The sequence below is a fragment of the Eretmochelys imbricata genome, chromosome 1, assembly GCF_965152235.1.
Source record: "Eretmochelys imbricata isolate rEreImb1 chromosome 1, rEreImb1.hap1, whole genome shotgun sequence".
NCBI classification, from domain to species: domain Eukaryota; kingdom Metazoa; phylum Chordata; order Testudines; family Cheloniidae; genus Eretmochelys; species Eretmochelys imbricata.
Window position 1 is genome coordinate 144397379 of NC_135572.1, and position 60948 is coordinate 144458326.

The window sequence follows — 60948 nt, forward strand, 5'->3', positions numbered from 1 at the left end:
GAGGGGGCCATTTAGGGATCTGGGGCAAAAATTGGGGATTGGCCCTGCTTTGAGCAGGGGTTTGGACTAGATGATCTCCTGAGGTCCCTTCCAACCCTGATATTTTATGATTCTATGGAAATGAGCATAGTATATATACCAAGGGAGAGAAAATAGCCCAATGAGTAGCTCTCCAAATGATGTGCAGAAACTAAATAGGCCACTGGAATGCTTACATGATGTAGAAAAGAGATAGGAGGTAACTTTATATAAAATACTACATGTGCATTTTGTGTACGGTGTTTATTGCTGACTACCTCACCTCAAAAAAGACAAGTAGATACTGAGAAAGGCAGTGTAAATGATTAATAGAATGTCTGGCTGGGCTTTATGAAAAGATTGTACAAAAATTTGGATTTGAGTTGTATTTTAAAACTATTTAGCCTGGAGATGCATGAGAGATTATTGTAATAATATCAAAGAGAAAGCAAGACAGTTGTTCCTTTTATTCAGTTGGTTCCACAATACAAGAATAAAGGAAAACCTGAAGAACAAAGTATATACACATCACTGAAGCTGCTTAAAACAAATCTACCTGTATAGTCAAAGTATGAGATTCACTGTAGTAGGAGATATCCTGTTATAGGATATGTTTCCTGATATTTGATTCCTTCTGTGTTAAGAGACACAGGACTTAGTATATTCCTTATAAAGAAACAAAATTACACTTAAGAAATACCTGTCCCCAATTTCTCCTTCTAAGTCCCTGAAGTTTTGGCTTGCTCCTTGGGTCAAAAGGATTAACTATGCATTGGTGAAACAAGCAGCTGTTTGAGCAAGATGAAATTCAGTTACTTCCTTAAAAGGATGGACCTACATGCCGTCCCTTCTTTTATGGGAGATTCAGTAGTTAAACTTGTTGGAGTGGAATTCATTTGAAGTAATCTGAAAGTTATGGATGAACAGCAATTCTGAGTGACTTACTTTACAAATAGTTACCATTGCCTTGTCTCTGACCCCATTTTTCTTGGCTTAGGGTCACAGAACTTGCTAGAGAGATACACACTGTGGTACTACAAGTGGAGATTGGTGGCGGTTGTGGGCTTTGAGATGTTGTGCCATATTTACTGCTGGCCCATATTAAACAGCGCATTGTTAATGGAAACAATGCTGACTGGAAATGTTGTGCCAGTCTGCATTACTTACAGATGTATCACAAGATAATATAACATAACAGAGGCTTTCATTACAAGGGATTTGCACATATCTTTTGCACTGATATATTGTAAGAGTCCATCAGTCAGCATTTCTCTCATAAACTCCAGTATTTAGAGTTTTGATTTACATGGGAAACAAAATATATCCAACCAAAACCCTCACCATGTACTGACAGAGTCCAGACTGGATTTTTAATAGAAGTTTTAAGTGATTCTGTTAAATATATTCAAAGTTAAAAGCATTTTAAAATTTCATATTTTTTAAAAATTGCACTAGTTTTGTATTTGTCATCTTCCTCTGATTTAATATTAACAGAAGTGGAAATGTAAACTTTCCACACTTATGCACACTTGATAATATCTCCAATAGTGGCTGGGTGAGAACGTGAACTTTATCCAATATATTATTTGCATGCTGGTTTCACATCAGTTCTCCCAATGCCTAAACTATACACCCTCAGTGAGTTCTAAATCAGTTCTCTGTACTGCAGTGCTAGGACTAAATACAGACTTGGGTTTAATATCAGCTTCTCTTCCTTACTGTAATGGCTCGACTCCACACCAGCTCTCCCCTTAGCGTTACGAGGGGTGTATGCATCTGTGATTACATTCATATCAGCTGTCTCCTTATTGAAATGCGCAGTCTATATGTGTGCAACTAGTCTTACATGAGTTCTTCCATTACTATAATTAAACTGGCACAGCTGGTTTAATATCTGATGTTCTCTTACTGAATGCAGGAGTTACAAATGTATTCTGGTTTCACATCACCACTCCCATTATTGAGAGGTCTGTTCATGCGCAATAGGTTTCATATAGACTCTCCAGCTCACAATACCCTCACAATATATTAATACTTGTTTCATATCAGCCTCTCACACAAAAGCTCTGTGTAATAAAAATTTTATAAATCACTTTCATATGTAATAGACATATATAATGGATGTCAGTCACAACACTCAAATCCAAGTAAAACATCAAAATACTCTTTCCCAGAAAAAAGGGCAATTCAAATAAAACAGCTCCTAACATGGTCAGCATGACACAAGGATGGGAGGTTCACGGAAGAATTTTAGTGCCTGGGGTGAGAGAGCCTGTCACAAACATGAATTTATACCATTTGTTTAAATCTATATTATTTAAAGAGTAATACAGTGTGCACTGAATTCCTGGTAGTTGACGTTGCACTCAAGCTGAAGTGTTGAATTGGAAACAAAAATACACATAATACAAACTACTTTCAAGTAAAATGTTAATATACGCACATTACAAAGGAACATGCAAATATATAAAACAAAAGATCACTTTTTAAATTCAAGAGGCAGCTTTTTATTTGTTTTGTTCTATTTCAATGTATATGCAGCACCAAGATACACAGATATAACTTGAGACTAAGCTTTGACTAAGCTGTCAAAGACTCATATTCTAGAGTCCTAAATATCATACATGTCACAACCCTGCTGGAGGGGAGGGTTTTTCTCCCCTCTATGTCCGAGTCTCATATTTCAGTAAAAAGAAAAGGAGGACTTGTGGCACCTTGGAGACTAACAAATTTATTTGAGCATAAGCTTTCGTGAGCTACAGCTCACTTCACTGAATGCATCCGATGAAGTGAGCTCACGAAAGCTTATGCTCAAATAAATTTGTTAATCTCTAAAGTGCCACAAGTCCTCCTTTTCTTTTTGCGAATACAGACTAATACGGCTGCTACTCTGAAACCTGTCATATTTCAGTGTTCACATTGAGGAAAGGTATTGTGGCCACCAGGTGGTGTTATATGATTGCAACCTTAACTCCTCAAAGTTTTCTGTCTGTTATCTTATGAAAGGCTTTACCAAAGGCTTTTAAAAAGTTCAGATAAATTATGGCAACCAGTTCCTTTATCCACTATTCTGTTGACATGTTTAAAGAATTGTAACAGATTAGAGAGGCATGACTTCCTTTGAAGAAACTGTGCTGTTTTCTCTATCATAGCATGTGCATGTAAACATTTTATAATTCTTTTTAAAATTATTGTTTCGACCAATTTAGCTCATACTGAAATAAGGCTTACTCCTGCAAATTTCCTTCCGGAGGTTCTGATTCATTTTCCTCTCTGGTTTCAGTTAATAATGTATTAAATAATTATGAATCCCCAACATAGCCATGAACTTTGCAGGCACAGAATACTGGAGCTTCAGAATTTTTATCTTGAGATCTTCTCACCTCCTGTGGGACTGTTTGGCTAGAATTGGGTCTGGGAAAGTTGAACTTTGTTTCCTTCAAATAGTGGTTCTGGTTGCCACTAAAATTCCCTCTTTGAGCTGAAATTTTAGCAATAAATATCTTTTCTATTTTGTTCATTGCTCCTATGTTCGTTTTGCAGAAACCTTTAACCCATTGTAAATAATATCAAAATCTAATATGGAATAATTATTTTCACTAGAGTAATTATGGTAGTATAATTATGCCTTCTCTAGGAACCCAAAGATTCAGATATTTTTGGCATGGTCTTGGTTTCTCATTGTTTCTATCTGTCTGATGGAGCATGGTGTTTCGCACACGCTGATTTAGGTTCCCATGCAGCAAAGCATGTAAGCATATACCTAACTTTAAGCATGAGTGGTTCCACTGCTGTCAATGGGACTGCACATGTGCTTAATGTTAAACCTGCGCTAATGTACTTCGCAAAGTGGGATCCTAAATTCTTTCCACTCATTTAAAAGCTTGACTCTTCTTCACATGCTTCCTACTTGATGTCATTTCTACTCAATCTAGTTTATATTTTCACCTCAAGGATTTATTTTTGTAGCTAAAGCTTCAAGTTTGTCTTCTAAAGAAGGTTTTATTTTTGGTGAAGGCCATTTATTTGAGCATTTAAGGTCAGCTTTACAAGAAGTATTGAGGTGCCTAAAGATGAAGATAGTCACCTAATGGGCTTTTCAAAAGTGCCTGAGAGTAGGTCTCTACTGCTCTAAAACTCCTGTGGCACCAAGTCTCAGAGCCGGGGTCAGATCACTTGGGCTTGCAGATCTTGGGCTGTGGTGCTATAAAATTGCAGTGTAGATGTTCAGGCTCGGGCCAGAGCCCAGACTCCCTCCCCCATCTTGGGGACTCAGAGCTTGGGCTCCAGCCGAGCCCCAGTGTCTACACCGCAATATTATAGTCCCACACCCTGAGGCCTTCAGCGGACCTGTGCCAGCAGTGGCCATATCACACGTCTTTTTATCACAGTGTAGATGTATCTTAAGAGGTTAGGTGCCTTGGGCAACGTGTGTGTGTGTGTGTGTGTGTGTGTGTGTGTCCCACCCAGATTTGCTGCTTGGTTTGTATTGAGCATGCTCAGTAACATTGCTGAAGTCAGCTGCCCTCACTCTGCTCCCTTTCTCCTCCTCCTCCCCCGCTATCCGGGTCTGTCTCAACAGGGGTTGTCACAACAAGGGTTGTCTCTGGGCGTGTAACTAACTCCCATTGATTTCCCTTTAGAAATCTGGCCCTTAAGTGATTCTAAAAACGTTCAGATCTCTCCTAGGCTAGTGGGGGAAGGGAGAAACAAGCTGGTTTCTTCTAACAGCCCTATACTGCTATGGTTTTATACTAGAAAAACTCTTTTGGATTGATTGTGCTCTTTGCTTTGGCTATGCCTTCTGGTCCTCCAGATCCAGAGAAGAATCAGAGGTCCTGCAAGACTTAAAAACTTATTATACTGGAGGTTATCAAGCCAACATGCTGTGTTTACTCAATAGCTTACCCGAAGTATTGTCTTCCCTTATGCATACTAAGCGCTGTCCCTGACTTCAACAGCATTTGAAAGATTGTAGGGAAAGGGTATCAGTGTTAGCAGTAGAGAAACTGACACTGTTTGCATTTTCATAGCACCTTTTATCTGAGGATCTCAAAGCACTACTGTGCCTCACACAACGAGTGCCAGGTTGATGTTACTGGAGAAAAAAATCTGAGAGAGACGTTATAACAGGGTATTGCAATAATAAAGAGTTAAAAAAATTAAGTTACAGTTGTCAGCTTAAGTCATATCTAATGCTATTTTATGGTCAAATTCTGTTCCCATTAAAATCCCACTGGAAACAGGATGTGTCCCCTAATGTAACGTTTGTTTAGCTGTTTTGCTAAATCATTTATTCATGAAACAGGGAGGGACGAGCACAATCATATTTCATAATACAACATTTATTCAGTCATCCCAGCAGATAGCCCTTGGGGCTATTTATTACTTTCTCAGCCAGGTATAGAAAAGAAAAATACATTTAACTGCTAGAACCTTCTCTGGGTTTTCTTTCTCAATGCTTGGTGTCTGCCTGTCTGTCAAAGACAATACTGTCTTGCAGCAGTTCACTTAATTAAATAGGCATTCCTGCCTTCAACTTGAGATGTGCAGGCTCCCCAGGCTGTTCAAACTGTGAGAACACCAGGTTTGAGCTGCGGCCGACGCGTGGGCAAACGCGGCAGGGTAGACCAAACGTGAGTCAACTGAACAATTATTTTTTTCTGAACGTTACTGTTCGATTTTAAAGAAATAGATCATTTAAACCTGGAGGACATTCTTGCCAATATTTGATATATCTATACGATCACACGCGCGCACACACACAAACCCTACTTTCGAAGAAGATGACAGTTGCCAAATCAAGCATTCAGAAGTTGGGAAGTACCAGAATTCAGGTTGTCCGTGCAACCTTAAATTGGCCCCCTTTTGCGTATTCGTTATGATGCCGTCTTTAATTACAGGATCACGCACTAGTTTTTCCAAAGGGCCTCTTAGGATATTCCACGCACAGGACAGATGGTGCTCAGTTAAGGAGCAGTTATTCAATATCATGTTTTCTCCTCATTGTGCAACGTGTGTCCCAGGCCTTATTTATTGCACAGTGTTCAAACCTTGCTCTGAAGACAGAATTATTAATTTACATATGGGCTTTTCTACGGTGCTTATCACTGTAGCATCTGAGGGTCAGCCTCACAATAATACTTAGGTGCCTCCCTGTCTCTTTAGGCCCCTAAGTTCAACATTTGGGCACCGCTGATAATTTCAAAACCACCGCTCAGCAGCCACCTAAAGGTATAGGTGCCTACAGTCAGTGATGAGCTGCCAAAATCTTAACAACCGGTTCCCTCCTCACCCCATGAGGGCGTTGTGGCCCACCCCAGCCCCCCGGGGACTCCTGCCCCATCCAACCCCCCTTCATTCCTTGACCCCCCACCCCCAGACCCCTGCCCCATCCACCCCCATCCCCTGTCTGCCCCCAGAACTGGGCAGGAGGGTCTTGTGGGCCACCCCAGTGGGTGCCCACCCCGCCCCTAAGAGTCAGAGGCACCTGCCAGGGGGCGAGGTGGGGAGTCCCGGCAGTGCTTACCTGGGGCAGCTCCCAGAAGCAACCGGCAGGACCTTCTGGTTCCTAGGGGCAGGGGAGCGTAGCTGGGGGGAAACAGGGGGAGCAGCCGCTCCCCCCACCGATCCCATCAAAAGTGGTGCCTTAGGCACTGGGAGGCACTCCAGGGCTGGAGCAGCCACGGGTAAAGTTTGGTGGCTGCAGAGCATGCACCGGCATCTCCCCACCCGGCCCCAGCTCACCTCCACTCCGCTCCGCTCTGCCTCCTCCCCTGAATGTGCCACCCCGCTCTGCTTCTCTGCCCCCTCCCCCGGCTTCCCGCAAATCAGCTGTTTGCGCGGGAAGCCTGGGAGGGCTGAGAAGCAGGCGGTGGCGGTGCGCTCAGGCCCAGAGAGGTGGAGGTGAGCTGGGGTGGGGAGCGGTTCCCCTGCGTCCCCCCCACCCGGGTTACCTGCTGTGGTGAGGTCGGCCCTCCTTGCGCGCCCCCGCCCCAGCTCACCTCCGCTCTGCCTCCCTGGGCCTGAGCGCGAAGCCACCGCCTACTTCTCAACCCTCCCCGGCTTCCCGCGCCAACAGCTGATTGGCGGGAAGCTGGGGAGTGGGGTGGAGAAGCAGAGCAGGGTGGTGCGTTCAGGGGACGAGGCGGAGCGGAGGTGAGCGGGTGCCGGGCGCGGGGTGGGGTGGGGAGCTGCCGGTGGGTGCTCTGCACTCATCAGATTTTCCCCGTGGGTGCTCCAGCCTCGGAGCACCCATGGAGTCGGTGCCTAAAGTGACACTTTTGGCCGGTTGTTAAATTTAGAAGCCCTTGAGGGACAACCGGTTCTAAAAGGGCTTCTAAATTTAACGACCGGTTCTAGCGAACCGGTGGAAACCGGCTCCAGCTCACCACTGCCTACAGTCTGCAAGGTGCCTTTGGGTATACCTACACTACAGATGCTACAGTGCCATAGTGTAGTCATTTGCTACAATGATAGAAGGGATTTTTCCATCACTGTAGTAAATCCACCCCCTTGACAGGCAATACAATACCCACCTGCGGAAGTGAAGAAACAGATTGATAGAGCCAGAAGAGTACCCAGAAGTCACCTACTACAGGACAGGCCTAACAAAGAAAATAACAGAACGCCACTAGCCGTCACCTTCAGCCCCCAACTAAAACCCCTCTAACGCATTATCAAGGATCTACAACCTATCCTGAAGGACGACCCATCACTCTCACAGATCTTGGGAGACAGGCCAGTCCTTGCCTACAGACAGCCCCCCAACCTGAAGCAAATACTCACCAGCAACCACATACCGCACAACAGACCACTAACCCAGGAACCTATCCTTGCAACAAAGCCCGTTGCCAACTATGCCCACATATCTATTCAGGGGACACCATCACAGGGCCTAATAACATCAGCCACACTATCAGAGGCTCGTTCACCTGCACATCCACCAATGTGATATATGCCATCATGTGCCAGCAATGCCCCTCTGCCATTTACATTGGTCAAACTGGACAGTCTCTACGTAAAAGAATAAATGGACACAAATCAGATGTCAAGAATTATAACATTCATAAACCAGTCGGAGAACACGTCAATCTCTCTGGTCACGCAATCACAGACATGAAGGTCGCTATCTTACAACAAAAAAACTTCAAATCCAGACTCCAGCGAGAAACTGCTGAATTGGAATTCATTTGCAGATTGGATACTATTAATTTAGGCTTAAATAGAGACAGGGAGTGGCTAAGTCATTATGCAAGGTAGCCTATTTCCCCCTGTTTTTTCCTACACCCCCCCCCCAAGACGTTCTGGTTAAACTTGGATTTAAGCTTGGAGAGTGGTCAGTTTGGATGAGCTATTGCCAGCAGGAGAGTGAGTTTGTGTGTGTGTGTGTGTTTCCGGGGAGCGTGGGGGTGAGAAAGCCTGGATTTGTGCTGGAAATGGCCCACCTTGATTACCATGCACATTGTATGGAGAGTGGTCACTTTGGATGAGCTATTACCAGCAGGAGAGTGAGTTTGTGTGTGTATGGGGGTGGGGGGGTGAGAAAACCTGGATTTGTGCTGGAAATGGCCCAACTTGATGATCACTTTAGATAAGCTATTACCAGCTGGAGAGTGAGTTTGTGTGTGTATGGGGGTGGGGGGGTGAGAAAACCTGGATTTGTACTGGAAATGGCCCACCTTGATTATCATGCACATTGTAGGGAGAATGGTCACTTTGGATAAGCTATTACCAGTAGGAGAGTGAGTTTGTGTGTGTGGTTTTTGGAGGGGGGTGAGGAAGTGAGAGAACCTGGATTTGTGCAGGAAATGGCCCACCTTGATTATCATACGCATTGTGAAGAGAGTGGTCACTTTGGATGGGCTATTACCAGCAGGAGAGTGAGTTTGTGTGGGGGGGGGTGGAGGGTGAGAAAACCTGGATTTGTGCTGGAAATGGCCCAATTTGATGATCACTTTAGATAAGCTATTACCAGCAGGACAGTGGGGTGGGAGGAAGTATTGTTTCATGGTCTCTGTGTGTATATAATGTCTTCTGCACTTTCCACAGTATGCATCTGATGAAGTGAGCTGTAGCTCACGAAAGCTCATGCTCAAATAAATTGGTTAGTCTCTAAGGTGCCACAAGTACTCCTTTTCTTTTTGCGAATACAGACTAACGCGGCTGTTAACTCTGAAACCTAGCTACACAGAAGTAGACTTCCATTGACCTAATGGTATCTCTTCTGGGTCGTAGGTCAATTTAACTGTTTCTCGCTGTAGTATTAATTTGTCACACCCCTGAGTGACACAGCTAGGATGACCTAATTTTTAGATGCAGGCAAGACCTGAATTTCCACCAGCAGGTACATATATGGAAAGCCACGTAGGTCCTGCCACTGCTCCCAGCTAACAAGCTGCTTGGCGCCCCTGCTCATGCCTAAGCCCTGATGGAATTCTCTAAATGCGCCTTCCCCAGCCTAGCTTACCTGTGGGGCCTGATTCACTGGGCGTGCTCTGAGCAGCACACCTAACCTGCACAAAGGACAACAGGGGTGAGCATGTGAGGAATTGTGGGAGTGACTGGCTGGCTGTATCCCAGCATATCCAATAGCCCTGTGCAGTGGCGGATTAATGATTTTGCCACCCCTAGGCCCAGAAATAATTGCCGCCCCCCCCCAGCTCCCCTCTGCTCCCCCTCCGCCTCCTCCCCTGAGCTCGCCACCGGGTCCTGCTTCTCCCCACTCCCTGCCAATGCTTGTGCGCGAAACAGCTTCGTGAAGGAGGGGGGAAGAGAGGGAACGCAGCGCGCTCTGGAGAGGAGGCAGGGCTGGGGCGGGGATTTGGGGAAGTGGAACAACAGGGGCAGGGAAGGGGTGGAGTTGGGGCGGGGCCAGGGATGGAGGGCGCGAACCGGCACCAGGGGAAGCAGCCTCTGGCTGCAATTATAAATTTGCTGCCCCTGCAAATTTTTCGGCCTAGGCATTAATATGCTGCTGGCCCTGTGGTTAGGGCACTCACCTGGGACTTTGCAGCAGGGACTTCAACCCAGATCTCTCATATCCCATGTGAATTCCCTAATCAGCAATTTGTTTAGTAACCTGGGGTAGGGCTCTCTGTCTCTTGCATTGAAGCTGTTCTGCTTTGTATAACTAGTTAAATATTTATTGGAGTTAGGGACTTGATAAACCTGGCTTACCCACGTCCCCAGTGAGTGCTTTAGCCACCAGGTTATAGAACCATTCTCTTGCTTGTCCTTTCTCTCTCTCTTAATGTATATATAATTATTTAATACAAAGTATAACAGGTCCAAAAGGAGAGACTGAGAAAGCTCCACTGTAGAATAGCCAATATCCTGGGGGACAGGGCACTGAGAGAGCAGACCTGGTTCAAGGACTTACTCCATATCAGGCAGAACAGAGATTTTAATCACGGGAGTGCTTTAACCCCTGGGTTATTGGATCTGGGTAAGTGTGTTTCTTTTGAGAGAAAGGGCTGACCTGATTTAGGCATCTATCTCCAGAAGAGGGTTCATAGCTGAGAATCCTGAGCAGAGATAGGTGCCTCTGTTCAGTCTGTAATGCAAATAATTAATAAGTACCTTTGTGAGCCCTAAGACCTACCCCTTTTCTCTGCATTTCTTGCCCGCTAGCTCAAGCAGCTCCTCGTTCCGCCTGCTGGTTTCTGAAAATCCTTAACGTGGGCACCTAACTCTTCCCATACTTTGTAGGGAGAGCCTGGGTGTCTGCATTTCAATGGACAGCCGGGAACCTAGGATTAAGTGTGCCAGTGCTCACCATTGCAACACCTAAGTAGCTTTTGGATTTAGCCCTACACCTCTTTTGAAATTCCACCCAACAAAAAAATAAAATGCAAATGCATGTGTATATAATGAATATGTATGATTGTATCCCTCTCCTCAGCACCCACCATGTATCACTTGTCTTTGTAGATTGTAAGGCCTTCAATCTAAGGGAGTTTTGTACATATATATGTTTGTACAGTGCCTAGCACAGTGGGATCCAATTTTACTGGGCTTCTGGGACCTACAATATGTAGATAGGAGAATACTTGCTAATGGTCAGCAGGTTCAGCCATTAAAGTCAGGAGCTTTGCTGTTGATTTCAGGTCATTGTCAGGCCCTATATGGTTATTGGCATGTACGCTGTGGTTCCCAGAACTATAGAAAATTCATGCAGATCAACAAAATACGTGGCTTGCTATTGCAGCTTTGAAAACTTCTGTATTGACTCATTCTTAGTTAGAAGAACATTGGTAAATTGGAGCAGATTGACAGAACAATTTCTGAACAGACTGTGGGCAACATCCTATTTCCCATTACAGACAAAGCATGACTCAACTGTTTGACTTTTCAAAGCCTCTAACAGAGATCCTAAATGTTGTCTGTCTAGCACAACCCCCCTCCTGTGAAAAAGCCAAAAAGGAATTTATTTCCCCACAGCATATATATGCATTTGCTATGCTGAAAGAGCCCCTTATGAGCTTTCTTTGTGTGCTCTTCTGAGTCCCACAGACAGACTAATAGTAAAATAGCCAAGAAAAGCTTTCTTTATTTCCCTCCTGCCCTTGGAACATTATAAAATATCAACATTTACTTATTTGAGCCTTTCATTCACCTTAATTTGGCCAGGCTGCCCATACCACTTTCCATCAAAAATACAAATATGGGATATTATAACTCTTCATCAATGTTTCTCATGTGGTAAGAAAGCATCCACAAATGGTCCAATTGTATTATATTTGAATAGTGGGAAGGAGGTTGGAGAAGGAGCATTTTTATAACGACTGTGATCTTTGGCAAAAATTTTAAAGCTTGGATGCCTAAAATCCCTTTGTGAATCTGAATGTACCACAAATATTAATGATTTTATTTTCACAACATTCCATGAGAAGAGAGGTTATTATTATCATCCCCATTTTACAGATAGGGAACTGAGGCACAGAGAGATTAAGGTCAAAAGTATCCATTAATTTCGGGGGCCTAATTTGAAATGCCTAGGACCTGATTTTTCAGAATACATTTCATAGCACTTTATATATTGAAAGCACAGCTTCCATTGATTTCAGTTGCTGTTGTGAGTGCTCTGCAGTTCTGCAAATCAGGCCCCAGGGTCTCAAGTCAGACACCCAGAAAATGAGGTGTACTCAGTTAGTGACTGCCTCTGAAAAGTTTGGTTTAAGTGATTTCAGTAGTATCACACAGGAACTCTGTGGCAGAGGTAAAATCCAATTCTCCAGAGCAGCATTCAATGGTCTTAACCATAAGACCATCTTTTCTCTTCCTGCAATCCTTCACCTCATTCACTACACACCTTCCAAATTCTGCAAAATAATTAGGTAGGGGTCTTACGAACAACACCTTTCCTAGACAACCCTGATTCATCCCCAGATCAGATCAATCCTGTGAGTGAATGAGGCCAGGGTCCTGTGACAAAAATAGTATGTGATCATGTAATTAAAAACTGTATCATAATACATACACACCAGGGGGCCAAATTAAGGTTGCACAGGCAAGTTCAATTTTGGCATTTCCTAAGTTCTGAATGCCTGACTTTGCAACCTTAATGTTTTTTTAACATATACATTTGTGTGTGTAGGTGAGTGATTTACTAATTTAAAAAAACCCTGGATAACAAATTCCATCAAGAGGCATGATATTGACTCCCCCCCTCCCCCTTTGGGTCATCAGCAGGGTTGGAACCTTTAGATCCACCACCCAGACCTCTGCTACTTGAGCTGATGGAGTAAGTGAAAGCAATAGTAGGCAGTTGTTGTCCTCTCTGTGGACCAGCACTAAAGGGGGATGAGACGCACATACTTTGATAGTGGGTTTCACAGATATTTACTGACAGCAGACGAATGGTGAGACTCAGGCCAGGACTACACTACAGACCTACGTCAGTATAACTCTGTCATGCAGGGGTGTGAAAAATCGACACCCCTGAGCGATGTGGTTATACTGACCTTAAGCTCCCATGTAGACAGCACTATGCCATTGGGAAAGCTTCTCCTGTCAATATAGCTACCACCCCTCAGGGAGGTGGGTTAACTGCGCCAACAGGATAGCTCTCTCCCGTTGGCATAAGAGCATCTTCACTTAAGTGCTACCGCGGTGCAATTGCACCGATGCACCATTTTACGGATAGACTTGCCTTCAGGAAACTTGGGTTCCTTTCCAGGCTCTGAAGGGGAGTGTTCTCCAGTTGGCACAGACTTTTCTGCCCATTCTCCCCAAGCTTGACCCCTTCTGTTCCATTCCCTCAAACCTGTTCCTGTCTCAGTCCTTTCTGTTCCCCACCCTGGCTCCTCCTCCCAGTCTAATTTTACTCACCTAGAAGTCCCCATCTCCACTACTCAGACTTCTGACCATAGTCCCAGTCTCATTTCCCAGCAAGTCCGAGTCTCACCCCTCCGGATTTCCCACCCCAGTCCCAGTTTCCCCCATAACTCCCATGGCCAGTCTCCTTGCTCAGCCAGTTCCTATTCCTCCCCTCCCAGCTTCTCATCTGATCCCTCTCCCACACCCTGGCTTCTAGTCAACCACAGCCCATCTCCACTGGCTCCCACTTCCAATCTGCCTCCCCAGGCTTTTCGTCCAATCTCAGTGTGCCCTCCCCCACGCATCCGATGCTCCTTGTCCTAGTCTCTTTTCCCAGCTAGTGCCAGTTCCCACCTACACCCTGCATCTTCATCTCCTGGTCCTCCCTCTGCCTCACTCATTCTCAGGCCAGTCTCTCCCAACCCTAACTCCCAGTCCCAATTTCACTCTTTTCCACTGCAAGCCTCTAGTGCCAGCCTCCCACCCCAGACTACTTATTCCAATCTACTCCCCGCCATCCCTCCCTCAAGTCTGGCACTTGTGCCCTTTCCATTTCAATCAGGCAGCTTGCTCCTCCACTCTGCCTGGGCCCAGCAGGGACATCACAAAGAGCACAGGAGAGACAATCTCCCTGCTCTGAGTTCAGGTGCCAGCATTAGGAGCTGAAAGGGTCACAGAAGCCTAGAGCTGCAATTGCAGGGAAAGTCCTGCTCAGTCCTCTGCTGTTCCAGGTTGGAGCATGCTGTATGGACGGAACCTTCAGAGATTTTAGCTACTAAAAACTAAACATTCTTACAGAACCCGAGCAAACTACAATTTCTCAAAAGTCTTGTAATTTGGCCAAATTTGGGTGGAGTTCCATGGGGATGGTAAAGGCGTATCTCTGACACAATGGCCCCCCTGCCAAATTTTAAGTCCTCACTCTAAAGCATAGGTGCACTTGAGCTTTTCAAAGAAAAGGTTGCCAGTGTTTTTAAACATTGGTAAAACAATTTATTTCCCCCTAGGCTCATTCTCTGAAAGATCTGAACCATTTTGGTTGAAATTTTCTAGAAAAGTTCAGTCTAAGGCAGACATCCAATATGGGAAATTTCAGCCCCAGCAGTTAAAATTTGGTAAAAATTATAAGCAACTGAAAAACAGAGTCTTATAATGGGAAGTGACTGGCAACCTTAAATAGGTGGTGACTACCAGCCATGCCAATAATAATTTTATACACAGAGAACAAGTGGCTTGTGCAAAGTCACAGTGGAAGTTTGTGACAGAGATTTATGTGACACTATGCCCCCATATTCTTCATAAAGATATTGTTATGATATGATTATGGCATAACTATGATGTATTTTATACAAGATAGGTCATGTAAGGTATCACTGAAAAGGTTATGATTTACTGAATATGATTATCCTACTTGAATGCATGTATCATTTTGGTATCTGAAGTTAGGAATATTGTCTATGCATCTATTACAACTGTGTTTACCCTGGGGGAATGCCCACTCGACAGAATGCAATCAGTCTAGATGGCTGGCTGGGAAGGACCATTAGGGAAAACAGTAGGACTTTGATGATGCTAATCTCCCACCAGAGATCTGCGATGTTTAGATGTTGCTTGTAATTGTTAGAAATGGGAGCACTGGCTGTTGGGAGTCTGAAAGGACAGGAAGCAGGAAGGAGGGGGGAGGAGTTTGAGAGGCTGGGAGAAAGCTACAGAGGGTGCAGCAGCAGTTTGGTAAAGAGGTTTCCACTTTGAAAATAAAGTCCTGTTGAAGCTTGTTAGTACCTTGCCTGGTTGATACAACATTTTGGCAACGAGGATGGATCTTCTGCCTCTGAACCCACCTGCAGCCTTTCTGCAAAGTCCAGGTGAGCCTCCAATTGCTTTTACTGCCTGGATCCATATGTTTGAGACTTATCTGCTTGCAATCAGTGCTATAGAGATTTCTGAAGTAAGAAAGCGTGCTCTGCTAATTCACTACCTTGGAGCAGAAGGGCAGCATATATTTTACGCTTTTCTCCTTGCAGATGATAAATATGAGACTGCACTCACTGCATTAAATAATTTTTTTGTGCCAAAAGTGAATGTAGTAGCTAAACACTACAGATTTTGCCAGCGTAAGCAGAAACCAGGGGAAACTATAATGCAGTATATTGCTTCCCTGAGGAGTCTGATTGTAATTTGTGACTTTGAGACTATGGCAGATGAGATGATTAGAGACCAGCTCATTGAGAAAACAAACATGCTTCATGTAAGAGAATGCTTACTTCTAGAACCAAAACTTACACTAGAAAAAGCAATAACCATTGCTACTCAGATTGAGTCAGCTACAGCTGAAGCCAAAATAATGAGCATGGATACAGGAGGCACAGTCCAGGCTATGACTCCTTTGCAGAAAAGTTCACTACCACTGCAGACACACAATTGCAAGAGAAAAAGTAATGAAAAACCACGGAATCAGCAAATTCAAAATACTGTAAAAGCATGTTTTCACTGTGGATCCCCACAACACCTTGCAAGCTACACAGGATGTCTGGCAAAAGTAGCTCAGTGCAATCATTGCAAAAAGATTGGGCATTTTGCTAGAGTATGTTGCAGTAGCCAGTTCAATCAACAGGTGCATGCAGTTATAATACCAGATGTTACTGTGCTGAGTGTGGACAAAATCACTACTGCACATATTCCAGAACAGATAAAGTGCGCTGTAAACGTTTCCGCCCTACCCTCAGGCAAACCACACTCTATTCAGTTAATGTTGGACACTGGCTCAGCAGTATCTATACTACCTGATTCCATCTATCTGCGTTACTTTAAAGATGTTCCTCTCACTGAACCCAAACTTCACTTGGTGTGCTATTTGAAAAACCATATTCCAGTACATGGCTGACTGCCAGCAATAGTTACTTTTGGTGATTGCTGTGTAACTGCACAGTTCTACATTGTCCACAAAGGCACTCATATCCTTGGCAGAGATTTATTGACTGATTTAAATCCCAGGGTAGTTAATGGACGAATTGATCTTCCTCAGCAGAGCACTCTTGCGGTACACACACTGGTTTCAGCTGGGACCCAACATCAAGTTGAGGAAAACTTGGCTGTGCTTATGGGTTTCTGCATAAAGTTAAAATGCAGAATAATGTGATCCTTGTATGACAGAAGTTATGGCACTTACCATTTTCAATCAGGGAAGCTGTTTCAGAGGAACTGAGAAAACATGTTCAAAAGGACATTATTGAAGAGATCGACTTCTCTGAATGGGTTTCACCTAAAGTAGTGATACAGAAGAGGGGTCTGCCTTTGTGTGGACTTAAGGGAGCCAAATAAAGCTATTGTGATTGACAGCCATCCTCTTCCTCACAAAGAAGTAGTATACGCAGAACTCTGTGGAGCAAAGATGTTTTCTACTCTTGATTTGCAGAGCGCATACCACCAGGTTATGTTGCACGAAGATAGCAGAGACCTCACAGCATTCATTACACGAGGGACTATTTCGTTTTAAACATGTTCCATACGGTCTTGCATCTGCCCCAAGTGCCTTCCAAAAAATTATGTAATTGTTTCTGAAGACTCAACATGGAGTTCAGTGCTATCTGGATGATATTATCATGTTTGGAAATACTTCTGAGGAGCATGACAATAACCTGCAGTCTGTACTAAACTGCATCAGCAAAGCAGGCCTCTAGCTCACTAGGTCCAAATGCAAATTTAGACAAACTGAACTCACCTTTCTGGGGCATACGATTTCACAGGCTGGACTAAAACCTGATCTAGATCATATCCTGGCAATTTCAAATGCTCCTCCTCCAACAGATTTGCAAACCTTACATTCCTTCTTGGGTCTTACCTCCTGGTATGCAAAATTCATTCCCAATTATGCTTCTGTCATTAAACTGTTACGAGAATTACTACAAAACCGTGAAAGACTTGATTGTACTTAGTCCAGTACTTGCACTATTCAGTCCTGCATTGCCCACAATTGTAACTACTGATGCTTCTGATTATGGCCTTGGGGCTGTCCTCACACAAATTCATGAGGACAACACAGAGAGGACTGTTGCATTTGCTTCAAGGACACTGAGTAATGCTGAGAGAAAATATTCTACAGTCAAAAAAGAAGCACTTACTTGTGTCTGGGCTACTGAAAAATGGAGAACTTACCTGTGGGGCTGCACGTTCAAGTTGCGCACAGACCACAGCCCTTTGACGTTGCTCACCACGAAAGGACTGGGAAGAGCAGGATACCGTATTGCTCGATGGTCTGCAAGACTACTCTCTTTCAATTATGAACTGGAATATAAGCCTGGAAACCAAAATGTGGTCACTGATTGCCTTTCTCGCCTGCCTTTGCCTTTGCCTTCACCAGATGGTCCACCGGAGGATGACGATGTAGTGGTTGCGCTAATTACAAGCACTCTCACTGAAGTTACAAGAGAACAATTTCAAGCTGCTTGTTCAGCGTGTCCAATTCAACAAAAACTATGGGAATTTCTGACAAAGAGATGGCCCAGTAACCCTAAAAACCTTGACCCAGATTTGCTGCCTTATTTTAGAGTTCAGGAGGAACTTTCTTTGTTTGATGGCTGTGTGCTATGAGATACACACCGGCTCCTTCTGCCAGAATAATTACAGTCAAAACTCATACACCTGGAACACGATACTCACCAAGGAATTGTCCGAACCAAACAACAACTATGAGATCTGTATTGGTGGCCAGGGATGGACTCTCAAAATGAAGTACTCAGAAAATCCTGTGTCACTTGCCAAATGCATGATAAGACAGCAGTGACACGTACCCCTCCGTTACAGCCTGATCCTCTTCCTGAATCTGCATGGGAAAAAGTGGCAATTGACATTGTAGGACCCTTTTGATACTGCTCCAATTGACTACCATTATGCCATCACTTTAATTGACTATTTCAGTAAATGGCCTGAGGTAGTGTTTACATCGCAAATCTCTTCTGCTACAGTAATTAAGTTCCTCTCTTCAGTTTCTAGCAGGGAAGATAACCTCAAAGAACTGGTTTCAGATAATGGTAGTCAATTTACCTCCCTGGAGTTTGAAACTTTTCTAGCAGAGAGGAACATTTTACACAGAAGGTCATCCCTATATTACCCTCAAGCCAATGGGGAAATCGAACGGTTTAACAGAAGTTTGAAAGAGAGTTTGGAAACGGCTGAACTGGAAGGGCGATTGTGGATAACCTTCACTACTGATTTCTTGGAAGCACACCAGGCTACACGACATGCCCCAACACAAAGATCACCTGCAGAGTTACTGCCTGGGAAACAGATGAATACTAAACTGAACATTGCTAGATTGTTAAAGGCACGACCTGATGCCCCAAACAAGGATGATGTGAGGAAAAACAGTTGAACAGAACCAAGCAAAGTCTCAGGCTTTCACGAACAGGCGGCGGGGTGCTAAGGAATCAAAGTTTGAGTGTGGTTCCTTCGTTAGAATACGAAAAGCTGGAATTTTACGCAAAGGGGACCGTAAATTCACAGCTCCTCTTAAAATCATAGAGAAGAAGGGACCTTACACCTATTGACTTTCTGATGGGCGGGTATGGAATGCTTCTTATCTTGCACCTGCCTATGCACCAAGAGGAGATTATGCCAACACCCAGTCTGCATTGGATGACTTCACCGTAGTACCAACACAACAAGACATTGTACTGGAACCGGGGCTTGAGATATGGCCTGTCTAGTCCAGACGAGTGGTCATCTGGGTCTGAGACTATGTTATGTGGTATCCACAGTGTTTTCAGTGTAATATTTCTGCCAACAGTATAGTGTCTTGTTTCATATTTGTTCCTGTGGTTAGAACAATAATGTTTATTTTAATTGGGAGAGTTTCTTAAAAGAGGAGGGAATGTGGTGTTTAGATGTTGCTTGTAATGATTTGAACTGGGAGCACTGGCTTTTGGGAGTCTGAAAGGACAGGAAACAGGAAGGAGGGGGGAGGAGTTGAGAGGCTGGGAGAAAGCTACAGAGGGTGCAGCAGTAGCTTGGTAAAGAGGTTTCCACTTTGAAAATAAAGTCCTGTTAAAGCTTGTTAGTACCTTGCCTGGTTGATACAACAAGAGCCTTCCTGGTAAGCCTTCCTGAGGACATTACAAACAGCCTCTGTCTCATGACTGCTATGGCCTTACAGAGGCATGTGACCAAGTCACTTGGTACTGGACTCCATCATAATACTAGTGTTTTTCCATTGATCTGGTGTGAGAATCAAACAGTGAGACACAAAGTTCCTGCCATATGCTAAAGCTATTTGAGGCAGGGGAGTGACATCATTGTGGTTCATTCTTCACTGACTCTGCACCCAAGATGACTGTTGTAAACACTGAAGAAACAAAGCATTAACTGGGGGAGAAGGGCTGAACCCAGGCTAGAGAGTTTGTGAAAGGAGTACCTGGAGTTTTAAGCTGCAAGCAAGTGTAGCTTGCCCTCAAGAATCTCTGCAAACTGCTTTAAAACAACATTTACAGTGATAATTACCTACTTATAACCAATTTCTTTAGTATATTAAACTTAGATTGCATTTTGTTTTATTTGCTAGGTAATCTGCTTTGGATCTGTTTGCTATTCCTTATCATCACTTAGAATCTATCTTTTGTCTTTAATAAACTTGTTTTGTTTTGTCTAAGACCAGTGTGTGGCAAACATTACTGGGAGGGCAGGGGGAAAGCTGTTGCATATCTTCTTCCACGTTGAGGGAGGGGTCCAATTTAATGAACTTACACTGTACAGTTCCCTGTGTAGCACAAGACAGTATAATTTTGGGTTTGCCCTCCAAAGGGGCGGGGTGCACTTGAGTAACTGGGCAGTTCCTTAGCTGAGCCTTCCCATGCAGAGCTGATCTCAGCATCTGTGTGTGTAGCTGCAGCTGGGTGTGTCCCTACCTGTATGTGTGCTAGTAAAGTGCAGTCTGTAGCCTGGGAAAGGGCTTGGCAGAGTGGCCTCAGCAGTACAGTGTAAAAGGAGTTGAGGCTGGTGGGTCAGGTGGACTCAGTGGTACCCACTTTCCAAGTGGCACCCCGAGGGGAAGAAAACCTGTCACAACTTGAATAGTAAAAAAACCGGTAAGTACTTGTGGCACCTTAGAGACTAACAAATTTATTTGGGCATAAGCTTTCGTGGGCTAAAACCCACTTAATTGGATGCATGCAGTGGAATATACAGTAGGAAGATATATATACACAGAGAACATGAAAAAATGGGTGTTGTCATACCAACTCTAACGAGACTAATCAATTAAGGTGGGCTACTATCATCAGGAGAAAAAAAACATCCACTCTCAGTCTTTATTCAAGCCTAATATAATGGTGTCCAGTTTGCAAATTAATTCAAATTCTGCAGTTTCTCATTGGAGTCTGTTTTTGAAGTTTTTTTTATTGGAGAATTGCTACTTTTAGGTCTGAAACTGAGTGACCAGGGAGATTGAAGTGTTCTCCGACTGGTTTTTGAATGTTATAATTCTTGACGTCTGATTTGTGTCCATTTATTCTTTTGTGTAGAGATTGTCCTGTTTGGCCAATGTACATGGCAGAGGGGTATTGCTGGCACATGATAGCATATATCACATTGGTAGATGTTCAGGTGAACGAGCCTTTTATGGTGTGGCTGATGTGATTAGGTCCTATGATGGTGTCCCCTGAATAGATATGTGGACAGAGTTTGCAATGAGCTTTGTTGCAAGGATAGGTTCCTGGGTTAGTGTTTTTGTTGTGTGGTGTGTGGTTGCTGGTGAGTACTTGCTTCAGGTTGGGGGGCTGTCTGTAAGTGAGGACTGGTCTGTCTCCCAACTTAAATAGTGTTTATTTATATCTGAGAGTGTGCTTGGTACTTTACAGTACACAACAATAAAGACCACAGTGAAGGACAGTGTCTTTGATCCCCTCTGAAATTAAAGCCAAGTACCTGTCTTAAAGATTGTATAACTAAAAAATATACTTCTGATGGGGATTATTTTTGCTATCTCATGATTTTATACACCATCTATCACCATAGTATTTAAGCAGATATGGCCCAGATCCACAAAGGCATTTAGGTGCCTAATTCTGATTGATTTTAATGGGAGTTAGATGCCTAAATACCTTGACGATCTGTGCCAAAGTCTTTTTGCAGGGAACTCTGCGTGGGCACCATCTACTCCAGCTATGTCATGTAAGCAATCTGCAGAACACTGTGACAGGCTATTAAAAGGTGCAGTAGTATCAGGTAGTATTAGCACTGAGATGGGGCCTCCATCCATTGCCACTGCTGTATTTTCAGCCTCAACATTTCAAAAATCCTGAGTCAGGCCTAAAGAAGTAATGAGATTGGCTTAAAATCATAAGAATGACTAACAATAATAAAAATTGTGTTATCTTACAGTTTCTGAGCCTTTAGGGTTCATGCATTCAAGTTTTTCTGTACAACCATGAGGATTAGCAATTTACTTATACAAAAGGATAGCTTAGATTCTCAAGTAATCACTGGATTCCAGGAGCTGGAACATTAAGAAAAACACCAAATATCAGGAGGCACGCAATAAAATCGCAAGAGTGGCAATGCAGCATTATTATTTTTTATTTCTGACTGTGATAAGGAAATTGGACAGTTTTTATTTTGACTACCTAAACTTTCTATATGAGGAAAGATCTCTATTCTATTTCTTCTTACCAAAGGACCTAAAATATTCCAGTTATTAAAATCTGGTAAAGTCTCTAGCACTTACCTGGAATAATCTGTTACACAGTGAAAGTCCTGTAACCATAAGTACTTATTTAATATAGGGCTGTCAATTAATCGCAGCTAACTCATGCGATTAACTCAAAAAATTTAATCGTGATTAAAAAAATTAATTGTGATTAATCACACTTATAAAAATACAATACCATTTGAAATATATTAAAAAATTTTGGATGTTTTTCTACATTTTCAATATTGATTTCTATTACAACACAGAATACAAAGTGCACAGTGCTCACTTTATATTATTTTTTATTACAAATATATTTATTGTAAAAATGATAAACAAAATAAATAGTATTTTTTTTAAATTCACCTCATACAAGTACTGAAGTGCAATCTCTTTATCGTGAAAGTTTAATTTACAAATGCATTTTTTTTGGTTACATAACTGCGCTCGAAAACAAAACTGTAAAACTTTAGAGCCTACAAGTCCACTCAGTCCTACTTTTTATTCTGCCAATCACTAAGACAAACGAGTTTGTTTACATAGGCCGCAGATACTGCTGCCTGCTTCTTATTTACAATGTCACATGAATGTGAGAACAGGCGTTCGCATGGCACTTTTGTAGCCGGCGTTGCAAGGTATTTACATGCCAGATATGTTAAACATTCGTATGTCTCTTCATGCTTCAGCCGCCTTTCCAGAGGACATGCTTCCATGCTGATGATGCTTGTTAAAAAATAATGCGTCAATTAAATTTGTGACTGTACTATTTGAGGGGCGAATTGTATGTCTCCGGCTCTGTTTTACCCACATTCTTCGTATATTTCATGTTATAGCAGTCTCGGATGATGATCCAGCACATGTTCATTTTAAGAACACTTTCACAGCAGATTTGACAAAACGCAAAGAAGGTACCGATGTGAGATTTCTAATAATAGCTACAGCACTTGACCCAAGGTTTAAGAATCTGAAGTGCCATCCAAAATCTGAGAGGGACGAGGTGTGGAGCATGCTTTCAGAAGTCTTAAAAGAGCAAAACTCTGATGTAGAAACTATAGAACCCAAACCACTAAAAAAGAAAATCAACCTTCTGCTGGTGGCATCTGACTCAGATGATGAAAATGAATGTGCATCAGTCCGCACTGCTTTGGATCGTTATCAAGCAGAACCCATCATCAGCATGGAAGTATGTCCTCTGGAATGGTGGTTGAAGCATGAAGGGATATATGAATCTTTAGCACATCTGGCAAATAAATATCTTGCAACGCCAGCTACAACAGTGCCATGTGTACACCTGTTCTCACTTTCAGGTGAGACTATAAACAAGAAGCAGGCAGCATTATCTGCTGCAAATTGTAACCAACCTTGTTTGTCTGAGTTATTGGTTGACCAAGAAGTAGGACCGAGTGGACTTGTAGGCTCTAAAGTTTTATATTGTTTTATTTTTGAATGCAGTTTTTTTGTACATAATTCTACATTTGTAAGTTCAACTTTCATGATAAAGAGATTGCACTACAGTACGTGTATGAGGTGAATTAAAAAATAATGTTTTTTGTGTTTAAAAAATAAATATAAAGTGAGCACTGTACACTTTGTATTCTGTGTTGTAACTGAAATTAATATATTTGAAAATGTAGAAAGCATCCAAAAAGATTTAAATAAATGGTATGCTATTGTTAACAGTGCGATTAATCATGATTAATTTTTTTAATCGCTTGACAGCCCTAATTTAATACACAGTGAAAATCATTCTACTATTACAAAGTACAGTTACTTCATATTCATTGTAGCTGTCGTGTGTGTGTGTGTGTGTGTGTGTGTGCATGCATGTGTGTATTTGGCATTTGAGGGGAAGAGGAGTTTTAGGGAGAGCCAGCCTTCAATTATTTGCCTGGAGTTTTTTTAAGTATATTAGGAACAAAAGCAATCCTAGGAATGGTATAGGTTCATTACTAGATGGCAATGGAAACATTGTGAATAATGATGCAAAAAAAGGAGTAGTGTTCAATAAATATTTGTTCTGTATTTTGGAAAGAAGCAGGCTGAGGTACTCGTATCACATGAGGATGATGAAGAACTTGCCAGTCCATTAGTACCTGAGGCTTTTGCTGGCATAGCTATGTCAGTGTGATCCCTGGTTGACAGAGCTGTGCTGGCAAAAGCCCCTAATGTAGATGCAATTACACCAGCCAAATTGCACTTTTCTCAGTGTAGCTTATTTCGCTCTGGGGAGGCTGGAATACACTGTAACAGCAAAAGTGCAGTTTTGCTGGTATAAACTACATCCTCACCAGGAGCACTTTGCTAGTAAAGTATACTGCTGTAGTTATACCAGCAAAATGCTCCTAGTGTGGACCTAGCACAAGAGGACGTTAAACAACATCAGCTAAGGACAACTATTTTAAAATCAGCAGGCCTAAGTAACTTGCATCCAAGAGTCCTAAAAGGATGCCATAAACATGATTTCCATGGCAAGTGATAATGTGGACACCACCTGGAAAGAGAAAAAGAGGGCTATCTAGAGAAGCATTACGCAGAGCAATACAGAAAGAAGTAAAATACATCAACATGACACTCAGAAGCCTGAACAGACCAATCCAAGACTGAAATAAATGGCAGAAACTGGTGGATGCCCTGTGCACTTGAGGATGCAGGAGGATGAAGAAAGAAAAAGAATCCTAAAAGAGATAGCTGAAGAGATCTCTGCCCCCTAGGATTGTTAACTTTTAATAAATCTTGGAATACTGGGGAAATTTCAGACGATTAGAAGAATGCTAATGTGCCAATATTCAAAAAGGGCAAGCAATGTGACCTGGGTAACTGTAGGCAATGTTAGCTGACATCAATCCCAGACCAAATTATGGAAAAGCTGATACAACATTCAATTTATAAAGAATTAAAGGATAGGAATAAAATTAATGCCAGTCAACATGGTGTTATTGAAATAAGTCTTGCATTCATTGATGAGATTACAAGTTTGGTTGATAAAGGTAACTCCGTAGATATAATATACTTAATCTTTCTGACTAAAAAATTATCAGTATACAGTATCAATAAATCAGGTCAAATGGATTAAGAATGGGCTGACAGATCTCAAAAAAGAGTTGTCAATGTAGAATCATTATTGAATGGGGGTATTTCTAGTGGGGTTCTGCAGGGATTGGTAATAGGCTTGATGCTATTCAACATTTTCATCAGTGATCAGGAAGTAAATATAAAATCATGGCTGACAAAATTTGTGGATTACACAAATACTGATGGAGTGGTGAATGAGAAAGGGCAGTCATACTGAGTAATCTGGATCACTTGGTAGACTACATTTTAATACAACCAAACACAGGCGCGAACTTCCTCTCTACCCACAGGGTGCTCGACCCCTGCCCCCCAGACCTGCCCCCATTCCACCCCTTCTCCCAAGGCCCCACCCCACTTCTTCCCACTCCTGCTCCACCTCTTCCCAACCCCTCCCCCAAGTGCACCCACTTCTCCCTCTCCCTCCCAGTGCCTCCTGCTGTTCCACAGTATGCAGGGGGTGCTGGGAGGGAGGGGAGGAGCTGGCTGCCAGTGGGTGCTAAGCACTCGCTAATTCCCCCCCCCCCCCCGGTGCTCCAGCCTATGCAACCAAATGCAAAGATATACATCTAGGAACAAGGAATGCAGGCCACGCCTACAGAATAGAGAACTGTATCCTGGAAAGCAGTGACTCTGAAAAGGATTTAGAAGTCATGGTGGACAAGCAACCCAACATGAGCTCCCTGTGTGACGTTGTGACAAAAAGGACTAATGTAATCCTTGGATGCATAAACAGACGAATAGTGAGTATGAGTAGGGAGATGATTTTACTTCTGTATATGGCATTGGTAAGACCATATAATTTTGATGTCCTTTTTTTTCAGAATGTTAAAAATCTGTGAGTGTGCAGAAAATAGCCACAAAAATTGTTTGAGGGCTGGAGAAAATGCCTTACAGTTAGAGACTGAAAGAGCTCGATCTGTTTAATTTATCAAAAAGAATATTGAGAGGTGACTTGATTATAGTGTATAAATACCTTATCGGGAGAAAATAGTGAGTACTAAAGGACTTTTTCATCTAGTGGAAAATGGCATAACAAGAATTAGACTTTGCAAGTTGAATTGCCATCTCACCAGTTTACACAGGGTTACAGTATTAAGTAACATCTAACATCCATCTGGCACTGATTACTTGGCAACTTGGGTAAATATAATGCTGTACAATGTCTGAAGCCCCTTGAAAGTCTCAAATTTACAACAGTGACCATCAGTACACCACTAGTGTAATCACTAGAACCAACTACCAAGGGAAGGCGTGGATGCTCTCCATCTCTTGAGGTTTTCAACCAAGTTTGGATACCCATTTAGAAGATATGCTTAACCAAATACAAGCTTTGGTTTAGTCAGACACAAGTTACTGGGTTCAATACAGGGGTAAGTGTGTGAAATTTAATGGCCTATGCTAGATAGGTCAGACTAGGTCTCATATTGGTCCCTTTGAGCCTTAAACTCTATGAATCTACTGTGGGAAGGAATCTGTTTATATGGTAAAGTCCCCACCCTCTGTTGTAACCATAGTTTGCCGCAGGCAGGTTTGCAAATATAGCTACCATAGGTCAGTACATAAATCCTTACATCACTTAGGGCAGTAGTTTTCAAACTTTTGTACTGGTGACCCCTTTCACATAGCAAGCCTCTGAGTGTGACCCCTCTCATAAATTAAAAACTTTTTAATATATTTAATCCCATTATAAATGCTGTGTGCAAAGCGGGGTTTGGGGTGGAGGCTGACAGCTCACAACCCCCCATGTAATAACCTTGCAATCCCCTGCGGGGTCCAAACCCCCAGTTTGAGAACCCCTGACTAAGGGGGACATGAAGACACGTTCTGGGTGATGCCAACAGAAGAGGGGATGGAATTCTGGAATCAGAAGGTTCCATAGTAGTTAGTGATGACAATTAGGGGGTACCCCAACCCCACCAGAAGAGCTCCAGTGGGAGGGAGGGAGCAAGCAGATTTCTCTGCAGGAAACAAGCTGCTGCTGCTTGTGGGTTGCTGTGTAGAAGCTAGTGCCAGTGTTCTGTAACCAGGGGGGTTCCAGTGCCAGAGTTCTGTTACCAGGGCTGGGGGTTTCACTTGGTTTCTCTTCATTTCTGTGAGAAAGTTCAGGAAGGGGAAAGGGGCTTATTTCAGAACAGCCAATCTCTCCATGGCATGCAGAATAAATGCAGCAAAAGGGTTACAAGAAAATACCCACGGGTGAACAGGGACCTGGATTCGGGTTCCCACCACACTTTTAGCATTCAGGGTTCTGCATGGCACCCATGTATCCAGCATAAGGGTAGGTTGCTCGCTAAGTGTCTATCCCTGCCATGACCCAATCATTTGTGCCTCCTGCCTCTGTGAGGCTATAACCCTGATCTGCATCTTAGACACTTGCCCTGCCATTCACCATTTCCATGTAACTTAAACATCCTCATTAGACTGCAGACTTTATGACCTAAACACTGGGAAAGCGGGGGTGGGGGGTGTCATATTGCTGTTCATTGTTATAAAGCTTTTGATACCAGAGCCACATATAGAGTCTGTAAGAAAACGGAAAATATTTTTTTGGGGAAAAAAAAATGTTTGCAAATTTTCCCCACTTCCTGTCATTTTGTTTCAGTAGGTATTTTCTGACCAGCTTTATTGTACATGGTTCATTTCAGAGGGAGTTGCTTTAGTGGACTATCCAGTTAACAATCGGTTACCAATTTAAGGTAGAGCAATACCAAATCCACTTAGCGGTAGATTAGTAAATCTAAGATCATCTCTTTCAAAAATTGTCCTGGTATTCTGACCTCTCCGATCCCAACAATATTTACCTGTGTGGAAAGCAGGATTAGTTTACATGAACACATTATCTTTCAGCACCTATTGCCAAAATAGGCTTTTAAAAAAACCCCAATTAGCTTAGGCCCCAGTACTACAATTTATTGTAAGCAGGTGCAGCAGTCCAGCTACATGCAACAAGTAGAATCGGTACCTTAATGCAATTTAAAGGAATTATTTCTATGAAGTAGCGTGCTTTCGCCTCCATTTTTTAACTTGCGACTTTCACACATTTGGATCTTATACAGTTCAAAGTACATATCCAATGTATACTAAACTGAGAAATTAATTTGCAAGTGTTATTTAAACTGTTTTTGTAGCTTGCATGTTGATATGTGAAAGACTAGTGCACAAAGTTAAATTGCAACAAACTGGAAAAAGCCAAAAATATCGAAGTTAAGGGCAGCATCAACTCTGTCTTTATTCTGGCAAGCATATTGCCTAATAGTGTCTCTTGTATTTACTGGTTTGTAGCACTTGCATCACCACCAACATAAAACTTGCACTTGCTTGCATTTTTTAAACTACTGTTAAAAGTTGCATTTATAGTACTTGATTACTATAAGAGACAAATATATTTGCGTAATTGTCCTATCAGTTTCTTTACTTTGTGCATGGTCCATTTCAGTTAGTCAAGCCCTTTACATATGTGAATACTCCCCCCTGAGTTCAGCGGGCCTACTCATGGGTATAGAGTATGTCTACACTATAAACAAAAGACTCGTGGCAGTGCATTTCAGAGCCTGGGTCAGGGATCTCAAACTCAAATCACCACGAGGGCCACATGAGGACTTGTACATTGGCCCAAAGGCCACATCACTGAAATCTTTTCATACAACGATACAAAAGTATAGTAAAAAATGAAGAGCAATATAGTATGCTATTAAAAGTCAATGTATTAACTTTTTAAAAATTGTAATGTGAAGAGGAGTTTTAATAAAATATAAACACTGTGACTATTCCTTAGGTGGTCGGAGGGGAGCGTGGCTCCTATGGCGGGCCGCAGGAAATAACTCTGTGGGCAGCGTGGTTGAGACCCTTGGCCTGGGTTAACTGTATTGGGCTTGTGGGGCTAGAACTATAATACAAAAATAGCAGTATATACATTTGGGCTTGTGTGGGAGACTGGGCTCTCTGAAAAACCAGGGCAGTGGGTCTCAGAGGCTGGACTGTCCTGAATGTCTACATTGCTAGTTTTAGCCCTGTAGCAGCCCAAGTTAGTGACCAGGCTCTGAGACTTGCTATCCCAGTTCTTTTTTGCAGTGTAGAGGTACCCAAAGTTATTCATATGGGTAAATATTTACGGGGTTGGGGTCTTTGCTTACTCATCTTTGACATATTTCAGAGTAACAGCCGTGTTAGTCTGTATTCGCAAAAAGAAAAGTAGTACTTGTGGCACCTTAGAGACTAACCAATTTATTTGAACATGAGCTTTCGTGAGCTACAGCTCACTTCGTCGGATGCATACCGTGGAAACTGCAGCAGACTTTATATATACACAGAGAATATGAAACAATACCTCCTCCCACCCCACTGTCCTGCTGGTAATAGCTTATCTGGAAATGGCCCAACCTGATGATCACTTTAGATAAGCTATTACCAGCAGGACAGTGGGGTGGGAGGAGGTATTGTTTCATATTCTCTGTGTATATATAAGGTCTGCTGCAGTTTCCACGGTATGCATCCGACGAAGTGAGCTGTAGCTCACGAAAGCTCATGCTCAAATAAATTGGTTAGTCTCTAAGGTGCCACAAGTACTCCTTATCTTTGACATAGCAACAGTGCATTTTTTTAAATCAGAACAGCATTTTAATAAATATGATTGTAAAACTTTAAAATTGGCAGTACTCAAAATTACATTTGTTTTTGCTGTGTTAACATTTTTCTCCACATACAAGTTTATACAAATGCACAGTATAGGGTGACCAGATGTCCCGATTTTATAGAAAAAAAAACAAGGAATACTTGTGGCACCTTAGACACTAACAAATTTATTTGGGCATAAGCTTTTGTGGGCTAAAACCCACGTCATGGGACGCATGCAGTGGCAAATACAGTAGGAAGATATATATAAACACACAGAGAACATGAAGAAATGGGTGTTGCCATACCAACTCTAAGGAGACTAATCAATTAAGGTGGGCTATTATCAGCAGGAGAAAAAAAAACTTTTATAGGGATAGTTCTGATATTTGGGCCTTTTTCTTGTATAGGTGCCTATTACTCCCTACCCCATCCCAATTTTTCACACTTTCTATCAGTCACCCTAGCACAGTAATAGTGTTTTTAGATTTTTTTCTTCTGTTCTTATATGGGAAACCACCACCTATGCCAGTTCTTTACAGGAAGATACAGGACACATACCATGTGTATTAAAAATCCTCAGGGAAAGTAATTACTCCTACGTGTGCAAGAAGCCACTTTCAATATGTAAAGGTCGGGGTTCGGTTTCAGTCCTATTTACAAGACACCACATCACACCAATCACATTGTAGAAGCGAACGGATCGATTTGTTTTCCACCAGGGCTCGCTTGGAATTATCCCGGGCCAACCTCTCTCCTCCCGAGCTCCGCTACTCAATCCGATTTTATTTCCACATGCAAAAAAATACAGAACCGCCCCTCCCCCCAAAATAGTAAAAAAAAAAGAAAAAAAAGACCCCAAAACCAACCCCTTTAATTTCCCCTCAAAACGGGGGGGGGGGGGGGCAAAGTTTCCAGGATGGGCTGAAAATATATTTTGGGGGACGGGGGAGCCAGGCCAGCCCCGTGCCAGACTGGAGTGGGGGTGCCCAGGCCCCGCCAGGCAGGGGGCCCGGGACACCAGCAGCTCCCCTCTCCCCGGACCGCGCGGAGCGGCTCTGAGCCCCGAGCGAAATTTTACGGCCGAGCTGGAGCGGAGGAGGCGGCGGCAGCAGCAGGAGGAGCCGCCGCCCTCCTGTTCGTCCTCCCCGGCAACGGCGCCGCCGACTCCCGGGCCCGCTCCGCTGCCCGCGGCCCCGGGCGCTTGGCCTGAGGAGCGGCGCAGGCAGCGGCGGCGGCGTCTCCCTTCCGCATTTTCCTGGGTCTCTCTCGGGCAGTGACGTGACGTGCTGACGGCGGGCCCGGCCCGGGGAGCTTGGCCGCTTCCACTCAGCTCCGAGCTCGGCCCCTCCCTCCCCTCCCGCCCGCCCCGCCGCAGCCACCGCCGCCGAGCTCGGCCCAGTCGCGCTGCGAGAGGCCGCCCCGAGCCGAGCGCCGCCGCCCGCCACCCCGCACGGTAAGCAGCGCGGGCCGGGCCTTCTCCTCCCCGTGCCCGCACCAGGCCGCGGCGCGGCGCCGCAGTGCAGGCCCGGAGGAGGCCGCAGCTAGGCCGCGCCAGGGCTCCGGCAGGAGCGGGCCGTAGGGCCGCGAGCCGAGCTCTCGCCGCGCGACTGGGTGCGGCGCAGCCGGGGCCGGGCCGTGTGGGGAGCAGGGTCTGGGCCGGGCCGGGCCGGGGGGCGGCGGGGCCAGGCCGCGGGCTCGGCCGTGGGGGGCTCTCGGAGCCTGTGGAGGAGGAGACAAGATGGCGGCGGGGCACAGAGGCTGCGAGAGGCGGGGGCAGGGCGCCGGCCGCCATCTTGAATTAATCGCTCGTCCCAGCAGCCAGGCTTCCCCGCGTGCGAGTCGGGCCAGCGAGGGCGGCCCCAGACCCCCATCCCGGCGCTGGCGCTGTCCGCCCCCGGCGGCTTCCTGGGCCGCTGCAGCGCCAGGCACGCCAGCAATGGCCCCCGCACTGCGGAGGGAGGAGGAGGGCGCCCGCCCTGCCGCCGCCACCACCACCACCCTCGGGAGGGCGCAGGGCAGGGCAGGGCGCGCCGCGCTGCAGCCCGACACGCACCCCTCCCCCCTGGCGGTGCCTTGAGCGCGGCAACGCTGCCTTGTTGCGAGCGCCGAGCGGGGGCCCTCGGCACGGTTCCCTGCCCAGCCAGCGGGCCCTGGGGGCGAGGGGGAGCCCGGGAAAGGCTCCCTTCCTTGGGAAGAATGGCTGCCTGCCTAGCGGGGGCAGTGAGTTTTCCCCCAGCCCCGGCTGTAGAGCCCCCTTCAGTGAAGAGTTTCAAAGAGATACTCGGGGCTAAATGTTTCCCCGATTTTAGGCTTTATTAAAATCAGCACAGACATCGTCTGACCCAGAACATCCCCCGTGACCCTCTTTTCTTAATCCAGAGGAAACAGCCTTTTGCCCAGTGTCTGCGAATCCAGCTGAGTTAGTGCAGGAGAGTGAACATGAGTTTGGAGCCTGGCTGTAGGCCACAGGGAAACTATGCTGGATTTGCTGCCCAAACTGAGGGAGATGCAGAAAAAGAAACAAGCAGCTAACGATATTTGGAACATTTGTCATGGTTTTCGGACTTACTTGTGAAGTTGAGCCCTTGCTTTATAAAGGTGTAGTTTTGAACATGATTCTTCCTTTGTGTGTGTGTTACATTCTCAGTGATCAAGTCAGGCAGAGGAACAGTAATTCTGTACGGTTTCAGCACAGTAATAAGTTGCTGGTAGGCTAAGGCATTGGACTGCTCAGGGCTTTAACCCAATTATGGGGACACAATTAGATCCCGTCTACACTACATTTACTACACTACTTTTAGAACTGGGATGTGACCGGATCAGGGAAAATCTTGTAATTGGTTCTCCTGACTCAATTATACTTCTGATGTAGATGGGGGTCTTTCACTGGGGATGGGAGGTAGGGGATTTTGCTGATTGCTCTTCACCAGTGGAAGTGGGGTCAGGATTTTGTTGTGTTTTTAAGAAATTCTGTACAGGGATGAGGGAGATTTTGCTATGTGTATTGGTATTTTTATGGGAATGGAGGTGGGTGAAGGATTTTTGTGTATTACTCTCGTCCGTAAGGATGGAGAAATGATTTTGCTGTATCTTAGGGTTTGTCTACACTTAATACACTAGTGGCATTCCTGCAACTGTACTGCTGTAGTACTTCAGTGTAGACGCTACTTATGCTGACAGGACATAGTCTCCCATCCACGTAAGTAATCCACCTCCCTGAGGGGCAGTAGCTAGGTTGACGGAAGAATTTTGCATGTGAATTTAAGGTTAACTTAACTATGCTGCTCAGGCATGTGGATTTTTCACACCCCTGAACAACGTAGTTATGTTGACGTAATTTTCTAGTGTACACCAGGCCTTAGTCTTCCCCCTCTTGCTTCTTTTGGAAGCGGGTTGGGTAGTGGAATATGTGTGTTTCAGTGGCATATTATAATCTCACTCTCTCCTGCACATGTTCTTTCTCCGTTCATGGCTTTCTTGAATGATTGTATTTAAGGTCAGAGTTATGGGGAAATACGTAAATAACATCTGGGGAAATGAAGGGTTTTGTAGGGTTTTTTTTATTGAATTGCCAGCATTTTAATATAATTTGTATTCCAAATATATTTTTTCTTACTTGTTCTCATATCAGAAATTTGCCTTGATTTTCATTTGCCCAAATAAAGCTATATTGCTTATATAAGCAGATATAATAAGCATCCTGTTAGCGCTGTCTTTATAATTTAGCTTTACAGACTAAACTATATAATATTTAAGATAATACTTACTCTAGATCCACATGAAACTGACTTAGTCCCTGATCCTTCAGTTGGATTTGACTGTGCAGGCGGATCTGTATACCTGCAAAGAGGCTCTTTGAAGCCATTGAGGTTCTACATGGGTGCAGAAGTCTCTGCATGGATCTAGTTGTAGGAACGGGGTCTTAAAATGTATTAAGGCAAATCTTATTTATTCCGGTAGAGGCTAGCTTAAAAAAAAATAATAAAACTTCTATGTTGTACAAGTTACAAGTGGTAGAAAGTCTATCCTTGATTCACCCACTAAATCTTAAAAATCCACTTGCTTGGAAAGCTTTCTCAGATGACTGAAATCAACATTTGCAGAATGTAAGATAACATTTGCAGAAATTCTGATCTCAACGGTTGAGCATGAACAGAGTGCAAACAAATATAATGCTGTCTTCCTGAATTTGCAGATGGACAGCTCTAGCACCTCTACTGTTGTTGGTATCTTTACTAAGTTGCATCAGGGTGAGCACTGACCAGAGACTTGTCAGTTTTTACTGTTACTATTCAGAATCTATGGGCAGCCTTGAGTAGTTATGAGAATCAGGTCAATTTCACTCTTTTGGAACTTAGAACAGTAGTAGAGAAAAGCAATGGAGTTATTCCTAGGGGAGAAGGACCCAAAAGGAGAAGCTGAGTAATGGAGACCTCCCTGTGCAGTAGCCAGAAATTTGAGGGAAGGATAGGATAACAGATGGATAACATCCATCGCAGGAGCAAGGAGGCCCGTGGCGTGGGAGTGGGGAATAGAAAGTGTGAACGCTCCTTCCAGCAGCCAGTGGGAATTGGGGCTTCAAAGTCATCAGACTCTAACTTATCAAAGGTTAATATGTATGACAAGATGGAGTCATTAAGTAGGGTCCATAAATAGTACTTCTACTTGGCATTGCTTGGGGACAGAGCAGGTCACTCCATCTTCTTTGTCAGTTTTTGGCTGCCAGGTTTAGTTCTTGCTACTAGGTATCTGATAAATTTACAAGTTCTGTGGGTGCATTAATGAGGGGGATGCATAGAGGGGTATGTTAGAGAGGGTAAGTTAGAAAAGAGCAATAAATGACAGTAGAGAACATAATGTAGGGAAAGATTGAGAGATCCAAATGGGTGGAGAAAGAGAGAAGGAAAAGAAGCAACCATAAGAAGGCATCACAGGAAAACATACTATTGTAGGAAAGAAATTCTTAATAGACTTAATAGACCTGAACTTGTTTAATTACTAAAGCTGAACAAATTTGGGACTGGTGATTAATACTTGTATAAATGTTTATCTTAGAATACCTGGGGTGCTAGAGTTCTTGCTTTTCTATGATAACAAAAGTTGACAAATCTGATCTTTCCCATATCCAAAGTTAAAAAAGTTTCTTCCTAATGAGTATTTGGGGTCCTAGATCTGTGGAGGGATCTGCTTGGGCAGAGTGCCATTGACATAATATCTTAACATTCAAAGTGGCCTGATTGATCTCAACAGAACTCGATAACAATCTGTCAGTGCAGATCCCTTTTCTTCGACTAGAGTCCTCCACAGTCTATTCAGTGTAGATCTCTTTTCAGAATCTAGGGTCGTTCAGCTGGACTTTTCCAAGTAGCAAAGGAGTCCACGAACAAAGTATCATTTTTACCTCAGACTGCAACTGCGGTTCTCATAGTTTAATGTCTGGCTACACTCCTTCACCCCCCCCACCCCAACTTGTTTACATTATTTTTCTTAACAGGAGGATTTGTTAGCTGGGAGTAGCAGAGGATTAGGTTGTGCAAGGATGGGGTTGGAATATATTTGCTTCTGGCTGGGTGTGTGTGTTTGGAAATGTTTGTTTGTTTATATTTCAGATAAACTCCCCCATGCAAAAACTTAATTAATATAAAGGAAAGATGGAGAATGAAAACAAACTGTTGAAGTTTTCAGTTAAGGTTTCCACAAAAATCTTAACTCTTTATATTGGGCTCATGCATTGTAATAATGCATTATGGTGATAGTGGGGGGTTCCTGCCCATTATTGGCAAAAGTGTTTGGAGGGAGGAAAACCACATGCCTTCCTCCTACTGACATAATTCTTCCTATTGGAAGAAGTCTTCAAGGAGATTCTGTGGCCTCTCCCTAGTCTTACACATCAAATCCCCCTAGCTTGGAATTTGTACTGGCTCTTACTTTGGCCAGACTGGTTTGCTCAACCCTAATTCTAAAGCATATATGCAAGGGGGCAGAGTTAAGGTTAGAGTGGTAAATTGTAATGAGAAATTTCTTAACCTTTTAGTATTTAGATTTTTGGGGGGATAGGGTGATTTAAGATCTAATCAGTTACTATTCATCAAAGAAGTTTTGACGCTGTATCAAACTATAGAGAGTTGATAGAATTCTAAATTTGATAGTGTTTAAGACCAGATGGTATTTTTAGTCTAAAAGCAAATGGGTGACGCTTCTCTGGGGAGCCTCTGCATAATCTCACTCATGAGATTCAAAGTGCCTGTGACATGGGGGTCTGGAACCTTGTGGCAATAACCATATGGGACCCTGAGGGAGGTATGAAATGCAAGCCCTAGCTACCTTAGTTCCTTTCTGACTGCCAAAGGCTGTGAACGTAAGGGACCCTAGAGCAGTGTCCATTTCTGATTCTATTAGACATCTACCTTTACTCACCTTGAGTAATTTTGTAATCATTATTAATTTGAGAACTCCTTAGCCCATCATCCATCTGGGTTGTACTGCTTACCAGTCTCTCGTGAGTGGATATTTGCAGAGGTTTCCCTCTTTGGGGAATACCTGTATGTATTCACTTTCTCTGCCCTTCTTCCTCAGAATTTTCTATACCTCCTTGAAGTATGAGGTTCAGGAAAAATGAACTGAGGTGTGTAGGGGTCATCTACGCTTTGTTCAACCTCTGAATGTTCAGTCACATGAGATGCTTTTGGGAGCCCCAAAGGGTATGGCTTTCCAGAGATTTAGGAACCGCACAGGCACCTTGAGTGAAATCTTGGCCATACTGAAGTCCAGGGGCATTTTGCTTTTGACCTCAATGGGGCTAGGATTTCACTTCTTGAATAAGAGTGTGAGATGTGCATAGGGAACTCTCTGAGAACTACAGTTACTGGGCAAGTAACCTTTCTCTTCTTTATTTTTTTCAGGCACTGTGACTGATGAGAATTAAAGGCCATGGATGAAGATGGACTTGAACTGCAGCCACATGAGCCAAACGCGTTTTTTGACCCAACAGGTCTGACAGGAGATAAAGCATATGAGGCCCTTCATGTTAAACATAAAATAGATTATAACCAGTCCGTTGTCGTTACTGAATAGTGCTGGGCTGTTTTGTTATTATTTTTGGACTGAATGCTGTACTTGTGATTTTATTTTTAGTTCAGAACAAACTAAAGTAACTAAAATGTACTGGCTACAGGATACTCTGAAAGGAGAAGTGTTTGGGGGTTATGGCAGACGCTCAAAAATGGCTGACCTTACCCATAACAAAATTTATGGTCTCTTTTAGTTGAATGCTAGAAAACTGGTTTATGTTAATTTGTCAAAGAAATGCCAGTGGCTAATAAGAAAGTAACAGTTTTTTAGTGCTTTTTCAACTACCATATCTCTCTGTAAATAGATATGGTCAAAGATACCAGAATGCTTGTGGTAGATAGATATGTTGTTTATAAGCTGAAGACAAATTGTAATAATTTGCAGCTGATAAATATCAGCCATGTTCCTTGAATTACTGTGGATGTTTTAAACATTGGTTTAATTATATTTTTCAGGGTCTGATGCAGCACATATGGATGGAGATCAGATTGTTGTGGAAGTGCAAGAAACAGTATTTGTTTCAGATGTGGTGGACTCAGACATAACTGTGCATAACTTTGTTCCTGACGATCCAGATTCTGTAGTCATCCAAGATGTCATTGAGGATGTTGTTATTGAGGATGTTCAGTGTTCAGATATCATGGAGGAGGCAGATGTGTCTGAAACTGTCATTATTCCTGAACAAGTGCTGGGCACAGAGGTAGCAGATGAAGTTTCTTTAGCACACTGCACTGTTCCAGATGATGTTTTAGCTTCTGACATAGCAGCAGCAGCATTGTCTATACCAGAACATGTACTGGCAAGTGAATCAATGCATGTACCTGAAGTTGGTCATGTGGAACATGTGGTTCATGATAATGTTGTAGAAGCAGAAATTGTCACCGATAGTCTGGGAGAAGATGTAGTTTCTGAAGAAGTGTTGGTAGCAGACTGTGCCTCAGAAGCAGTGATTGATGCCAATGGAATCCCTGTGCAGCACCAAGATGATAAGGGCAACTGTGAAGATTACCTTATGATTTCCTGTAAGTTTATGGGGAAAGCAGTAAAAGATAGAGTGAATGACATTGACTGGGGTGCTGTTTGAAAATTTTTGTTCCTTTTAAATAATGCCAGAGAGAAAGAGAGCTTTCTGAAATATTTATAAAAACGAAGTCTCATAAATATGCATTAATATTTTCTGTTATAATTGTGTTCCTGCTGAGGTGGTTTATTTATGAAGCTAATATAGATAAAGTAATTTTTCCAGCTATCTGATTATTAAAATAAGCCTTTTAAAATAAAATACTCATGTATTAGTTTACAGAACAATATTTTATGTGAATACTTTCTGTAACGAAGATGTAAAATGCCACTTACTTAATAACAACTATAGGAAATAAACCTGGCATTGCTCCAGCATATACATTTAGACAAATGTATATGTTGCAAAATCACTAAGAAAGCAAAAGAATGGTTTCACATAAGTGGAAGAGGGACAGCCACAGAACTGTTCTATTTTTCTGCAGTTTGAAAAATGTCTTGCATCTGAAATACTATCCTTAGTGTTTTTGCTAATCTCCTCTTTTAGGTATATAAATACAGGTAGCAATAACTTTTTTCTTTTCTATTATAACGTGTTTCTTCTCTTGAATAAACTGAACATGTGAAGGTACACTATTAGCAAAAAGGACAGCCACTATTGCACATATTTGGGAAGCTCCCTTGAACTCAAGATTTTCGTTTTTGAATATTTTTAAGCCCCTTTGTACCAGTAGAATGGTCTATTAGAGTTGCAATATTGAAACAGGTGTGTGGGTGTGGGAGGGACACCACCAAATCATAAAGTTAATTCCTCTGTGGGAAATAAGCCTTTGCTCAAACTAACACTGATTTTAATGGTGTTATCTGATTAACATTCTTGGGTCCTATATAATTTATGAAAGATATTAAACAGGTTTTTGTCGTAGAATCATTGAAATAGAACAGACATATTGTATCATTTAGCCCATTTACGTTGACCCTTGCAGGATTATTTGTTTTGTCTAGATTTTAATGACTCAAATAATGGAACTTAACTGACGTCATATATTGATTGATTCTTGCTTCGTTTCCAGTACAGGTTCTTTGACTAGTTCTTCATTGTCTGCATGTTGTTCTTTGAATATTTCTTTTTTTAATGGAATTGTAGTTTGTTTTGGCTTAACTATAATATCGTCTTCTGCACTCATAGATTTGAATATTTCTTCTTCTTGCCTCCATGATCACTTGATTTCTTAATTCCCTAACAGTTGACTTCCTAGTGTTGAATACCCTTGTGTAGCTGTGTTTTAAAGTAATATGGAGATTGACTTAATGGTCCCTAACTAAGAAACCATCCTTTTGTACTTCTTAACTGTAGAGAGTAATTGACTGAAAACATGAGATAACCTCATCATGTTTAACAGAACCAAGATTTTTTATTCTTAGTCAGTTACTTCCACTTGGTGAGAAGTAGATCCAGGGTGGTTCCTTCACTGACTTGATTCTTTACTTTCATTGCTATTAAATGCCAGTGTGTTTTTAAATAGTTTTGTAATATATTTGGCTCTTCTAGCTCAGGTACTTAAGTAAATTTAATATTTTATATTCACCCTTTGTTGCAAAGCATATCTATTGTTTTTCTTTATATTTCGAATTGAACGTGCATTCTAGAATTTGAGTTAAATGAAAGTTTCCTCCATTACCTTCTACTGTATTTAAAGCCTGCCTAACAAGTTCTACTGGTTTTGAAGTCAGGAGGTTAGTAATCCCTCTTAAGTGGAGATTGTCTAATCTAAATAGTCACTTCATTATAGAAAAAAAATCAAATGATCTTTAAATTCAAAACCGTCCTCTTTACGTCTACAGTGTATGTCTGTCTTGGTCTTCAGGCTCAATCTTCTCCATTTTTCAGTTGCACTTGGTACCAGATGGCTCTCAGAGAAGATCACCAACATCAATCTCACCTTTAATTCCCCCCCCCAAGTCCCAGAGATCATCCTTGATTCTATCACAACTTTTTTCACTTATATTTATCTAAATTACGCATCCTGGGCAAATGGGTGAGTAGAATTTTGTGAGGTTGACTTAATCTAAGGTACCTGCATCATAGTATCTAAATGCTGCCGGTTTCCATGTGTACTACAATACATGAACATTTGCCTGTTTTCCTCAGAATACTTTTGCCCATCACTTGAGAGGCAGAATATTACTCTGTTCACTTTATATGGGTCACAAGTTACCTGTCCCATATTCTTCATTGGAATTCCTAGGTAAGATCACTTGCCACCTTCTTTCTGTCGGTTGGTTCCCTTTCATTGTTTTCCCTTTGCTGGATAGGCTACTCTTTGTACCTGGCTTCTTCTTAATCTGAGCATCATCTCATTTTTCAAGATTGGTTTAGCTGTTGCTCAGGTGAGAATGGTTGAATGAGTGTCTAACAATTGAATAAAGAAAAGGAGTACTTGTGGCACCTTAGAGACTAACAAATTTATTTGAGCATAAGCTTTCGTGAGCTACACTTTGCTCACTTAGCTGTAGCTCACGAAAGCTTATGCTCAAATAAATTTGTTAGTCTCTAAGGTGCCACAAGTACTCCTTTTCTTTCTGTGGATACAGACTAACACGGCTGCTACTCTGACAATTGAATGGCTCCACACATGCTTTTCTTATTCCTTCTTCCTCTCTTCTCATTTATGGATTGAACTGCATTTTCTTTTCTGATAGTACCTGTCTTAGTGATCTACGTTCTGTGAGACTTTCCTTCAGCAAATTTATCTACTGTTTGAATCATCCTTTTCCCATTACAAATGGAATCTAGCATGTAAATGAGATTGCCTTGATTTCCTTGGATATTGCTTCCAAGATAATGCTTCTTACCACTAGCGATGCTCTCTTTTTGTGTAGATACTCTGTCTTTGCCCTCAGAAACTCAGTTGTTTGTTCTGAACTGGGTCCTGGCTATTTATACCTAACTCAGCTCTGCCTTTGGATCCCTAAGCAGAGAATGAAAACCACTGCCAGATGTTAAGCAGCCTGGGAAAGGATTCCAAGAGTTTTGATAAACCACACTTTTCCTTTTATCCATGCCAGAAAAAGTTATTTAAGGAGGACTCTTGAGATATCTTGGCCAGAAGGGGACAGATTATGGACAGACACACATCAATCCAACTCCTCTAGCCATAGACCGAACTTATGATTTGGAAAGCCATTTCTTCCTAAATGGAAATGTAGCATTTTAGTAAAATGTTAAAAAATGGCCATAGACAGAAAGATGTTGGAGTTTATCATGGAGGACAGTACCTTTAGAGCTGGACATCCAACTGAAATTAAGGTTTCTACATTCCGGATTTTACTCAGTTCGTCAAAGCAGGAGACATGCAATTAGCTTTTTGTCGCTGAACAGAGGCAATAGAAACAGCTCCATCAGAAGAGAAGTTGTGCTGGATGTTCTCAGTATATTTTGTACAATAAGAATGGTAAAATATAAATAATCAGTATGGGAAATCTGAAGAGATGAAGGCTAATCTAGGGAACTTTGTATTTGTCCAGTATTCCGCAAATCTAGGAAATTGTATGATGTCAACAGGTATAGCAGGCACATTACGTTCACATCCAAATCAGGCCTAGAGTAAGAAATATTTGATTCATGTACCAGAACCAACATTTTCAGTACAGGACCTTTTCAGAACCAAGGGTATTCACAAAGATGGTAACAGTGATTGTATAATTACTTAGGTTTAGAAGGGGCACATTCTCCCCCACCCCCTTGGATGATATTTTTATAAAGTCAAGAGCAATGGACCTAGTCAACAGAACCATAATCCATATGACTTCAGTAGTGAAGAATCATGGTTTTGTAGCAGATATAAAAAATGTTTTTGTTTTACAGGCTGTCTTCATCAACAACCTGGGAGTACAGAGCTATTTTCTCTTGAGGAGATTCTTAAAGGTGCAAGACATCATAATAGTTTTTTCCCTCAAAAAAGTAACATTTGCTGTCAGACCCTATCTAACCATTATAATGGTACTGTGCATAACTGTCCTGCCCAAGAATGTTTATGAGATCACTGTGTGTTGATCATAAAGTGGAAGATATTAGGATGCATTGGTAAGAGTTATATTCAAGAGCGTAGTTTTTACTGTGCTGGGTAGACAGGAGCCAAATTATGGGAATTGGAGCTACTTTGCTGCAGAGCCCACCAAGACCGACTAATGACAGATATCAGCCTTGAGTCTTGGGAAACTTATCTATGATAGAGTTCTGTTTCTTGGGATTGTAGGAAGTTCGCAGTGTCCTCTTACAGTTAAAGAAATATCAGGATGGCCTGGCATTGTGTTGGACACCATCGTAACTGTGTTCTGTGTGGAAAAGAAAGTGGGCACAAGATATACTAGTCTACATCAGGAAGTAAAGTTGCCACTTTCAGTGAACAGAAAGTCTGGCCTTTCAAATACAAATAAACAGTGTAAATGTTCAGATTGAGCAGAAAGTCAGTTTGGGAAATACAGCCTGTATAGGAACCTACTTGAGTATAAACATTATGGAAGAATGCAACAACCTTTTGCATTAAGGAAATACTAAACTAAGCAAGTTGTTCTAGTTGGCAAACAACTTATCCTAAGTATTTTGTCTGTTACCTGTGATAGTGAGAATTTTTGCCAACGTAAGGACAGAACTCACGTTGTTCTTATTGTTCCAGACTGACTTGGGGCCAGATTCTTATCTTACTGAAATTGATGTAAATGTGGAGTAATTTTTTTGGATTCAGGGGCTGGATTGATGATGCATTTATTGATGAGTATGTACATGTAAAAGGATGGCACCTGAATTGTGCCCAATTTGTATATTTTTTGGAATAGAGAAATGTAAGAAGATTATACCATTTGGTCTTTCCAGGGTCACATTTTGAAATAGTTTGTAGTGCAATTCGTTCATATATAAGAATTTTTCATTTTAGATGTAATGTTTGGTGGGAAGCAAATACTGTAGTAGTATGATGATGATGGGCGATCATTTGTTACTGAGTATGATCATCTTCCATGGGAGTTATGGGTCCTCTGGTGGGTAATGAGGCCAATCCTTGAACCACATGTTCCATTACAATGAGGACAGATGTTTTCATGACTGGAGACCTGTCTCTCCTTCCTCCTGTGCCTCTTGTCCTCTTCAGCTTGTCGGCAAGCAAGTTCAAAATGCAGGGGACCATCACATAGGACTTCGCTCCATTTTAAACAATCCTGGGCAAGTGTCTCCCAAGTATCAATGTCAATATTAAATTTTTTTAGGTTGTCCTTCAGCAAGTCCTTACAACGCTTCCGTTGTCCACCCATGTTACGGTAGTAGTATAGCAGACAATTATATATTAATAATATTGAATTAATCTGTTAAGCTATATTTTGTTTTTCCTTGTACTGCTCTTAGTCATTCCTTTATTATCTCTTGGTCTTACTGTTATTCTTCCATATGGAGACTATCTAGATATGCTTTAGATCAGGGGTTCTCAAGATTTTTCATTTTGTGGACTACATTAACAGATTATTTTATGGACCACTTCTACGTTTGTGCACAATTATGCAGTCCACCTTCCTCTTCCATTTGTGATCACATAAAATCACTGTAGCAACTATAGCAATTGCATACAAAGAAAAGTAACATTAGGAAAGTGTATTTTTTGCCATTTTTTAAAGTAAATTTAGCAACTGGAAACGAGAAAAGAGCCAGCGTCATGTGATCGGTGAGCTCTCTGAAGACCACCAGCAAGTGCCTTGTGGATCATAGTTTGGAAACTTCTGTTTTAGAAAAAGTATCTAGTTTCTTAGGGTATCTGTTTTGTTTTTCTTTTATTTATTTTCTTGGAGAAGCAGTCTCCACCCAGAAGTAAAATTCTGGTACAGAGGAATCAAAACATAGCCAGTTCATTTACTAAGTTTTTATAAAGTTTATCAGATTTTAGTTAATATTTATAAAAGTTACGTCTTACAGCTTTGGAGTAAAGTAGTTCTGGCTCTTCTTTTCAGTAACATGGGTTGCGATCAGTTTAACAAGGGCCCAGTGTACCTACTGGGAAGGCCACAATCCTTTAGTACAAACTGGTGAGCGTGCATTCTTTGAGAAATTAAATTAACAGATAGGAACACATTTTCCTTTTTTACTTCCAGGAGGGAGAATATAAGAAAATGGCAGCATCCTGTGTTTGGCGCATTCATGGGTAAGACAGGTATGGGGTAGTACCCATAGATAGGTCCTGTATTTGAATTAAAAATTCAAGCATCTAAGAGGCTTCACATTTTAAACATTGACCAGGTTGATGTTTGTAAACCTCATTTTCTCTAACTGAGATTGAGAAGATGGAAAAATACAGAAAAATGCATAGAAAGTGTTCATTTAAAAAAAAATTCACTATGTGACCAAAATAATGTTTTTAGACTGCACCCTAAAATAAGTAATTACAAGGACGATACCAAAGCCCAAATAAACCAGTATAGATAGATGCTTCAGTGTGGCAGGCACACTACATGTCTTGATCGCTAATCAACCACCCAGGTACACTGTGGATTGCAGACAATGGCCAGCAGCTGCAGCCAAACTATATTTCAGTGCAAACATGCTTTATACTTAGAGCCAATTGGAGAGGGAAATGGTGTTATTCCTGCTGGGATATATTTTTGTTTCCCCCTTGTTTCCATCTCACCTTCTGATTTCCTTTTCCTTTTTTCCTTGTTATCTCTGATCTTGTCTTCTGTTTTACTCTTTTCTCATCCTTTCTTCCCCATTTTTCTCCTATTGAACGTAGTGCACTGTCTATCATATTTTCTACTCTTTTCCTCTAATCTGCCAAGCACTGCTAGCATGTTAATGCTGCGGACTCTCCCAGAAATGCGTGGGAATTTTTCCTCCAAGGGGAAAATTTGGTCCTATATTTCTACACATACTCGCATTTTAAAAGTTTGGCAAGTTTTTGTTTTGTTTGTTAAATAGGATTATTAAAGGATACTTACATTAAATAGGAATCATATCTGAGGCTTTTATATAATGTAAAGGGGAGTCAGGAAACAAACAAATTATAATTTTGTACATTGAAATATGCACCAATTGCCTTAAAATTACATCTTTCACAAAGATTACTCTCCAGCGTAGGAAGACCTTATCCATTGTCTGGAGGAGAAGCAACTGAGTTTCTGATTCATAAGCCAGAAACCTTCTCTACTACAAATATTATTTAAAAAACAAACAAAAAACCACCAGACTCTACAATTAGAAGTTTATTGTTTTAAAACAAAAACCAAAAACAATCCCTGCCTAACATAGTATTCTAGGCTCTAGAACTTTATTTTTTTCCTTGTTAAAATCCGTTTAAGTCAGTGGCAAATTTCCTATTGACTTCAGTGGTGCAGTATCAAGCCCTATTGATGAGAAAGCACAATATAGACATGATGGACAGTGCTGATAGCCAATCCAGAAGGGAGTAATTAAATCCAACAGAAGGAACAAAACAAAAAGTATACTTGAGGAATGATAGCAAAACATTTCCCCCCCCATGCCAGAATTTTATTTATGGTTGGGGGTCTCATGTATATTCCAAGGAATTTTTTATAAAAGTGCATCCAGGTAGCAGAGAACATCTACTGTAAGGTTGCATTTTCAAAGTGATCTGTAATAACATATCACCATAATGTCTTACCTTTTTTCTCCATTTAAAAGGTTCTGAGTTTCATTACAGCTATGTTAACAAGGACATTGTCTCTTGATCTAGGATCTTGTTCCTAAAGACATTTCAGATAGTACCCTTGGTTTTCTGGGACTTTGGAAGCAATATATTGTGCAGTGTTCATTCATCATTCGCTTGAAAAAATAGTGTTTGGTGCATTCCTGCTGCCAGTTCTAGTGATGGGACTAGTAGATTAAAGAACATTTTGTAATGTAATATAATGCATAATATTCTCTTCAAATAGTGATAACTACTAATTTACATTCCTTGTTGAGAAATTTTATGCATATGTAAACATATGTATAGTACAGATGAGAGACAGAATACATAGATTGTATGTGGTATAAAGGTTTTATGTTGACATAATTGCACAATAATAATAATAATAATAATACCTAGTCTTGTATAGTGCTTTGCATCAGTATATCTCAAAGTACTTTACAAAGGAGGTCAGCATGATGCTCAGGATGGCTGCATTGTTCATGAGTGGCAAAACCATGATTGACTAATGAAGATCATTCCAGATGAGCCAATAAGACTTTTATACCATGTCATCATGTACTCTGTATATGCCACATGTTACAGAAAGCTATTAGAAATTTTTTTAGCATTTTAAAAGATTTTATTGGTACTGTTTTGCATTTCTTTTCCTCTTAGCTTTGTGCCTTTTGTTACCATGATTCCAAACTATACATGACTTTAAAGGAGCCATAAAAACCTCAAAAAGAGACTTAAAGTATTTATTGTAGATAACGTAATATATTTTAAGTCCAATGCTTTGGACTCTGCCAGTGCTAGAAGAAAATGTCGGATCCTGTTGGAAAGGGGAAGTCCCTGTAGGGTTGTGAGATAGTGGCCTTTGTAAGCCTGTGGAAATTAATATTTTTGGATAAAAGTGCACATTTGGGCAAAGAAACATTTTGTTATGATATGTGTTTTTAAAAAATGTCAGATTTCTGAAGCTGCTTATGAGGTTGCAAGTGTTAGAAGTGTACCAGTACTAGTGACTTAGTGGGCAGAGAGCGGGTGAGCCAGTTAAAATCTGCATGAAAAATAAATTTATCACATGAATGTGGGTATGTGTGTGTGAACTATATTTTCATTTTGGTGCTTGGAGGAAGTCCATTGAGGAGCAGCCATGGAACAGGCACAGTCTTCCTTTAAGAGATTGTTGTGTAGTGAATACAAAATAATACTGGGGAATGGATATAGGACTGTAATACTACATACAATTTAAATTCCTTTCTGTAGGAAAGTTAACAGGAATTGATGGAATCAGAATTTGTCAGTGTTAGAGTGGCAATTCATTAGTTTGAAACTGAACTTGGTCCCTTCTTTTATGAGCAAGCACGGTCTGGGATTGCTTAAAATACTTCTTCTTGGTCAGTGGGAAAAGACAGATCTAGTGTTTTTGTGTTGTTAACCCCCTTTCTAACCAACTAAAGGAGCAGTATTAACAGACTTAGAAGGGAGGTAGGCCAGGTTCTCAACTGAAGGGACATCTGTAATGTGTGGCCTTATGGGAGAAGACTAAAGGATGGCCCTTAATGGGAAAGGAGTTAATAGCTTGTTGGATGTGTGTGTAGAGGGGAGAACGTCATTAAAAATTGAAGAAGTGTATGAAACCTGGGCTGTAGAATACGTACTACTATGCTGTTTTTTCCCCTCTTACTGCAGTTTGACAACCATCAGGAAATATCCCAAAATAACATTCATCTTCTCTTTGCTCCAAATTGTGGTACTGGTTCTCTATGTTAGTGGTCATGGAAGGGCAACCTAGAGAAGTTGTGAAGCAGTTTTGTGGTGTTCACTGTGGCTGTTTCCTATCTCTTACTGCCTTCATCACCAGTATATTTTGGCTAGCTTGGGTCGAAATAGGGCATAAGAGCTGCCCTTGTTTCATCAAGTAGTGCAAGAACTCAAAAAGTAATAACAGAATGTTTTTTAAGTACATCAGAAGCAGGAAGCCTGCTAAACAACCAGTGGGGCCCCTGGACGATGGAGATGCAAAAGGAGCACTTAAAGATGATAAAGTCATTGTGGAGAAACTAAATGAATTCTTTGCTTCAGTCTTCACGGCTGAGGATATTAGGAAGATTCCCAAACCTGAGCAGTCTTTTGGAGGTGACACATCTGAGGAATTGTCACAAATTGAAGTGTCACTAGAGGAGGTTTTGGAATTAATTGAGAAACTTAAAACAAGTCACTGGGACCAGATGGCATTCACCCAAGAGTTCTGAAAGAACTCAAATGTGAAATTGCAGAACTATTAACTATGGCTTGTAACCTGTCCTTTAAATCTCCTTCTGAACCCAGTGACTGGAAGATAGCTAATGTAACGCCAATATTTAAAAAGGGCTCTAGAGGTGATCCAGGCAATTACAGACCAGTAGGTCTAACGTCGGTTCCGGGCAAATTAGTTGAAACAATAGTAAAGAATAAAATTGTCAGACACATAAATTGTTGAGCAAAAGTCAACATGGTTTCTGTAAAGGGAAATCATGTCTTACTAATCTATTAGAGTTCTTTGAAGGGGTCAACAGACATATGGACAAGGGGGATCCAGTGGACATAGTATACTTAGATTTCCAGAAAGCCTTTAACAAGGTCCCTCATCAAAGGCTCTTACATAAATTAAGTTGTCATGGGATAAGAGGGAAGATCCTTTCATGGATTGAGAACTGTTTAAAAGACAGGGAACAAAGGGTAGGAATAAATGGTAAATTTTCCTAATGGAGGGGGGTAACTGATGGTGTTCCCCAAGGGTCAATCCTAGGACCAATCCTATTCAACTTATTCATAAATGATCTGGAGAAAGGGGTAAACAGTGAGGTGGCAAAGTTTGCAGATGATACTAAACTGCTCAAGACAGTTAAGACCAAAGCAGACTGTGAAGAACTTCAAAAAGATCTCACAAAACTAAGTGATTGGGCAACAAAATGGCAAATTAAATTTAATGTGGATAAATGTAAAGTTAATGCACATTGGAAAAAATAACCCCAACTATGCATACAATATGATGGGGGCTAATTTAGCTACAACTAATCAGGAGAAAGATCTTGGAGTCATCGTGGATAGTTTTCTGAAGACGTCCACTCGGTGTGCAGCGGCAGTCAAAAAAGCAAACAGGATGTTAGGAATCGTTAAAGGGATAGAGAATAAGATGGAGTATATCTTATTGCCCTTATATAAATCCATGGTATGCCCACATCCTGAATACTGCATACAGATGTGGTCCCCTCATCTCAAAAAAGATATACTGGCATTAGAAAAGGTTCAGAAAAGGGCAACTAAAATGATTAGGGGTTTCAAACAGGTCCAATATGAGGAGAGATTAAAGAGGCTAGGACTTTTCAGCTTGGAAATGAGGATACCAAGGGGGGATATGATAGAGGTATATAAAATCATGAGTGGTGTGGAGAAAGTGAATAAGGAAAAGTTATTTACTTGTTCCCATAATATAAGAACTAGGGGCCATCAAATTAAATTAATGGGCAGCAGATTTAAAACAAATAAAAGGTGGTTCTTCACACAGCGCACAGTCAACCTGTGGAACTCCTTGCCTGAGGAGGTTGTGAAGGCTAGGACTATAACAGGATTTAAAAGAGAACTGGATAAATTCATGGAGGTTAAGTCCATTAATGGCTATGAGCCAGGATGGGTAAGGAATGATGTCCCTAGCCTCTGTTTGTCAGAGGGTGGAGATGGATGGCAGGAGAGAGATCACTTGATCATTACCTGTTAGGTTTACTCCCTCTGGGGCACCTGGCATTGGCCACTCCTCGGTAGACAGGATACTGGGCTGGATGGACCTTTGGTCTGACCCAAAGTATGGCCATTCTTATGTTCTTACATAAGAATGCTGCTGCTATTTTTTCTAATAGGGTGATGCAGATTATCACTTTTACCTTATCTAGATGATGAAAATCTTGCGTCTTGGATTTGCTTCTTTCTCTCTCTCTCTCTCTCTCTCTCTCTCTTTTTTTTTTTTGAAGGAATCTTAAGCAATTCTTTGTGTGGCTTCTTCCACTACAGTGTCAAACCAGTAAATTTATTTTCATTTTTAACCATTTTCAAACTGAAATGATAAAGTGAATCCTCTCTCATTTGCAGCTGTTTGTATAGATTGTGTGATCATAACATAATTTGTCTTTGTAGTGGATGATACTGGAAAGATAGAACATGAAGGTTCTGCTGAAATTACCATGGAAGCAGAGTCAGAAAGTGATCCGTGTAAAGTGGACAGCATTTGTCCAGAAGTCATCAAAGTATATATCTTCAAAGCTGATCCTGGAGAAGATGATTTAGGTAAATCAGCATGGTCATTTTAGAATTTCTAACTTCGCTTCTGAAATCCTGTATACTCTGAGACTATGGCTTTTCTCAAGTCATTTGTGAAGAGCCATGGATTCTAAAAGTTAAAGAATATAAACATTTTTTATATTATTTTTCAGTTTAGAATGTAATTTGATAGAAATGTACTTTAAAAAAACACTTTTATTCTGGTCGTCTTAATTAGGAGGCACGGTAGACATTGTGGAGAGTGAATCTGAGAATGATCATGGAGTGGGACTACTTGATCAAAACAGTGTTCGTATTCCAAGAGAAAAAATGGTTTACATGACTGTAAATGATTCTCAGCATGAAGATGAAGATTTAAGTAAGTAGGTGGCCTTTTTTTGCGGACAGGGTTTTTATTTTCAGTTATGTGAAATTATTATTAATGCTGTTTATTCTTAATTTCTTTTTCTCTTAGATGTTGCAGAAATTGCTGATGAGGTTTACATGGAAGTGATTGTAGGGGAGGAAGATGCAGCAGTGGCCCATGAACAGCAAATTGATGACACTGAAATTAAAACTTTTATGCCCATAGCTTGGGCAGCAGCTTATGGTAAGTCATGTACAAGCACTTCTTCAAGAGTGGGATTGGTGGTAGCAAAATATCTGAAAAAGCATTTACAATCAGAATGTCATAGAATCATAGAATATCAGGGTTGGAAGGGACCTCAGGAGGTCATCTAGTCCAACCCCCTGCTCAAAGAGGACCGATCCCCAACTAAATCACCCCAGCCAGGGCTTTGTCAGGCCTAACCTTAAAAACGTCTAAGGAAGGAGATTCCACGGCATTGTGTGTTGTACAGTTCCAAAATGCTGTCACCCATAAATCTCTAAACAGATTCCTGAAAAGGAAGATGAAAATTTTAAAGCAAGCCTCTCTGTTTCCATTTTAACAGGCATTTCCTTCATATAAATAATGTAGAAGGAGGTACAGCAAGAAGTACACAGGCTTCCAGCTGAAAAATTGTATCTTGAGTACCTCTGGCCTTCACAGTTTTGGTGTACAATAAAGGCTGGCTTGGAAATAGAGAGATGAATATTTTTGTCAAAAGTGACAACCAGGAGAATGTAGGATTCGTGTAAATCTTAGCTGAGAAGCAGTGTTAACATGTGACTTTATTTTGGGGTGCCTGGATGAGTACATAAATATATAGTCTGGTACTTGGAAAATGAAATACCTTTAAAAAGCAAGCAGGAAGCGAACACTGTACTTTCCATTTAAATAATTCTTGGGTAGAACTAGAGTTGCTCTCCAATTTTTCAGAATTGTTGTTCTTGCTTATTGGTATATGGGCACTAGTTGAGATCTGAACTGACTTTTCTCCTTGTTGGAGCAGATCGTTTATGTATTTAGGTTATAGAAGCACCCAGGTACCTCATCAAGATCGGGACCCTGTATGCTAGGTGCTGTCCAAACACACAGTAAGAGACAGTCCTTGCCCCAAAGTGTTTACAATATAATTTTAAATAAATTGCTACAAGTGGTGTAACAAACTAAAAAATGAAGGATAAAGGCAACGGTGATAGGAACACATGACTAAGTAGCTGTGTGAGTCATTTAAAAAAAAAAATCCCTTCTGTATACCTACTTGTCCTTTATTAATTGGACGTTTCATATAGTTCTCACAGTTGAAGTGAATGTTGAGGAGGGATTTGAAGAACAACAGGGTAATGACTATACAAATTAATTTAGAGATGACAATCGAAGCTGGTATTATTAGCGACATGGAAGAGATGAGGTGAGGGATAACACAGTAAGATAGAAGAATGGATGTGTGGTGATGGGCAGCGTACTAAAGGGCCTTAAAAGATGAGAAGAAAATTGAATTTCTGATGGGAAAGGGATGCCAGTGGATGTACTCAAAAGAGGAGGAGCAATATGGGCAGAATCTTAACCCCTATGTGGATGGACTTGAGTGGACTGAAGTGGATTTTCCAGGATAGAAAAGGAGGAGATTGCATTAGTAAAGACAGGAGATGATTAGGGCTTGGGTGAGAGTATTAGTTGTTCAGACAGAAAAAATTCTAGATCTTAAAAATGTTTTTGAGGAAGAAGCAGCAAGATTTGAACATATTTTGGATGTGTGGAGCTAGAGAGAGAGTGGAATAAAAGATGACATCTCGATTACAGATCTAAGTGACATGGAACATGGTGATGATGTCAGTAGTGTCAGAGAAAGGGGGCAATGAAATGCTGAGGAAATGATTGGAAAAGATGAAGAGAACCAGGAGAAGATGGTGACATAAAAGGCAAGGAGAACAAATATGTCAAGAAGGAGAATGTTTGTTAAAAAGTGCTGAGAGATCAGTGTGGGTAGAGTTGAGACCTTTGATTTGGCCTGAAGAATTCATGCGAGACCTCAGTGAGTGCAGTTTCAATGGGGATCCAGAATGGAGTTTGAAGAACTTAAGTCAACAGTTGTAGACAGCATATTCAATGAGTTTTAAAGATGAGGGAAAAAAGGGAGGACAGTAGTCAGAAAGAGAGGTGAGACGTCTAAAGTGGAGATTTTTGAGGACGTGGGAAACAGTAGTGTGCTTGTATTGTCAGGATGTGGGATCTGATGGGAGAGGTGAGAAAAGGGGAGCGGAAGGCATGGGTGTCACTGGGGCAGGTTGAAGGGGGCTTAGAGGAGGTCAGATGAGAAACCTCAAAGTCAATGACAGGTTCAAAGGAGGAGAGCGTGATGGAGATAATGTTACTGGGGAGGTTTAAAAAATAATCACATTTTATTATTTTTTTGCTACAATGTGGCAGAATCCAGTGGCTCTACTACTCTCCATTCTAGAAAGTAGGGAAAACAGTTTCCTGTATTTGAGAACATTTAGATCCAATTTTGTCGTGTCATAATCTGTAAGGACTTTTGTGTACATACTTCAGTTATGTTTTATTGTCAGATGTGAAATTGGTTCTCCCTTCCAAAAGCATTTGTCACCTGCCACACAGACTCTTCAGCCCTTTCTCTGGCTTTCCTCAGCTGATACATGAAGTTCAGAACCCTCAGGTTATGCATGAGTCTGTTGCTGCCTACATTTTTTTCTCTCATTCATTCCTAAACACCCACTTCAACTCTTTACTTTTATCTAGCTGCTTCCTTTGTCCTCTTCCCATTCTTGTCTTCACGCCTTCTTATATGCTACCTCTTCCATCTTGAACTGCCTCACTCTCCTGGAGCATAAAGAGACCACTCTTTGTGAGACCGCTTCTTAAAGCTTACATATTCCACAAAATCTTATCAATGTTAAACAACCAACAAAAGATGTGTTGTTAAATAAAAAACAAATCTTGATGATTTCACTTGTAGTTAAACCCATTATCTGTTGCGTTATATGTCATTCTGTTTATATGTACTGTTTGTATATTTAGAATGTAAGCTCCTTGGGGCATGGGTGATATCCTCCTCTTTTTTTTATACAGTGTTGAGCACACTGTTCATGCTCACTAAAATTAATTTGTACAAGGTTAAATCTCCGGATTTGTGTAGAGTGTGAGTTATGTATATTCATGTTGTTCTAATTCTTATTAAAGTCTCTGGCACATTCAGCAATGACTCCCAAATTAAAGGTCCAATCCTGTGAATCCTCTGCATATGGAACTTTCATTCTCTTCAGGTCAAGTCAGTTGGCTTGAACAGGATGAGCATTCACACACAGAGGTCTTACAGGATTGAACCCTAATGGAATAATGGATATCAGGTATAAATCGTGTGACTTGCACATGTTTCCTGAGATTATAAATCATGTGATTTGCATGTTTCCTGAGATTAGAAATTCTTTGTACAGAATTACTAACCAGAAATGTATGGGAAAATCTTTTCTTAAAATGCAATATTGAGATTAGAAAGAGAGAAACCTTTGTGAAATGGACTTCTGTTTTCTTCTGTAAACTACATTGGATTTGAATCCGGATCCTTCCCCATACAAATCCAGTACCTGCACCATTCAGTTAATACTAAGTACACAGTTGTTTTAGTCCTAGATTTTGTCGTATACTGAGAAGAGTGCTTGTGGATCAATTAATTTGAATGGCCTTTTGGTTTAACAACATTACCATAGTTTAGATAAGTTATCGAGTTAAAATATTCTCTTGTCTATTTTTCATTTATCATTATATTTTCTATAGTCCAAATAAATTTTAGAGTAACTATGGTAGATAATTTTAATCTATTTTATTAGGTAATAATACTGATGGGATTGAAAGCCGGAATGGCACCGCAAGTGCTCTCTTGCACATAGATGAGTCTACTGGACTTGGGAGACTAGCTAAACAAAAACCAAAGAAAAGGAGGAGACCTGAATCCAGGCAGTACCAAACAGGTGAGTACTTAGATGCTCAGGTAATTTAGTGATAGGGCTATAAAAGTTCCTCGATAGAGACATATGGATACTCATAAACAAATGTGCATTGCCACTGACGTCTTGAAGACACAACATTCTGTAGAGAGAATATGGTTACTTTGCTTCTCGGATTTGTTGGCAAGATGTTCAGCTTACATACCCAACTTGTATTTTCTTTTTAAAATTCTGAAATAAAAATGTTAGGAAAACTTAACTTCACAGCTTCAAATGGAAGTGAATCCTTCTCAGGCAAAACAAAAGCAATTTTGTGGCAAAAAGTTAAATTCTTATACATTTAACTTGTTAAACCAATTTGAATTGACTAGCATATACAACCTTTTTCAAAAACTGATCTTGGCCAAATAAAATATTGCTGTAAATGGTACTTTTCTAAAAATCTGGTTGTCCTTTTTGTATATACAATAAACTGAATAAAGTTAGTTATGGCAGTTACTCAAACTTCTTTAGTTACTTGTTAAATTATCATAAGTTACTTTATCTATAAAGTAAGTATAAATTCTATACATGTTCTCTCATGTCTCTTAAACTTACTATAATTATGAAATAAGTTACCCTAATGGTCTTTTCAGAATCTTTACTTGAAACCACAAGAGCAGCTGCATGGTGTTAACATTAGTAGGCTTCTACCTTCACTGAATTATTTATTTTTCCAATGAAGTAAAAAGAGTACCTCTCCATTTATTTAGGTGTTCTTGACTTAAAATACAAATATCAAAAATTCCTTTCCATTGTAACTAAACTGCAGCAGTTCCATTTCGTGTAGCCCCCAAGTAGCAGACCAGGCGAATTAATGGTTGAAATAATCTTTCCTTTTGCACCACCAATTACCCTGTTAATCCTCCCTTATTTGGGGAAAAATGTGCTTCACAGAGTTCCCAAAAGGTAATCAAATGCAGGCTAATTTGGACAGAGCTGAGGGAATGAGTTCCAAAGCTGAGGAGCCCTTACATAAAATGTTGTCCCATCGACCCACTCTCATTCATACCAAGAGGAGTCCAGCTTGAACATCTCTCCTACTTGTAACCATGACATATGGCATGAGGAGGGAGGTAGTCTCTCAGATATGTAGGTTTTAGCCCTGTTTAGTGCAGGTCATGTGGCACCAATGTAATATGCTCACAGTGCGATGTTCCGCTTAACAAGTGAGCTGATGAGATTTGTACCAACTGCAGTCTGAGGGTGGTGTTATGTGTAAACCTATGTAGATTTCATTATAATAGTATAATCTTGAGAAGAAAGACATGGATGACACATGTAAGTTGTGCTTCCGAAAGAAATGATTGCTAACTCCTTGCCATTTGTATATGGAAAAAAATCTATCCTGTCCACTGCTGCTATCTGATCTCACAGCAAACAGAATGTACAGTATATTACAGAAATTATATTGTGTAGGAGTGTTTGTGGTATGAATGGACTTTATTCATGTTGATAAAAAGTATAACTTTGAAATCTGGAATGTTATGGGGATCATAAATAGTTTGCTGTGTGAGATTGTGTCATTGGTTCATAGTTGTCCTTTAACATAAATTTTCCATTTTTGATTAAAACGTATCAATTCTGATTAAAAGACAATTTTGAGAGAATGTTGAAGGATCTGTAATCACTGACATGTTAACTTATTCCTTATTGAGTTTCTACAAATTTCTTTCATGTAGTCTGTGTGACATTGATTCATTGGTTGTAAAGATACCCTTCTCTCTGTATGTTTCATACTTGACAGCAGTGCCAAATGCTGAAGTTTTGAGTCTGCACTTGTTAGTGTTGGGAGATTCTGATTATCAGTGCTATAGAATTAGTGCAGAATAGTGGTTAAAGTGAACTTAATAATATTAATGGCAGTAACTAATTTGGATTTATTTAACAGTACGTAATTATTGTTACGTAATTAAATGATTTGAAGTAGAATGTTTGATGGTCAATTTTATGATACTTTGTTTATTTTCAGCAATAATCATTGGCCCTGATGGTCATCCTTTGACTGTCTACCCTTGCATGATTTGCGGAAAGAAGTTTAAATCCAGAGGTTTCTTGAAAAGGCACATGAAAAACCATCCAGAGCACCTTCTTACGAAGAAGAAATACAGATGCACGGACTGTGATTACACTACCAATAAAAAAATAAGTTTACATAACCACCTGGAGAGTCACAAGCTGACTAACAAAACAGAAAAGCTTATTGAATGTGATGAGTGTGGGAAAAGCTTCTCTCATGCAGGAGCTTTATTCACTCACAAGATGGTGCATAGGGACAAAGGAGCCAACAAAATGCATAAGTGCAAATTCTGTGATTATGAGACAGCAGAACAAGGGTTACTGAGTCGTCATCTTCTGGCTGTCCACAGCAAGAACTTTCCTCATATTTGTGTAGAGTGTGGCAAGGGATTTCGTCATCCATCAGAGCTCAAGAAGCACATGCGAATCCATACTGGTGAAAAGCCATATGAGTGCCAGTATTGTGATTATAGGTCTGCTGACTCTTCTAATTTGAAAACTCATGTAAAGACTAAACATAGTAAGGAAATGCCATTCAAGTGTGATATTTGTTTTCAGACTTTTTCAGATACCAAAGAACTGCAGCAGCATATACTTATACATCAAGAAAGCAAAACACATCAGTGTTTGCATTGTGACCACAAGAGCTCAAACTCAAGTGATTTGAAGCGGCATATAATTTCAGTACACACAAAGGATTACCCTCACAAGTGTGATATGTGTGATAAAGGCTTTCATAGGCCCTCAGAACTGAAAAAACATGTGGCAGCCCACAAGGGTAAAAAATTGCACCAGTGCAGACATTGTGACTTTAAGATTGCGGATCCGTTTATTCTAAGTCGCCACATTCTCTCAGTTCACACAAAGGATCTTCCATTCAGGTGTAAGAGATGTAGAAAGGGGTTTAGGCAACAAAATGAGCTAAAAAAACACATGAAAACACACAGTGGCAGGAAAGTTTATCAATGTGAGTACTGTGAGTATAGCACTACAGATGCCTCAGGCTTCAAACGGCATGTTATTTCTATTCATACAAAAGACTACCCTCACCGTTGTGAATACTGCAAGAAAGGTTTCCGAAGGCCTTCAGAGAAAAACCAGCACATTATGCGGCATCATAAAGATATTGGGCTGCCTTAAAGTCTCTTTTACAGACTTATGGCTTGGAGTTGTAAAGGATATTGCTTTTCAGGCAGTCAGCTTATTTTAAAGCCAATCACCTGCGATCACAAAAAAATAAAAAAATAAAAAATACTGTGCATTTGATTTATTGCTGTATACAAATAGGATTATTGCTTCTAGTTGACTTTTATACATTTTGTTCAATAGCGTGTTCTAAATTCTATTCAGTTTGTTTAATAAATGAGGAAAAGATGGCAACAATAAAGTTGCATTTAATAAAGTAAACCCTGTCTCATACTGAATTTTTCAACCGTAATAGCTTATTTAAACATTTATCTTACTGACTTTGTTGGTACTCACATTGTCCATGTTAATGCAGTTTTGTTGTGAATTTTAAAAATATTTTAAATTTTCTCTTGCTAAAATTGTCAGTCATGTACAAAATAACATGGAGAATTTTAATGTCAAGAATAATGTTATTACGGCCAACCTATTTGTCTTATTTAGTGTATACATAACTTGTGGCAAATTAAACTTTACATTTGAACAGTTATATTTAATATTACTGAACAAAAAATACATTTTGCATTTTTATTCAGGTTTCCTTTACAAAGGATCTCATTCCTCCCTTTATAAAAAGTAAAAATTATGGTTGGGGGCATTTTTTCAATACTTACACTTTTTGGAGTAGGAATTTATTCATAAGTATTATGTTTATTCTCTGTGCTTCTTTGTCTTTGAATGGTTATGTATCACAAAAGAGTTTTGGTTTTCTCAACTTCCTGCTGACTACCATTGGAAACATAAAATATAGCTCTTCCACTTACCTGGATAGGCTGCAACTTCTTGTGTACACAGTTAAGTGTACCCCAATTGAATATGATTTTATGTATAACAACATAAAACAGCAGTATTTGGGTTAAATCACATTTTTGCTGGGAATTATTTTAGTTTTATTCTAAAGTCCAACAGTTGTCTCAGACAGTTTTGCAAATGTATTATTTAGAGAGAGAACTGCAAGTAGGAAATAGTAGGAGCAGAGGATTTTTAAGGAACAGAGATCCAATTTTCATGCAGATATCCGTAATAAAAAATAAATTGACAGAGGCAGAACTGTTTCTAAATAGAACATTTTTCATGAACCATCAGCAGCTGTGCTAAGCTGTTATTTATTAAATAATTAGTATCCAGAATTAACCTAGTTTTTCTAGTCTATGAACAAATGGAAGAGCATTACAATTGTATGTAATCTTACCACCTGAAGTCTATTACTAAGATAAAGCTGCAATGCAATATTGGTTACTAATTGCTGTGTAAATGTGTAAGATACAAAGTCATGTATCTTGAGACGACAAAAGGTAAAACAAAACTGAATTGCTTGAATACAAGTCATGTATTAGGGACTGATCCTGGAGTCCTTATTCAAGTAATCAACCCACTGAAGTAAGAGGTTGATTGAGTAAGGATTGTAGGATGTGGCCCCAAATGACTATAGGATTAGACAGATTCTGCAAGCATTAATCCCACCAAGTAGCACTGATAATAGTTCCATTATATTTAATAGGTCTACTCACTGGGAGCAAGGGATGCAGAAGCTGGCTCTCAGTCCTTAATCAGACCCATAGTGAATGAGTTTTCCTCTTTCAGATGCTTATGTCCTAAATCTTTACTATTTTCTTTTCTTATTGCGAACTGCAGCTATCTCTCAGCCAGTGAATATGTTTTATTGTAAGTGTAAACACTTGAGTTTAACTTGGACTTGTCTTTTCAGGCAAGGCTAATGCTTTCTAATGCTGTTTTTCCCCACACTTTTTTGTGATGTCTGATTAATAGTGCCAGACATACTGATCCAGTCCTACACTGGCTAATGTTGCTAATAATAAAGAGATCCTGATCATTTCACGTGTAACTGGTGAGCAGACTCCTGTGCCTGACTTCAGTGGGAATCTGTGGTCACAGCAGTCTGCCTGCAAGCTGTATGTATATTACAGGATCAGGTCCATAGTGTGTGAAAACTTGGTGCACGTTTTCCATTGAAATCTTGCAAAATGTCTTTGTTCAGATTGATTTTTCTGTGTAAGTGTTTTGCAAGTGGAAAGCTGAAAACTATAAATTCCACATAAATTCCCACCATATTATTGAGAAGTTCTAGCCATTTTGAACTATATATTTTTTAAATAAGCTGAAAGACAAAGAACACAAACACTTTTACACACTTTATTTCTCTTATGTAGTCTGGAATCATACACACTTTTTTTAAAGCACAATACTGAAACTTTTTTTTTAAAAGAGTAATTAAAGGTTTGGTCAAGTGGATTTTGTAAAATGTATTGTCTGTATAAAGAGAAGATGAAATTGTAGTTATTGTTAATGTACTGACATTAGTTACAACTAGTTTTAATTCTTAAATAATTTGATTAGCATATGCTATAAAATGGATGTTTCAGTTAAATGTTTTTAAAAGGTACTGATTTTTACAAGGACACAATATAAATTATTGTTCTGTAGAAATGCCCTGTTACATATTGTATGTCCCTCCCTCTGTACACTTTGTAAAAAAGAAAAAGAAAAAACAAAATACATAGAATCATATAGGGATGTGTGACATTATTGTAATTGTGTACTTGATAATAACGTGAAAAAATAAAAATCAGAATATTTTCTTGTTAACGAACGTTTAGTTTACTTGGTTCCAGTACTAAGTTATTACTTAATGATACACACTTTAAAAAAAAAAATCTAATAATTTAGCATAAATGTTTATTTTTATCCCCCCATTTGTCAACTTGTGTACAGTACTGGATACAAAGTGTTTAAACGGTTTACATTTGTGAAGCAAATAGAATGATTGATGATCCTTCATTCTTGGGCATTTGATCATTTCTTATGCTTAGGTTACAGGTACTTTGAAACCCTAAGAGGGCAGGTCCTCTGAGTTCACTTAACTTCTATTTCCATTTAGTTAAAATGATTAATTTCTATAAAATTGTTTGTTTTTAAAATGTCAGTCTCCTCCAATGAAGTGATTGAGTACTAAGTGAAGTTCTACTACAATATCCAGACAATGGATAATTTTTATTTTGTTATTTTCCAGAAGGATCAGCATATGCAGCTATCATAATTAAACTAAATGGACCACACACAAACAACATCTAGATTACAGAGAAGGTAAGAAACACTTATCCCCTGGGGGACTAGAGAGAACATGTTTAATAATCAAAATGCCAAACACTTCAAACTAGTACCCTTTAACAGGACTCTTACTCATGGATGACTTTGTGTATGGATGGAGATCTAATCAATTGTCCTGGCAATCGCAGGAAGAAAAACCAAGACACCAAGAATATGGTTTAACTAGGCTGCAACCAGACATGACAAACAGGTGGGTGTAGTCACTCCAATCCTGAAGGGATGGGATTCTAATTTACCAGGAGAACCTCAACAATATGTGGTCTTCTACATCATGAACTGGTTTTCTTTTCCAAGGTAAACTTCCTGTGAAGAAAGAATGGCCTGAGACAAACAGGTTTCTGCACTATGCTAGTCTGTAGCTTTGACTAGACCAATCCTAGCTTCCTTACACTCTGGTAGTAGTATAATTCACTGTGGTCTTTTGATACTCAAGTTAAGATCCACAAACAAGACGTAGGCATT

The 60948-nt window shown here is 40.8% G+C and overlaps 1 protein-coding gene across 4 annotated transcripts; it reads left to right on the top strand.

Moving 5' to 3' along the window:
* The first annotated feature begins 31032 nt into the window (after positions 1–31032).
* Positions 31033–59964, top strand: ZFX (zinc finger protein X-linked). Of its 4 annotated transcripts, XM_077816929.1 has the most exons (10): positions 31069–31157; positions 32084–32302; positions 36607–36695; positions 37231–37797; positions 41664–41723; positions 49642–49791; positions 50003–50143; positions 50240–50374; positions 53998–54138; positions 56126–59964. In XM_077816929.1, exons 3-10 carry the CDS (start codon positions 36635–36637, stop codon positions 57310–57312), a joined length of 2442 nt encoding a protein of 813 aa, XP_077673055.1. In that variant the 5' UTR covers positions 31069–31157; positions 32084–32302; positions 36607–36634; the 3' UTR covers positions 57313–59964. The 4 variants fall into 4 exon arrangements, with proteins under 4 accessions (XP_077673047.1, XP_077673064.1, XP_077673055.1 ...); XM_077816921.1 differs by lacking the exon at positions 32084–32302 and having other exon boundaries at positions 31033–31157; XM_077816938.1 differs by lacking the exons at positions 32084–32302; positions 41664–41723 and having other exon boundaries at positions 31033–31157.
* Positions 59965–60948: the final 984 nt, after the last annotated feature.

Bases quoted from the DNA above. Each gene is read 5' to 3' on its own strand.
- ZFX (XM_077816921.1), top strand. From the start codon at position 36,635: ATGGATGAAGATGGACTTGAACTGCAGCCACATGAGCCAAACGCGTTT. The intron at 41,724-49,641 runs GTGCAAGACATC...TTGTCTTTGTAG, and splicing joins TCTTGAGGAGATTCTTAAAG to TGGATGATACTGGAAAGATA. The intron at 54,139-56,125 runs GTGAGTACTTAG...GTTTATTTTCAG, and splicing joins ATCCAGGCAGTACCAAACAG to CAATAATCATTGGCCCTGAT.